The sequence below is a fragment of the Rhinolophus sinicus genome, linkage group LG02, assembly GCF_036562045.2.
Source record: "Rhinolophus sinicus isolate RSC01 linkage group LG02, ASM3656204v1, whole genome shotgun sequence".
NCBI lineage: Eukaryota > Metazoa > Chordata > Mammalia > Chiroptera > Rhinolophidae > Rhinolophus > Rhinolophus sinicus.
Genome location: NC_133752.1, coordinates 104,029,177 through 104,080,981, shown reverse-complemented (window position 1 = coordinate 104,080,981; position 51,805 = coordinate 104,029,177). Strand labels below are relative to the sequence as shown.

Below are 51,805 nucleotides of genomic sequence, written 5' to 3'. Positions count from 1 at the left end.
GGAAATGCACAAATCTCCAGCCGCAAAGGGAGGAGGTAATAAACAGGCTGCAAATTGGAGATGTCCTGTGGATGAGGGCGGCTTGGTAGACAGCAGATTCCACTTGGAGAGTCCCCAAGGCTCTGGGCCTCAGCATCAGGGCTTTTGCCCATCTACCTGTGCTTTGATCAGGGGCCAGGGAGACCTAGTCCAGACACCTTCTGTCTTTGCTTTCCAGGCCCTTTCTCCTCTGAGCTTGATAGAGAGCCAGAAATTATCAGAGGCATTCGGTAAATGCATTTGATCTCTTAAATGTTCAGTGAACATATCTTATTTCAAGAATGACTTTCCCCTTTTCCCTCTCCTTTTCCATTAACCACATTTTAAGTCTGGCTGAAGGCCCAGGACTCCAGCCCCAAGCACAGTGGGTTTCCTTCTTATGGGTGAGGGGAGGGGGGGCTGTGGGGGGACTGATCCCCAAATGCTAGGAATACCTTATTCTAAGACTCAGGATTTCTGTTCTAATGCTATACTAATTTTTAAAAAATATTTTATTGGGGAAGCGGAACAGGACTTTATTGGGGAACTGTGTGTACTTCCAGGACTTTTTCCGAGTCAAGTTGTTGTCCTTTCAATCTTACTTGTGGAGGGTGCAGCTCAGCTCCAGGTCCAGTTGCCGTTGTTAGTTGCAGAGGGCACAGCCCACCATCCTTTGCAGGAGCCTAACCGGTAACCCTGTGGTTGAGAGCCCACTGGCCCATGCGGGAATCAAACCGGCAGCCTACATACAGCATTAGGAGCATGGTGCTCCAACCGCCTGAGCCACTGGGCCGGCCCTATACTAATATTCTATTTAGAATTTTAGGATTGAGATTCATAAGAGAATGGCCTACAGTTTTCTTTGGGCTATATTTGTTGGGTATCACTACTGTGCCATCTCCACAAAAGAAATTTGAAGCTTTCCTTCTTTTCCTAGGCTCTGAAACAGTGTATCAGAATTCATTGGCCCTACAGTCCTGGTAATATCCCCAAAACAGGGATTTGCAGGCAGTAGCTCTTGCAGGGAGTGGCTCTTTGCTCTTCTTCTCTGTTTCTTCTGTGATCGTTTGTCTGTTTAAATTTCGTAACTCATCTAAAGTCCATTTTGAAAAATTATATTGTCCTAAAAATGATTTATTTCACCGAGATTTTTCTAACTGAGCTGATAAAACTAAACAAAGTCATCTCTTAAGATAATTTTAATTTCCTCGCATCTGGAGTTCATTTCCCTTATTCTGTATTTGTATAGTTGTGCTTTCTCCCCTTTTTCTTGTTTAGTTAACAGCTTACCTATTTATTTTCAAAGAATCAGCTCCTGAATTTATTTATTTATTTATTTATTTATTTATTTATTTATTTATTTATTTATTTATTTTAACTTTAAAAAATTAAAACAGGGGAGAGCGCGAACGCAGTCCCCCACTACCACAAATTATGCAGTCGAGTTTCCCACATTTGGGGAAATTGCAGGGGTCAGCACATCTGGAGTGCAATGGATAAGCCTCGCCCTGGGAAAACCACCTTCGTGATCATGGTATCTCCCCTGCCAGGTAAGTATCTGAATTTATTTTTTTACTTCTGTATTTTTCTGTTTTATGCACCATCATTTTAGGCTTTTATTTCTATTAATTATATCCTCTGCTTTTCGAAGGTTTATCCTGTTCTATTTCTAACTTTTTACATGGGTGCTTATTTTATTTAGTTTATTCTAAATTTTTAATTAATACAATCATTAAAACCATGAATTTTCCTCGTGGTACTATTTTAGCAAAATTGCTTGGGTCCAGATATATCATTTTCATACTTTTCTAAGTATTACCTATTTTGCTTTCTGTTTTCCTTTTTGATCCAAATTTTATCTAAGCACTTAAAAACTTCCAAGGAGTAAGAATATTTTATTTTCTGTTTTGTCATAATTTCTAGTTTTATTGAATTGTGATCAGGTAAGATTATTCATATGGTTCTACTTATTGGAATATATTAAGATTTCATCTGTGGCTTAAGATATGGCCAGTTGTTGTGAATGTTCCAAGGACACTTAAAAAGATGTAATCTTGTGTTAGGGTACAGAGTTTGATATATTAGATCTACCAAATTAATTATATTTTTAGGTCTTCTCTGTTCTCATTTACCTCTGTGCCCTTAAGCTGGCAAGGACTATACTAATTATTTCTGTCTATTCATTCTCTTTATATCTCCTATAATATTTGCTATGAATAATGAAATTGTGTTATTCAATGCATATGAGTAGATATATCTATTTTTTTCTTCATTGTGAATTGTAACTTTTATGATTATAAAATGCCTTTCTTACTCTCCTTGAATGCTTTCTACTGTGAAATCAACCATGTAATCGTAAGTTTGTGGTCCTGATTTCTTTATGTTTGCTTATTCCTGGTATAGCTTTTCTGTTCTTATATTTTTAAACTTTCAGAATCCCTCTATTTTATATATTTTCTTGTATACACCACAACCAGTTGTCTTATGCTTTGTGCTCCAATCTGAAGTTGTATTATTTTTAAATAGTTAAGTTTAGCTCATTTACATTTATTCAAATTTGATCTTAGTTCTGTCATATTGTTTTGTTATGCTTTCTGTTTTGTAACTTTTTCAAATATCTCACTATGTGCTTTTGTTTGATGTGTTGTAGTTGTGTGTATGTGTTTTGATTATTTGAAAGATTTTTATTTTTGTTCTGGGTTACCACAATAATTTTAATATTACACGATGTCCTTAATCATCTATTTCTTTAGATTGTCTATTGGCTCCTTACTATATTTCTTTCTTTTCTCCTTTTTCTTAATCACCAAATTTTAGTTGCTTATATTCTTTCTTAGTATGCTCCTTTGTACTAAGATGTATACTTAAATCTCTACTATTTGATTTATCAGCTTGAAATATTTTTACCCCCAATTATAGATATGAAAATCATATTTACATAAAATCGCATTTTCACTTTTTCTCCCAACTTTTGTTATATTGTGGGGTTTTTAAAATTATTATGGGGGAATATTGGGAAACACTGTGTTTTTCCAGGACTCATCAGGGTCAAGTCAAGTATTTGTTTTCAATCTAGTTGTGGAGGGCTCAGCTCACTGGTCCATGTGGGAATCGCACCTGCAACCTGGGTGTTATGAGCACTGTGCTTTAACCAACTGAGCCAACCGGCAGCCCTTGTTATTTCATCTTTAAATTGTGAGGCTTTAACACTTACATAACCCTAAACTCCGTATCTACTGTTTCCTTAATCATACACTTACCTCGGTGTTTTTTCCATTTCTTTTGCAGCAATTTTCCCATTCATCTCACCTATGGTGATTTATTTTCAGCTTTGTGCATATATATGAATGGTTTTGAATGAATGAGAACGAAGACCTAGGTAGGATTCTTTCCCTCTTTCCTATTAGAATGCAGTTGGCTGCCAAAGACATCTTTGCAGCCTTGGACCATTTTTCTTTCTCACCATCTGGGGTCTCTGCCGGGCTCTCCTAAGATTCTGAAATTTCACAAATTGCCCCACTGCGACACCTCTTGGCGAAAGAGAAACACGGGCAGAGGGGAGATGCGTGCAATGCGGTCCTCCAGGCGGCAGGGGGCACCGGGGCGAGGCGACTGCAGCTCAGGCGAGTCTCTCTCCCGGCCGCACGCGCTCCTTGACCCCGCGCCGGCGCGCGCCCTGCGGACTCGGCGTAGGGGTTGGCGCCGGCTGCGGGACCGACCGTCACAGGCTTACGCCGAGTGCGCCCAGCGCGCCCTTCCCGCGGTGCCTTGGCCCTGGAGCGCCGCCGCGGCTCATGGGGAGAGTCGGCCTGGCGGGCCGGGTAAGTGGCGCCCCGAGGGGCGCGGGCCGGGCGGCGTGGTGGGGAGTCAGGGCGGGAGCGCATCCCCGGGGGGCTTTGGACGCGAGGCCGTGGCTTTAGGCCGCGCCGCCATGGGGCCGGGAGGTGTCGGGCCGGCCCCGGAGCCGCCGGCCCGTCGGACGCCATGCGGGCCCCCGGCCCCGGAGACCCGACCTGTTTGCCTTCGCACCCCGCCGCCACTTTCCTTTATTTGCCTCGGGTCATCGGGGCCTCGAACTCTTCCTCTCTACTTCTCAGTCTTCCTTTTTCTCGTCTGTCTGCTCCTGTTTCTTTTGGACCCGAGAACGTGTTTCTCTCCCCTCTTGGTCGTGTTTTGAAAAAGTTGCTCGGTTCCTAAAGCCCGGTAGCCAGGCCTGTCACCTGTGGCCTAGCAGCTTGCGCTCCTCCCAGGCCCAGGGAGTGGAGAGGAAAGAAGCTGTGTCCTTTCCGGACCGCAGAAGTTCAGCTGTTGATTGTCTCACAAAGACGAGGGGTTTACCTGACAGGCGAAGGAGGACCTGACTCCCCAGTTCTTGTCCTTTTAAAGCGGTGTTTTCAGCCATGGCATCCAGTCATCGACCTTTTTTTTTTTTTGGAGCATCTCTTCTCGCCCAGACTGTGAGTTAGGAACAGCATATACAAGATAAATAAGATTCTGTCCCTGCCCTCAAGAGTTTTGCCTCTAGGGAGACAGTCCTAAAAACCCCTGCCTGGGTTGATCCGAGGGACTTAGAGGATGGTCTGGAAAGGCTTCCAAGAGGGAGTGATGCTTATAACCGAGTCTCGGAGGTGTATTGTTAGACGTGCAAGTTGGGGGAAAGGTTCCCTGCAGAGGAAAGAAGTGTAAAGGTAGCCGACGTGAAGAACCATAGTGCATTCTGGAATCTGCAGGTAAGGAAGGGCAAGAGGTTCAGGAGAGGTAGTCAGGTCAGATCAGGAAGGTTTTTTGATTAGTCAGTTAATGAGAGCCCTTGAGGGTACTTATTGCTAGAACCAGGGATATGGATGGAAAATATTCTGAATAAGGGCAAAATTTGGCATGTATGCAGGTGGATGAGGACCGTATCTCCCAGCAGCAGGTAGACTTTTTAAAGGATGCAACTCATCCTTTTGTGGCAGCAAAAAAAAGTTGCCACGTTTTTATGGGAGAAAGGCCACAGACATTTTGACTATAATAAGGAAATTCAGGAACTGTGGGGTAACAAGCGGAGGGTGTTTCATTTTTCGAATTTTATCAACGAATGTGCTGCATGCTGTGTAGTTTAGAGAAAGTAGATTGTGACACAGACAAACATGGTGTAAAAGAAGTGTTAACAGTGAAGAGCTATTCTGATTGTGCAGTTCTGTGGTCACTAAAGATAGCCCTTAGGGAAATTAAGAATTGGGGAGAATTGTTGTGCATCCCCAGATGTAGCTTTATGAAGTGCATTTCTTACCTGGTTTGTTTTAAATTACCTTCAGGGAACAAATGATCCAGAGTTAATAGTCCCTCAAGTCTTTCATAATAGTAAACAATGAAGGATGTTCTTTATACACCTAAATTACAGGTGAGTGTGGACTTTGGAATACACTCCAGCTGATGGTGTTTTGGTAATAATAGAGTCTGTGAGAATGGATGGAAATACTATAAACTATGGCAAGAGTGTCAGAGGTGAGGGAAAAGATTTTTTAATTCTTTAAAAAGTCATAAATCTTATACATGAGGCAGATACCTTTTATTACCTATATTTTTTGTGGACACCAAGTTCCACTGCCCCTCAGTTTCCTTCCTGTTCCTTTCTGTCCATATATACTTCCCCTCGTCCGTAAGCTTCATTTCCATTTTATGGTGCATGAATACTTATTTAGTGATAAGAAGGTCTCTTCTTAACCAAACTTGCTTCTTCAGGTGCTCCGAACTCAGACCGTGACTCATGATTAGTTGTAGGGTTGTAGTATTTTTTTCTCCCATTAATAATAGTATATTGTTTAAAATTAACCATACTTCTAGCGAATCCCACTTATAAGTTATGTTCTTAAAGGGCATCTCTGCAGATCTTATTGTTTCATAATAATGGGGTTTAAGTGGATACGTTAAAATTTTCCATCCATTCACAGATACATTTAGAAAATATAAAGTGCTTACAATGTTCCAAGCATGGTGCTAAGCTAAAGATACAAAGAAGACAAAAACAGCCCTTACCTTTAGGGCTTATGGGAGACAGATGTGTCAACCGATAGGGAGCATAATATGTAAAAGTTGCTCTGATCCAAGTGTGTTCAGGGGAAACAAATTGGAGCTAGTTTTACGTCGGGGCAGTAGGCACCAAAGGCTTCAAAGACGCACTTGAAAGATGAGTAGGTGGGATACTTCTGAGAAGACTTTTTCCATGTTCTATTTCTGCCCGTGTTGAAAAAAAATACTGTGCCATCGTAGGTGGACTCTTGAAACATCATCGTTTTTCTGCCAGAACCATGTTCACTGTGTTTCTTCTTAAGTGGAGCATACAGAGGGTGCCAAAAAAAAGTATACACATTGTAACAAAGGAAAATCTATTAAAATTATAATACAGGTCTGACAGTTAAGTTTGTGAACTCATCCTAGAAAAAGTGCTACACACCTCATTGCTGAATATCATTACGGTCACCTTCGAAGCACTCCCCTTGGGAAGCTATGCACCGACACCAGTGCCTAGTCCACCCTTCAGAGCAATTTTGGAACTCTTTTTCTGGAATGGTCATCAGAGCTATCGTTATATTACCCTTGATGTCCTGAGTGTCATCAAAATGTCTTCCTTTCAATATTTCCTTTGTCTTCAGGTAAAGAAAGAAGTCACTGGGGGCCAGATCAGGTGAGTAGGGAGGGTGTTCCAATGCAGTTATTTGTTTACTGGCTAAAAACTCCCTCACAGACAGTGCCGTGTGAGCTGGTGCATTGTCGTGATGCAAGAGCCATGAATTGTGGGCGAAAGGTTGAAGTCTTCTAACTTTTTCACTCAGCCTTTTCAGCACTTCCAAATAGTCAACTTTTATCCACTTGGTACAAATGCCTAATGAATAATCCCTGTGACACCAAAAAAGGTCAGCAACATCACTGCATCACATTTGCAAACTCAGTTGTCAGGTTGCGTACTCAATATATACCAATAACAAAAAATGAACACAAGTCATGTGTATACATTTTTTTGGCACCCTTAGTACATGAAAGATGTGTTGATCAAAAGGTGGTGTTACAATAAAAAAGTAAATAGGTATTTTAAGTTACAAAAATCAGCTGTTTGTATTTGCATTTGATCTTGGCTTCTTAAGGTATATCCAATGTTAGAAAGTGCTACTTTTTATTACATGACACAAGACTTCATGAAATAAATGAGTTGTATCATCTAAGAAACATCTCAGCGTGAATTCAGTTCAGATCCTGGCCTTGTCAGTGCACTTGTGTCATTTCTGCGGTAGCAGTGGAGAGGGAATGAATCGACGGGTATGTTCATCACTGCTTAAAACAGCCAAAATAAGAATATACACACCTTTTAAGGAATAGATGCAATAAAGCTATGTAAATAAAGTTATATAAAAAGAGGAAAACAAAGGATTAATGAGAATGGCGTTCGGGTTGCTGCTTACCCTGGGCCGGGGAGATCACTTGAAGGGGTGGGGGTGGGTGGGTCGCATGGGTTGAGTGTGGGTTCTCGGCCAAATCCTGTCTCTTGTTCTGGGTCGCGAAGTCACTGGTGCATGTACCGTTGCAGAGGTTAATTAACAGCAGGCCACACGTGCAAGGGTGGATGATGAATGTGTCGTTGCTGTGACTAATGCAGTCCTGTGAAGTTCAAATTCGATGAAAAGGAGAAAAGTGAAGAAAGCTCATCTGCATTTATTCTGATGCAGAAATCTGACTTACAAGCACTTTGCTACAGAAAACTCGCAGGTGATGATAAGATGACGTCAGTTTCTAATATTTAAAGTGTGTTTTTGAAGGTTTTGAGAACAGAAGTCATGATTTCTGAAGCTTTCAGATGGAAGCAAAAGAAATGGAACTGTCAACAAACCATTTTCAATTTAGAAATGGAATCAGAGGAAGTATGGTCTCATGAAACCACATTCATTCAGCCCTGGAATCCTTGTTAAATGTTGGATTCTTCGATGAAAGAACTCTGGTGGAGGCAGAGATCCTCTACACAGCTTGATTTTTTTTTTTTCACCCCTAAATTTGGGAAAATATCCCAGTGAGTTTCCTCTTCTGGGTAGGGAGGTGTACGAGAGTTAAACAGCAGCCTGTCACCTCACACCCATCTCCCAGTGCTGCTTCTCCCTTCCCTTTTACCTGTTCTTTTTTACAATTATTATTGTGGTAAAATATGTATCACATAGAATTTGCCATTTTCACCGTGTGTAAGTGCACGGCACGGTGGCATTGAGTACACACAGTGCGACCACTACCACCATCCATCTCAGAACCCATTGCCTGCTCTTCAAGTATCTCGTGGAACTCGTGGGCATTGTCTGTGTCGTTGCACTGCTGATTTACGTGGCCAAATAGACTTTATTTGGTGATGAATGTTTCAGCAAATGTATATTGAATGCCTACTCTCTGCCCGAAACTGGAGATGCAAAAATGAATAAGCTAATCTTTTCAGAGTTTAGTGGGCATTTGGTTAACCCACTTCCATGGGCTCTAACATTTGTAAATACCTTCTTTGATGAAGTTCTCAAGTTCCTTATGAAGAGATACTGGGAGAAATAAAGTAGAGTTTGGGTTACAACCAAATTTTGATAATTTATGTTTGTAATTTCGTAGAATGTGTTCGTCTTCCCTTGGCTTTATAAGAATAAAGAACAAATGAACCCATAGTTTTTACTAGATTTTAATTTGGTGACCAATTGGATGAAGAGGGCTCAACAAATTAGGTTAGATGAGAGATGCGTGGTCACTTCTGAAGTAGTTTTTTTTGAGAAGCACAATATTAAGCTGGATATTCAGCATTGTTTTTCTTGCTGTTGCTCTGAGTTTTTCAGGTTAAATTTAAAGTTTAAAGTATCTAAATTTTAATTTAGATCAGAACGATTAGTTTTGAATACCAGGTAGGCTGGGAGAAAAGTACATGAAAGCTGCTGAAGCTCTTTGGTGCAGAGGTCTTCCTTCTGGCCAAAGTCGTAGTTGGCCAGAAAACTCTGAAAAGATAGATTGGGAGGGGTTTGCAAATAGCGAATTAACTGTGCAGTTGGCCTAACTTCCTATTTCAGCTCTGGGACGGATATTGATCTCAGTCTGGGGATAGAACAGTGAACTCCACCAACTAGACCTAGGTTTTCAAGGAGTTTACAACAGCGTGGATTAAAGTAGGTTCTGAAGTAGACCCTAGGGGCATGCCCCGTGTATAAAAGTCTGGAGATATGGTTGTATTTCGGCCATACGTAGTTAAGAAATGGAGTTCATTACTTTTTCTTCATTTGGTTTCAGTGACTCAAGCTTACCGTGACGAGGTATTGCCAAGTTCTTGAATAAAATGTTCACTTTGTCTGGCACAGACGGCAGTGGGTATTTCCCTGTTGGATACACTCTCTAGGAAATTCTGTCTGTGCTGTCAGCTAAGTGGGTGATTTATCAAAGAAGCCTTAATGAGGAGGAGAACCTGTAGGCATGCCTCGATTTTTAAGTCATTCATTGGAGCAATCAGCCACCAGTACCCTGGGCCCTGCTTCTGTGCTACTTTGGGGCTTTTCATGTAGAAATCAAAATGGAGGGCTTTTAGGTAATTTGAGGGTTCAAATACTAAGAAGCAGCAACAGCTTAGTGGGGCACTGACTCCCAGGTAGAGAGCTATGTTGCTCAAAATGAGAGCAGTTATTCTGAGGGAGTAAGGTTGGTATTCCCCCCATCCCCCTCACGCCACACAACATGGAACCAAGGCCTGCCAAGGTGTTGAGGCCGCAGGGTCTTAGAACACCAGTCATAGAAGAGGGGAGAAGCAAGCATACACCAGAGAGAAGTTTTTGCCGAGTCAGAGGTAACCTTGGGGGGAAATTAAATATTTTCCTTCTTGCCTGTCTCACCTTCCCTTCCTCAAACACAGACCCAGGCGGAACAGGGTTTGTATAACACGGTGTCTGTGGCAAAATGCTGTCTGGGCCTAGGACCTCACAGACTTTGGGAATGTGCCCATAAATCAGAAGCTACCTGTGCTAAGCATTTATTTGCAATTTAGGGATTTCAATCTTTTTTTTTTTTTCTTGACACCTATGAGAAAGATTGATTTCTTATTTTGAGAAGTGGACCGTGTTGTGGGTTTCAGAATGTTGAGGTTTTTTAAAGGTGGCCATAGGCTTGTCTAGTATGGGCTGTGAAGTTCACCTGACTGGCTTTGAGATGGGTCTTCCCACCATGACCTTGGGCACATCTGTCTCCTGAAGACCGTTCCCCGTCTGTAGCCAAGTGCTCGGGGTCTACAGCGGATCCTGCATTTGCCAGGGCTCTGGCCAGATAAGGCTTCGTAAGTGGTAACTACTGTTGTCTTGTACGCCTCTATTCTGCGGGGACATTATGTGTCAGTCGTTCATATGGAGATGGTTGATTGTCTCTTGTAACCAACGTCATTAAAAATTACCAGTTTCTACTTGGTAGGATAGGAAGTCAGGATATTTAAGATCTAACCTTGCACTCTTCCCTCTACAAGCGATCATAAAATAACAGCATCTATGAGGTCATTTCTGTTTTGTTTTTTAATTTCTAGGCATATGTTTAAATTTTTTTTTTATAAAAGAGTAGCTAATCATGCTAAATGAACCTAGTAATTGGTGTTTTTTGTAAGGTTTCTGTTTTTTGCTGTTGAGACAAAATAGAATTTTTAAAAATTGGATATATATAATTAATAATATTCTGAATCTAGAACTTCCATCTGTAGCTTGTTATATGCTATAGAGCAGAGCAGTTTCACTCACGAATTACTTGACCACGTGATCTTATAGATAGGAAAGTTCATCCTAGGGGTTTATTTAAAAAATAGTACATGGATGCCCCATGTATTAGCAAGGGTGCTGATTGGTGGTGGCACACAGTTTCTGTCGCTGAAGATTCCAGCTCGGGGGTCTCTTCAAATACGTTTTACCTTTAAAATTCCATAACACTGAGTTATTTTAACACGAAAAGATTTGAAATCTTTACTATATTTTGCATTCTTTCACCTCCCCCATTGCCTTTCAGCATTAAACTGAAAAGATGTCCCTGTATGACGACCTGGGAGTGGAGACCAGTGACTCAAAAACGGAAGGCTGGTCCAAAAACTTCAAACTTCTGCAGTCTCAGCTTCAGGTGAAGAAGGCAGCTCTCACTCAAGCAAAGGTAAGATAAGCCCGCGGGGTGAAGCAGAAGCAGGTTCCGCCTTCGGTTATAAGTGATGTGATTTTAGCGAACTCCTCTGCCTTTTTATTGACCATGTAGGGTTAAACATTTACGGAGAGAGAGGTTTTGAGTAAAGAGGAGTAAGGAGCTTAAGGTCATTTTCTTCTCCTGACTCCTGTGCGTAGAACTATTTCAGGGATTCCAGTGAAGACCGGCAGTGCTCAGTTTCCAGCAGTGATACCAGTTTTCAAACTTCAGTATGTCTAAGATTGACTGAAGATCTGGTTAAAATGGTGCTTCCGTAGCCATATTCCTGATGTGCTGGTGAATTCTGGCTCTGGGCTGGGGCCCCGGGAGTCTGCACTTTGGGGAGCATTCCTGCTGTTAGTTGTAGGTGGGAAGCTGTGCAGTAATTACTAAGCTCTAATAACATGCATGCTTGGTTGTGACTGTCAGACGTACGTAGTCCCTGGTCATCGTTTTTGTCCCTGTTGTAGACAGGTCGGGCATTGGCATCATCATGGAAATCCTACAACATGTAAAACATTAAAAATATAGCTGTCCACTGGATATCCGATAGTAAAATGTTACTGCTGAATGCTCGCAGGAATGAGAATGGTAGTGTGGTGCACTTCCTGTTTTAAGGGCCCTTATGTTTTAGAGCATGTATCCCCAGTGGAGGCTATATCCTCCCAAAGGGGTGAATATTGGGGCTAAGGGGTGAAAAAAATCTTGCTCTTTTTATGTATAAAGCACAAATATACATAAAAACACAAACAGATATACAGAGGGTGCCAAAAAAATGTATACACATTTTAAGCAAGGAAAACACTAGGAAAATTGTAATACTCAATATACTCGTACACCAGTAACAATAGATGAATACAAGTCACGTGCACACATTTGTTTGGCACCCCCGGTGTAGTGTATCTTGTGGTATTAAAATTTTATGGATGGAGAAAAATGTATTAAAAGGTTAGTGGAGGAGGGAGGCTATAATGAAAAAGAAGTTGAAAACACTGCTTTGGAGATACATAGGGAAGTATTGACTGATAAAATGATGTGATTTCTGGGGTTTCCTTTCAAATAATCCAGTCTGGGGCAGGGGAGATAGGGATGTGCATGAAACAGGACTGGCCACGAGGTGGTAGACAAGCTGGGTGATAGAGACTTAAGAATTCTTTCATCTGTTCTCTGTAATTTTATGTTTGACATTTTCCATAATAAATGGTTTTTTAAGTTGGAATTATTTTCCTTTCTCTTTACTACATCATCAGTAGACACTTACATTGACGTCCTTACCTTCGAATGAGTCAATATCGTGAGTTTTAGGTTTAGGATACCAATACTGTCCTGAAATTTAAATTAGTTTTGTCAGTTCTGTTGATTAGAGGTTTTATCTTTTTCATATTCATCATTACTAAGTTGAAAATTTTTTATGCCAGGTTTTCTTTTTAAAGAGAATTTTGTCCTTTTTAAAAACAAGCTTTCATCCCCCCCATGAAAGGAAGATTATTAGCAAAACTTCTTGTTTTTCCTTTTAACATTTAAAAATTTGTTTAATTTTTTTAAATCCTTGTGAGTTTCATGTAACTTTATTTGCACATAAGGTTTATAAATACGGTTTTATATTCCAATGTCAATAGTATTTCATGTATTTTATTCCTTTTTTATTATTTTTTTTTTTTTGATTATTTTATTGTTAGAGGCCTAATCTTCACTTTTATAAAATGACTGGCTCCAAGGAGCAATTCTTATGTTTAATAACATAAACTCAATTAGACATTAGGTGCACATAATTAGTGGGCAATCTTAGTTCAGTGGAAGATAACAAAACAAAATAGAAAAGCAGAAGTCGGGGCGACCGAATGGCTCAGTTGGTTAGAGCGCGAGCTCTCAACAAGGTTGCCGGTTCAATTCCCACATGGGATGGTGGGCTGCACCCCAAACGAAAGATTGAAAATGGCGACTGGACTTGGCGCTGAGCTGCGCCCTCCACAACTAGACTGAAGGACAACGACTTGGAGCTGATGGGCCCTGGAGAAACACACTGTTCCCCAATATTCCCCAATAAAATTAAAACAGAAGAAAATGGGTAGAAGTCTACAAATGTATAGTATAGAAATAATTTTTTTTTAAAAAGGCAGAAGTCAAAGTATTCTAGAGATATACAGATTAAAAGCTGTTTGGGATAATTCTTTATTACCAGTTTTTAAATTGTCAGCTTCATGGATTACTTGCCAATTTTTTAAAATCATAAATAATTTGTTTATTTCTGTCCGGTGTACTTCAGGATCACTTTCTCTATCCAGCTGTTGCCTAATTATAAACTATAGGTTAAAACCCAGCGTATATAAAATACAATTGAGAAAATAGATCCTTCCAAAAAATAAATATACTAAAAAGTCAAATAAAATTTATGAATCATGTACTGGTTTTCTGTACCATTATTTTACTCACATGAAAAGTAATGAGTTGGGTGCTGATAAGCAAGGAATTAGGTTTTTCTATGAAATCGTGGCTCTTAGACATCCTCCAGTACCTGCTTCAATCTCTTTATGCTTATTTATTATCTTTTCTCTTATCCAAATATATTAATTTCAGCTACTAGGAAATTGGTTGAGATTTCAAATAGCTTTTTTTCAACTGGTCAAAGTAAAAAGTTACTTGTGAAATAATTTCTGCCAACTTTCTAACATCTTTTGAGATTGCTATTATATGTGAACTTAATGTGTTTTTCTTGAAAGAAAATGAAGATACATTTCATTGAGCCTCTAAGGCTGTTTAATTTACTAATTAATTACTCATTACCAGGTTGGCCTAAACAAATCTGTAAAGGTATTTGGTAGAGAAACCATTACCTACAATTAAAAGATGGAGCTGTGGTTTCATCTGTATCTCATTTAAAATACATATATTGAATAGAAAAATACACGATTTTGATAATTCCCTCCATTATCTTTTTTTTCCTTTGTTTTTTTTTTTTTTTTTTTTTTTACAGAGGATGGGTTTACCCAATCCACTGTCTCCCAGGACCATGCTTTATTTTTTATTTTTTCATTTTTTTAAAATATATATTGGGGAAGAGGAACAGGACTTTATTGCTTTATTGGGGAACAGTGTGTACTTCCAGGCCTTTTTTCCAAGTCAAGTTGTTGTCCTTTCAATCTTAGTTGTGGAGGGTGCCGTTCAGCTTCAAGTTGTTGTCCTTCAGTCTTAGTTGTGGAGGGCGCAGCTCAGCTCCAGGTCCAGTTGCCATTGCTAGTTGCAGGGGGTACAGCCCACTATCCCTTGTGGGAGTCGAACCAGCAACTTTGTGGTTGAGAGGATGTGCTCCAACTAACTGAGCCATCCGGGAGCTCAGTGGCAGCTCAACTCAAGGTGCCGTGTTCAATTTTAGTTGCAGGGAGCACGGCCCACCATCCCTTGCGGGACTCGAGGAGTTGAACTGGCAGCCTTGTGGTTGAGAGCCCGCTGGCCCATGTGGGAATCGAACCGGCAGCCTTAGGAGTTAGGAGCATGGAGCTGTAACCGCCTGAGCCACCAGGCTGGCTCCCCTCCATTATCTTAAACTTTGGTATACACCTTGTGAATTGTATATTTAATGATTGGATTAAATTTGTTTAAAATAGTAATATTATTTAATATTAGTAAGTTTAATAATAATAAATACTGTTAAATTCAAGAGGGATGGTGACTTATTTTGAGCCTTTTCCAGTGATAATGAAAATGTTAACACTTTAAGTTGCAAAGTGGGAGAAACTAACTGTATAGAAGATCAAGTGGTCACCACTGTACCCACCTGGTCACGCTTGGCATTACTGACAGACACCTGTGTGCCTGCTGGAGTGATGCAGGGTGAAGCACACCACCTCCCCTGCGCTGTATTCTAGCCGTGGACCCCCACCCCTTCCAAGGCACTAATATAATCAGGATTTAACTCACTTTTCAAGAATTGCAGGGCATAGAGGAATAAGTAAAACGAAACCACCAGGAAGTAATGAGGCAGATCTAGAATGTACAGCATTTTATAAGACAGTGTCAGAGAAAAAAAGGGAAGGAGACAAAGGTGATGATACTGCTGATGATGATGATGACGACGACGATGACAGCAGGGAAAGGGACCTAAATCAAGAGACTTAAAGAAACCAAATGTATTGCAGAACTTTGGTAGAATCCTGGTTCAAAATAAAATCGGCTATTTAAAAGATATTTTGGAGACAGCTTGAAAAATCTGAACATGAATTGTATAGGCAATGATACAGGGATTTATTTGATTTTATTAGGTGTGGTAATAGTATTTTGTGGTTGTAAGATAATGTCCATAATTTTAGGAGATGAAGGATAAAGTGTTCTGGTGTCTTCAACTTTATTTCAAATGTTGAGCATTAAATACAGGTGTAGGGTAAAGCAAATATGATAAAATATTCAGTGGTTGATGGTATATGATCATTGTTATCTTAAAAAAAATTTTTTCTGTAGGTTCATAGTAAAAGAGGTTGGGCAGGATTTTATATTCTACTGAGGAGGTGTGGGGGACCCTAATCCACAAGTATCTTTTGCCCAGGATATAAAAACACCCATTCCTTGTGAAAGATCCACAGTAGTCCACATGCAGTATGCTGTTACAGACTTACCCTCCTGGTCAAAGGGAAGAGCCAGGGCAGAGCTAATTTCACATGGAAATTTAAATAAAGTGACCGAGTTTACCATAAATCTTTCACAAAATGGAGGAAATTTGTATTGTAAAAAAAAAAGGCTAATGAAACTAGTATGTGGTTGTAGTAATAATTGAATTAAAAGTTTGTTTTAAGATTAGGGTTTTCACATATCTGAAAGGTTTGTTATAAGAGACCAAAAAAAAAACAAAAAACTTTCTTTGTTACAAATAGTATGAATTTTAATTTCAAGCTTTAGTACAGCTTTCTTGTGTGTCAATGATTTTAGAGCCAGAGGACAAAACAGAGTACAGTTCTTGCCCCAGTAATCGACCTCAAGCGAGGTGGCTCTTCAGACGACCGGCAGATTGTGGACACCCCGCCACACGCAGCAGCCGGCCTCAAGGTAAGCCCCCCTCTGACCCCGAAGGCTTTCCTGCCCTCTGTGTGTCTTATGTTATGCGTGTCATTCTGATCACGGCCTCTTCGGTAGGCCTTTGAGGTCTTTCCACTGTCATGCGTTGGAATCTGCGTGCTCCCCCACTGCGTCCATCCTGAGGCAGACAGAGCACAGCTGAAGCTCGTGATAGAATTTCTTGGTTGGAGGAGCTGACACTCCTCCTGTGTGATGCTCTGTCAGAAGGGACAGGCACCCTCAGTGGAGGGGTTTTTGGGGGGGTTCGTAGCCATTTCACATTTTTTCCCCGTAAATTGTCTACTTTTTCTCACTACATTGACTCAAAAACTGGTTCGTCTTCCTTTATTGTGTATTAACTCCAGAACCTGTAATATTGCTGCCCCAAGATTTAATAAGCGTGGTCCTTTTTGTTCTATAGCTTTCATAATCAATTTTTTAATAGTTAGACCTTTATCATTTATATCCCTCACACACTGATAACACCCCTACCCCATCCACTACCCCTCTGACATCGCACACAGCCATTACATTTCCACCGTCTCTATTCCTAATGCTGCACTCCGCTTCTTGTAACTATATGTATATATCAAATTGTAGTTGACATTGATTATTGTTCAGCTTCAGGTGTACAGTGCAGTGATCAGGCATCTACATCATCCCTGAGGTGGTCTCCCTAATGGGACAAGTGTCCATCGGATACCCTACAAAATCTTTGCAACATTATTGTCATTATCAATTTTTAATTGTAAAATGTTCCCATCAAGTGAATGCATCATAATTTACACAAGCACCCCCTAAGCATGGAACCATCTAGATCTGCTTTTGTGTCGGCATTATAAATAGCACTCGAACATACATTTCTACAGAGAACTCTGTATGCATGTAGTTATTTTCTTAGATTTCCTGAGGTGCCAGTTTTTTTTAGTGCCAGCTTGTTTCTAGCAGTTGTGTGAGTATACAATCGCACCTACATATAAATATATGACTATTTTAATTTTACCCACCTTCCCCAGTATTGGGGTATTTTTTTTAAATAATTTTTAATCGAACAAACTTTTATTTTTATAGCATTTAGAGAAGATGGCTCATTGTTAAACTTAGCAGGGCTTATGCAGTAAAAGTTTACTTTCAAATTTTGAAATGACAAAGAATTAACTCTCATATTGACAATTTGTTGTCTCAGAAACTTTGTGATAATAGCATTATATAAGTTGAGTGGCTGGTTATTAGTCCCTCTCCTGTCTTAATAATAACTAAAAGGAAATCTTGTTCATGTGCCTTTGCATTTTTAAAATGTCTTTTATATGAGTACAAGTTCATAACTACCCTTTGGGTGTGTTAAATAGATTTGTATAAATTTGCCAGTGACAGGGCCAGGGAGGTGATTACAGTTATTTTTCTAATTTATTTTATTCATCGAATCCTAGTGTTTCCTGGTTTTTAGTTATAAGGAAACGATGAAGTGTTTGTTTCACAATGCAAAAAATATCAGATGGAACAGTGTAATATAGAAGTTGTTGGATTTAGAGCTGTGGATGTTGAACATGCACTCTCCTTATCACATCAGTTTGAGGTTCAGATACAAAGCACATTTTCCAAACAGCCTTCCTGCCTTTGCTAGTGTGGGCAGTGTACCTCCTGAAGGAGCTGCAGAGTGGGCACCCAAGGACACCAGTCCTAACCTCTGCATGTCTAAAGACGCCTGTGGAGACCAGCCAGCAGCCAAGGCCTCTTACCTGTACAGACAATAAGGAAGAGTTACGCTGAGAAAATGTGGAGGAAGAAAGTATGGACTTTTGGGAAAGCTAGACCATGCAGTAGATCAGGGCTTCCCAGATCCACGTAGAGGTCATGACCATCAACCTAGGGGAACACCCCATTTCTAACCCGTGTCTCCTAGTTGCTTGTAGTCTGTCTGCCTTTTGTTTTTCTGGTTTCTTTGTTATGACTACCTGTTTCCTCTCGAGGAGTAGCCCCAGTTTCTAAATGTATAGAAGAGAGATGCAAAATGGTATCATCTGAACCTGATCTTAGTGGACCTTAAAAAAATGAGTGACAGTGTGAAGGGAATTATATCCACATGTGCCAGACTCAGCACGTGAAATGCAGCCTACCTGGGAAGGGGGGTGTATTCCAGAGGATTTCAAAAACCCCACGAGGATGGTGTTTGCGTTTTTAAGTCTTAATATTACATGTCTCTGCATGTAGTCAGAATCTAAAGTTTTTCTATTAAATGACCACAGGAATGATTGTGTTATTTGTGGGTTGTTTGGTTTTGAAGTTTTCACCGATACAAAAAAAACCAGAGGTATTCGTTTTTTACTATAAATGTCAAATGTATCACTTAAAATTTTAGGTGGCTAACAGCTTGTTTAGGAATTTCAGGAAAATGCCATAGGGTATTTTGGAATTAATACTAAACTGAGTTCTTTGTCATGGTTCTGCTGTCACCTCACGAGGGGTGTGGCCATTTCTAGTCACTAAACGTCTTTAGATATTGTTCCCTCATCTATAAAACAAAGGAGATGGTCATCAAGGCTCCTTCCAACCCTCAGATTCTTTGACCTTAATTCTGTGAAAAAAATTTGAAGACATGAGGATGGCACTTAACTTTGGCATTTTCACCTTCCTCAGGATCCTGTACCCAGTGGGTTTTCTGCGGGAGAAGTCTTGATTCCCTTAGCTGATGAATATGATCCTATGTTTCCTAATGATTATGAGAAAGTAGTGAAGCGCCAAAGAGAAGAACGACAGAGACAGCGGGAGCTGGAAAGACAGAAGGAAATAGAAGAGAGAGAAAAGTAAGGCTTCATTTGGATTTGGGGGTGTTTATGTTTGAAATACTCATTAGAATGCTAATGAATGAACTTCAGTGCCATCTGTAAGGCTCAAGTTAGTTCTCACGGTTGATCTGAACAGTCATCAGAAGGAATCCAATTGTTTTTAAGAATTTGTAGCTGTTGTATCTCTAGAAAACAAACTCTAGCACAAATTTCATGTATAGACACAGAAAATTTAAAGTATACATTTTGGGTGAGTTGTTAGAAAAGTAACTTAGAATCCTGATGTAGAATAGTAGATTTTTCCCCTGTGCTCTGACTCTACTAGAATCATAAATTCTTTTTTAAATTTTTTTAAAAATTATTATTCTTTAATGATTTTTGAACCAGACAGAATTTTTTAAACTTATAATGCATCTTTTATTTGTTTTTTAGTATATGTGCTGCCAAAGCGAGCACTATTTGTTTTTTAAAAATGTGGGTAACAAGGATTTGTTTGTATTTTTTCTTTTAAAAATATCAAGTATTGTTAGTTTATAAAATATTAATGTATTCTTATTATTTATTGAATCATTTCATGAAGTGAAGACATGTTCTAGAGAATCAAAATTATTAAATTATTACCTGTGTTGGTATGCTTTAAAATTGAAAGAGATAAATACCAAGGAAACTTTTGTTACTACTTACACTCATATACCTATTAAATTGTGTTTTGTTTATCTTCTGGATTTTTCTCACTTCTCACACTTTTCCTGCTTTAGTCTTCAACCAGTTGTTTACACACATACCCCTCCTATTAATAGTTTAGTGTGAAAGGGAAGATCTGGATATTTTCTAGCCAAGAGAAAGTCACAGTGACGTCCTTGGGTTCACATCTCTAACTTGTTTCATCTGTGATCAACATTTGCTGCCTTTATTATCACAGGAGGCGTAAGGACAGACATGAAGCTAGTGGGTTTTCAAGGCGACCAGATCCAGACTCCGATGAAGATGAAGATTATGAGCGAGAGAGGAGGAAAAGAAGTAAGGCATGGACATTATACTGTGTTTCAAACACGGTGCAGTTCCACTATTGTTTTTCATACTCAATTTGATAAATAGTGCACTTGACATTGATAGAGGTAATTTTCTTTCTGGAATCCCAGCAATCCACATTTGCATACACCTTTCATTTACATTGTGTTTTCTCATATATTCTCCTTGGAGCTTCCCACCCACTTACATCAAGTGGATACTTTTGAGCGCACTTTGAAAGGCACGCACACACTTTTCTTACTTGCAGCTCAGCCACACTCACCTGTTGTTTGTGTCCAGCTGCATCTCTGTTATGCCCTGAGCGGAGAGTCAAGGTACTCGTTTCCAGAACATTTGCCACTAACATGCATGAATTTGAGGAAATCACTTAGCTTCCTGGGACATTGTGGGTTTTTTTTGGTGTTTTTTTTTCAGTGTCATCTGAGAGCAGGAAGACCAGGATTTGACCCAGTTTCTTCGTAAGGCCCCTTCCAGCTCTACAGTTGTCGTTGTGTTAGAGTGAAGTCTTTAGTGATCACTGGTAGTTAAGTGGTGTTCATTCTTGAGAGGATAGAAGGCTCCTTATTTTAGCTTCGTCATTGTTTTGACTGCTGGGATTTCCTTGATTTAGTTGACCAGTTGGGTTGACAAACAGATTTAAGTGAAAGTTTTAAATCCTCTCCTTGTCTGCTAGACACAAGGTGCTGTTCTAAGCACCTCCGTAGATTGTCTCCTTTATGCCACACAGCAGCTCAGTGGGCTCTGTGGTTATCCCATTTTTAAGAGTGACACATCTGAGGCACAGAGGGAAGACATGCTTTATAAAATACAGGTCCACTGTTCATCTTCTCCAAGACCTTCATTTGCCTGAGAAGCCTCATTATTCTGTGGCCATCCTTAGCGTAAGACCTAAGAAGAAGGCTAGGAAGCTGGACTACATTTCCACACACGAACTCCTATGACGAGCAGTTTGTCAAGCCTGGTCTTTCCAAGTGAATAGCCAAGGCTGATTTAGGGTTTAATTTAAATTTAAAAATACTAGTTGAGGGGAAAGAAGTGAGTCTATAATACTTTAGAATTCTTAATCTTCTAGTGCAGATATAAATGAAATGTATTTATGGAATACTTATTATGCAAGAACAACAACAAAAAACCGAGCTCATGGATACAGAGAACAGATTGGTGGTGGCTAGAGGCGGGGGGTCAGGGGTAAGAGAAATGGATGAAGGTCAAAAGGTACAGACTTCCAGTTATAAAATAAGTAATCCTGGGGCTCTAATGTACAGCGTGGTGACTATAGTTAATGACCTAAGAGAGTAGATCCAAAAAGTCCTCGTCACTTTAAGAAAAAATATTTTATAAATATATGTGGTGACAGATGTTAACTCGACTTACTGTGGTGATCATTTCACAGCATATGCGAATACTGAATCATTATTTTATACCCCTGAAACTAGTGTTATATGTCAGTTATATCTCAGTAGAAAAAGAATACTTAGTACGTGCTGAATTTCAGATACTACATTGTTTACCTGCTGGAGAGTAGAATTAACATTTGCATGTGCTCTGTGTGTCAGGCATTATCTTACACATTTCATGTCCACTATCTCATTAATCAACAAATGCTTGGTTTTTATTGTTTTAGAATCCAATATATAGGTTGAATATTTGTTGGTCTGATCATTTCAGCTTACAAATGGACTGCCTTTTTTGTAAGGAAGTGTGCCTTCTATGTGAAGGCCATTTATTTTCTTGAACATTAGCAGGAGCTATACAATCGAATATTAGGGAAATAATGGCATTATATCCACTGTGTGTACTGCTGTTAACAAACAGCTGTTTATATTTTAACCTGACTAGTAGCAGATTTTCAGTAATCACCCTGAGTTTTTTATACTGAACTCATTAGAGCTAATCTTTTCAGAATCAATCAATAATCACTTTGGTCTTAGTGACAAGATTAAAAAATGATAACGGGAGCTATTTCAAAAGAAATGTAAGAAAGTTTTATTCCTGTTTCTCAAGTGTTTTGTCTAGTCCAGGCCTGTTAATCATGACACATGTGTAGCGCCTTTCAAGGGATACCTTTTGTGAAACATTTCATGCTGGTGCAGCAATGATTTTGAATCAGTTTTTTGTTGTTGTTGTTTACATTTTATTATTTTTTTGGACTGTCTCGTTGGTGATTAAGTTATAATACCCACGTGAGGGTTTATTCCTAATGAAAAATTCCTTAGGCTCTCCATTCATGTTCTCCCTCTGGTTGTCAGATAACAAATGGAGTCATTTTGGTTTGTTTGTGTCTACATGAGCGGGAGTGGTGACAACCCAGAATCAATTCTGTAGGAACCAGAAGACCCACAGTTCCAAACAGGTGTTTAGTTCCAGGGGTTTGCATCCTGGAAATGAGTGTGCTATAGTGTGGGCATCACAGGGAGCCCCGTTTTATTCTCTCTGCCCATTAACTCTCCTGGGATCATTCTCTCCTCTGAAAAATGGAAACAGTAGTACCGACTGCAGAGTTTTGTTAAGCCTAACTGAGATAACGTGTATGAAAGAGCCTGGTGGGTAATGTGTCAGTAAATACTTATGTTACTGTTTTTTAAGTAACTGCTGGTTCTCTCGGTTGTGTTCTTTCGCCTTAAAATGCCTTTATTAACTACATTCCGGGGCTCTTGAATGCCTGCTATGAAAAACATAATTTTGTTTTCTGGGTTTTGTCGGGTTTCTGTATTTTCAATCCTAAATTCAGATACTGAATTCTTTAGATGTTAGCAGGAGAGATGAAGTAGCAGGTCTTTTATTTCTTTCCTTCTCTGACAGGGGAAAGTGGGGGAGGGTGCGACGAATGGCGAGTGTCACAGTCCTTGGGAGTCTGATGTCTGCAGTGTCTCTAACCAGTGGAATTTGTTTTTGCAGGTATGGGCGGAGCTGCCATCGCACCACCTACTTCTCTTGTAGAGAAAGACAAAGAGTGTATGTATCTGCTTCTTCCCCTTTTTTATTCTGATACAGATCTTTAACCCAGTCGTGGGCAATCTTAGCTTCCATCAGCCAGGTTTCCTGAGTGTAAAGGAAAGTGGCCCCAAAGCCCGTGCTCTGGCTCCAATCCAAGGGCCCAGTGTGAGTCCAGAGGCCGCTGCTCCCTTCCACCTTGTACTCGGGGATTTTTTGTACCAGGCTCCGAGGCCTGCATTTTTATACAGTGAGATGCTTTTTGAAAAATTTTTTGGCCTTCGCCAGCATTTCATATTTGGAGTTAGGTTAAAACAAATAGTAGCTCCTCGGTTTAACAATTTGTCTTCAGGGCTTAGAGGCTGTTAAATCCATGGCCTTCCACAAGGTGGCAGTGCCTTCTTTGATTAGATTTTTCTGCCGTTAGTTTCTATTTCAGTGCACAGGTTGTGTTCATTTACGCATATTGCTGAAACATGCCCACCCACTGTTTCTTCTCCCAGTGAGCTATTCTAGAAATTTGGGGTTGGAATTGAACTTTTATATCTCATCTAGGTCATTTTCCTGTCCTGGATTGGACCATGCCTAAAGTATCCCAAGAAAATGTAATCATCCCAGGTGCTTTTTAATAACCTGTTGTTACATAAACAGCTCAACAGGTATTAAAAAGCACCTGATAAACCATATACCCTCTGGGAGTGAGGCTTACACATCTGGATATTTTTAAAGCTTTCTTGTTGATTCTACTGGGTAGCTCGGGTTGAAAATCACTGCTCTGGTATATAATATGGTCCATAACCTCAAAGACCTTTCTTTATTCCGTGCCAGGCTAGTGAACTAGTAGGATTAGTCTTAAGACAGGTCCACAAGATGCTATGGGAATCAAAAGAGAGTTCAATTAGATCTACCTGGAACATAAAAAGAATCTTAAGGATTCAGGCAAAAATTGTCATTTAAGAACACTTGTAGTAGGTAACATTTCAGTACGATGTAAAAAGGACATTGGAGGAGATAGAAACAGCTGGAACAAGCTAGAGTCAGAAAAAGTGTTCTACCTCTGTGATTTAAAAAAAGTCACGTAGAGGCTATCAAATTGGCTTTCTCACTCGTTGTGATAAACCAAAAATGTCAGTTAAATTAGTTCAAGACAACTGATGTATATGAGTGCAGTTCAGAATTTTTTTATCTTTTGGTAAACCTGTTTTGTTTTCATCCAACAGTACCCCGAGAATTTCCTTATGAAGAGGATTCAAGACCTCGCTCCCAGTCTTCCAAAGCTGCTATTCCTCCCCCAGTGTATGAGGAACAGGACAGACCCAGATCTCCGACGGGACCTGGCAACTCCTTCCTTGCCAACATGGGGTAATGGGCCTAGTGCTGTCCTCTCAGCAGGTGTCAGAAGGGCAAGACTAAGGGTGATCTGGTGGCTGCCCTTCCCGTAGATGCAGCTGGTTGGAACATGAGGGTGTTCTTGGGCTTGTGGGGAGGGGCTTGGTGTGTTCAGTCATAGCGTCCTTCCTGAGAGTCCGTGCTGGGGGGTGGGGGGGGCCCCACATGCAAGGTGTTCCAGCACAGTGCTGTGTGTTTTGTGCAAAACGTAAAGCCTTCTAATATAAGTTGGGAATGATTGAGACGATGAACATACTCTACAGGTAGCGGTAGTTTCTGATAATTACTTGCACTTATTTTCATAATATTTGTAAGTAAAATGGCTCAGATGGACCAGACTTACACTAGGTCCAAAGGGTGAACAACATCTTTTTTTCTGGATAAAATTAGCCATTTGCTTCAAGGTCATGGTTCTCTACCTTTGGTCTAAAAACTCTTAGTCATTCAAACTATAATTAGAAATTTGTTTGCCTACACATCAAAATCACTTTTAAGGTTGATTTTCAGATGGGGCTTATGGAATTGTTTTTTAATCCTCACTGGAGTTGGCGTGCATGTTGTTTAACAGGGTTTCGTGTCATTTACTGTTGATTTCATGCTATGAGCGACTATCAGATAACGCTGTGGCCTTTGTTCTGTGGCCTTTAAGAGCATACTGGCTGTGACAGATGCTGGGCCCTCGTCATCACACAGTCTGCCCTCGCCTGTATCCCTGTGCTTTGATTCTTGGAGCCCTCGAAAGGTCACTGACTGGTTAAGAGTTGGAGTAGGTGGCTGTGGTTCATGCACCCGGAGAGGATTTTGAGTTTCTGACTGTGGTATCCATCTGCCAGACCTGGGCTGTTCTCTGTAGTAGCTACCAGCCACAGGTGGCTATTAAGTTAATTTAAAATGACTGTAACTTCAAATGCACTTCCGCCATGCTGGTCTCCTCTATGTGCTCGTGGCCGCACAAGGCTGGCAGCTGCGGCATTGGGCAGGGCGGGGAGAACGTTCCCATCAATGCAGAAAGGGTTGCTGAGCTGCCCTAGCGTGTGTGCTCGAGGGGGTACACAGACGTGAAGCTGTTATTTTTTTTCTGCTCATGATAAAAATTGACTTTTTGCTGACTCCTCTGTTAAATAGGGATTCAGTCTTTTAAGTCATGCCTAAGAAAGATGCAGTGTGATGCAGTTGACCAGTTTTCAGGCTTTGTAGCCCTAGAATAGCTTGTTCAAGTGAACTTTTTAAGGGCCTTGCATACATGAAGTAATGTAGGTGCAATGCTAGTTGAATCAGCAGGGTTTTGTGGTGCAAGCCCTCAGTGGTTGCTGGCGGGCACCCTTAAGACCTGTGAGGCCCCTCCTGGTGCAGTTTGAAGGCTTATGGTGTTAGAGAAAGAACAGGGGACTGAGAATCAAGAGTTGTGGGTTCCACTTTCAGTTCTGCCATTAAGTGCTATGTCTTGCTTTTTTTCTGGTCGTCCTTAAGCCAGTCGGCTAATCTGGGCCTCAGTTTCTTTCTTTTCCTACCTATTAAATAGAGGACTTCTCAGAGCTCTCTATTTATAAAGTCTGTCATTGGATACTCTACTATTTAGAAAATGCAATCACCTTCGTTATGAAACTCCATACTTTTGTTTTGACAGACACACTTTTAAATAAACTGGTCATGAGCTATATAACGATGCAGATGTTGAAACACACAAGTCTAATGTTTTCTAACGGGTACTGGGGAAATTTCATTAGGGAAACTAATATTTCCCTTGCCTTAAAGATAATCTCAGTGTGTCCAGGGTTTCAGCATTAGCTTTTTGTGTTTCTTCATCCTGAACATTCCCACAGCGCCCACCTAATGACCCATTGTTAATTAACTGTGACCTCATCAAAGGCTTGTGGGATTTCTACTCTGCTTCCCAGAAGGAGATTGTGCTGGTAAAGTCCTGTTATGCCATAGCTGATGACTTCAGATGTAAGAGATCTTCCTTTTTTCCTCCCCCCAGTGGCACAGTAGCACATAAAATCATGCAGAAGTACGGCTTCCGGGAAGGCCAGGGTCTTGGGAAGCACGAGCAGGGGCTGAGCACGGCGTTGTCAGTGGAGAAGACGAGCAAGCGAGGAGGCAAGATCATTGTGGGCGAGGCCATTGAGAAAGGTGGGTCTTCCCAGGAGCCCTCTCTTGAACAGAATCAGAGACTTCCTGTTGGTGATGTGCTCCAGTTCTGGGCTGTGGCTCCTCTTTATTTGTTCAGAACAGATGTAGGGACAGGAAGGCCATAGGAGAAAAAGACAATGAGAGGCTTTGGCAGAAGATGAACAGTATTCAAGAAAATAATTTCACACCTACTTCTACTAGGCAAAGAACTGTATTAAATTGACATGATCGTAGTTATGTTTTTATAACAAGAAAGACACAGCCACATACAGTATGTCCATGGTTATGTCTGCTGTATTTCCATCCTGGAAGGGTTCTTAGAGGTAGATGATGTGAACTTGGTGTTTTATTTTCATTTGATTATCACAGTCTGTTCTGTACAGAGGACATATCGGAATGAGGCAAACATGTCTTAGCATTTTAAGCAGGAGGGTTGAGTTCACTTTGAGTCAGCTTAGCTGAACTCCCTTTCCTGACAGAAGAAGAAAACATTTCTGGCAGCCCTGTCAACACACAGCTTTAGGAAGCAACTAGTCCACCTAGAGTCCCCCCGATTTGTGGGAGGATCTGAAATTAGTCAGCCAGTGGCTGGCCAGTGAGCTGCGTGTTGCATTGGGCTAGTGACCTTCAGCCACTGCCCCAGCCAAGACTTGCACCTGTAAAGTTTGTGATTGGTGTGCTCTGTCAACCTTTTAGGAAGTGAACTAAGCAAAACTTTCAGGTGATAACCAGGAAAGCAAAAACGTTCCAGAAATTATGGGTGAAAACCTGTACCAAAGGAAAGCAATGCTTCCATCACAGAAAAGGCTATATTTTTTGCTCAGAGACTGATTTGCATAGATGCTTATAGATGACTCTGGGGCATAAGGGGGTTGCTAATGAAATTAAATTATTCATTGTAGCTCGGACTCAGCACTCTACAGCATCCACATCTAATGATTTGTTTTCTTGCAGATGCATCCAAGAAGTCAGATTCAAATCCATTAACTGAAATACTTAAGTGTCCTACTAAAGTGGTCCTACTAAGGGTAAGAAGCAGAAGGAAGAAACCCTGTTTGCCTACCTTCATTTTTGTGTGTCACTCCACCTTAACCTATGCCTGCATGCTTTCAACCCCACTGATACCATGACGGGTAAAGAAACGTGAAAATAATACTTTTGCAAATAATACTTTTGGATAGATTCCACATAAGACTGATTTTAGAGTCCTTTTTCACGAATGTTTCTCTGCTAACTATAACATTTAAGACTACCGTGATTCATTACTTTAAAATATTTGAAATTGTTAGAAGTTAAGCTTAGTTTACAAGTATGCATTTTGATACTTGCATAATTGCTCTTATAACTCTTTATGAAACTTAATGCATGTTTTTATTTATTTTAAGAAATACCAACTTTTGGGTATTACAGGGATGAAAATTTTCATTGTGTCATTTGGGATGGAGAACATTTACAGCCATGAAATTCACACATCGGTGTCATGTATTTGTAAATTACATTTGATACTTGAATTTATTTTTGTTTATAGAACATGGTTGGTGCAGGAGAGGTAGATGAAGACTTGGAAGTTGAAACCAAGGAAGAGTGTGAAAAATACGGCAAAGTTGGAAAATGTGTGATATTTGAAGTAAGAGGGTTTTCTTTTGATGTTTGTAACCTATTATAATTGAGAGATTACAAAACATTTTCTATAAATAGAGACAGGGTATGCTGTGCTCTAAGAAACATTGTCACACTATGTAAGGTGCTGTTGGTTAGTTACACTTCTCTTACTCAGTTATAACAATTTTAAACAAAGACAAGAAGGACTTCAAATTTTATTTGGAGAAGAAATAAAAATTTCACTTTAGGATTGAGGTTTCATTTGGTGATTAAAGACTTCGATTATAGTTTAGTTACTGGAACATGCCTTTGGAAAGGTTTATTCATTTGACAAGTGTGCACTTAGTACCTGCCACACATCCAGTACTGTATCGAGAGCATTTGGGATGTTGTGTTCAATTGAAACAACAAAACAAACCACGTGTAAAAGAGAATATTGCTACACTCAGTAGTATTGACTAAGTACAGGAGTTGAGAAAAGGGTTAGAGCAGCAAAACAAATAGAGGCTTTGTGAACAATATCAGATGGGCGCTGAGCTTTGAAATCAATGTGTAGGACTTGGTAGGACAAAAAGGATATTCCGATTAGGGTCGCAGCTTCTGGGAGACTGAGGAGGGCTGCAGAACGAAGTGGTTGGCATGGTGGGGATTAGCAGGAGACGTACTTACACCGATGGAATGGGGCTGTGTTGTGCAGGGCTTAGAAAGCACAAGAAAGGGATTTAACCTATTATGAGAGACAGAAAACAGATCTTTTTATCTTAAATTTCTGCTCTCACTTCTGCTTCTCTTCTGTATCATGTCGCTGTTGTTGAGCACATAATTACTTGTTTGGGTGCCAGCTGGCCCAGGGCCTCCAAGGCCGGACTGCTCTGCTTAGCTGTGTGTTCCCAGCACCGAACACCCTGCCCATCATAAACAGATGTTCAACAAATTCTGATGACAAATTATACTTATTTCCTTGGTATTTGACCACTACTGTTCGTATATGATGATAATTGGAATACTTACTCTGACAGAAATCATTTAGAGAAGAAAACTCACATTTAGTGATATCTCAGGCGATAACTAGCTATTGTACTTTCTTGCCCAGATTCCCGGTGCCCCTGATGATGAAGCAGTACGAATATTTTTAGAATTTGAGAGGGTTGAATCTGCAATTAAAGGTAAGTTATACAGCTAAACGTAAAGAATAAAAAAGTTGAATTTGTGATCTTGTCCTCATTAAAACATGTTTTTGTAACGTTTCTTAGGATTCCTGTATTAACTGACTGTCTTGTTTGCCTTTTAGCTGTCGTTGATCTGAATGGGAGGTATTTTGGTGGACGGGTAGTAAAAGCATGTTTCTACAATTTGGATAAATTCAGGGTCTTGGATTTGGCGGAACAAGTTTGATTTTAAGAATTAGAGCACGAGCTGCAAGCTGAAGCTGAGCAGAGAAGAAAAAGGCGGCAGCCAGCCTGCGTGGCTGTTGGGTACAGAGACTCGCAGAAGGACTGCTAAGATATATGTTGATTGATCCCTTTTTTATTTTGTGGTTTTTTAATATAGTATAAAAATCCTTTAAAAAAAAAACAAAAACAATCTGTGTGCCTCTCTGGTTGTTTCTCTTTTTTATTACCACTTCTGAGGTGATTACCTTTTTTTTGCTAGGATTTCATGATGATTCTCAAGTGCTTCAGTGATAACAGCATTTCTTGCACTAAAAAAACCTAGAAAGTTTTGGGTATGGGGTTGTATTAAGTTATCCTTTTCTTTCTTTCATTCCTTTTTGATTCATTTTAATAAAATCTGCAAGTTACTAAATTGTAGCTTCATAAATTCTATAATAAAGTATCATCTTGGCATTCTGCCAAAGGTGAAAATGTCTGCTTTCTCTAACAGAGAAATTCTTATTATTGACTCCAATCATAGAACACTCTTTACGACCTGAGCTAAGGTTGAAGAATTGTGAACCTACCATGACCTGTATGGATGAATAATTTTTGATTAAGCTAAGTCAGATTGTAGGGTTTGTGATGGATTTAGGGGATAGAAATCATGAATCTAGCATTTGTTTTCAGAGATTCAAGCATAGTTTTTAGTGTAGATCAGAAATGACAAGTTAATTCAGAACCTCACGGGTACATTGTAAATGTGTGCTCATAATGTTTTGGAAATGGTAGTTACTTGGGGTCACATTTCTACTGGCAAAATTTGCAGTAGTGTTAGTTCTTATATGTAATTTTAAAATTTATAAAATTCAGCCACATCAGCTACTTAAACTGTACTGCCAATTAATATAATTCCAGAATTATGAAAAATTGTACCACTGAAGTGCAGTGGTGTGTATGGCTTTTAGCAGGATCGTGCAAAAGAAAAGGTGAAGATATTTGATACTGAGGTTCATTGCCAGAGGGGAAGTGTTTCCAGAATATACTTTTGCCTGTTCTGTTCCCTGCTTGCCCAAATATTGCATGTGACTCTCCTGAGGTGGCAGCTGAAGGCCATGCACCAATGTTGTGTCTCTAGGTTATTATGACATGAAAGTGTGTTGTGACCCTTTGGGGGAAGAAAGCACTCAACATTTCTTTGCATCCATGGACTCGGTTTGGAGACATAAGGAATATTCTGACCCTTTTTAAAAAAGGATTTTCTCATGTTTTTATTTAACATAAATAAAAGAATAACATTTTCTCTTTTGTGGTATTATTTTACTGAGTAAAATTGAGTGGAGACTTGGTTTTTGGGATAAAAGTGCACATATTCTGTAAAATGAGCTTGGGTTAAAGAATGACGTAACTGAGCGTTTTGCAGGACATTAGAACCAAGAGCAGCCCTGAAACTTGAATAGGTCTGAGGACCTAGCGACTCAGCACTGACGGAGCCATGCTTGGGCTTGCAAGTACCTAACTGAGCGTGTGCTGAGTATTTATGAGGATGGCTTAGTGGAATTTTTGTAAACTCTATAATGTTCTCAAAGTATACGCTCCCAACTGCCTAGCATACCTGCATTATTATTATTTTGCTTTATAGTAACAGCATTGTTTATTTGCATTTAGGTGGCTTTTTCCAACATGCTCATGGTCAGCAACCAGAGAAATGCAAGTGACTTCCACTGTGATTTTCAGTAGCACGGGCACAGCTTAGTGAATATCTTTCTCTCCACTCTAATTACTACTTTTCAAATTATCCACGACTGCATTCATCATGTAGTGCATTATTTGCAGTGAATTTTCTGATAGTGGAATAATTTCTAAATCTCCTGCAAGATAGTGCATGAGAAATTAGAAATTTAAATATTAACTCAAATTAACGTCAATGTAAAAATTCTAATATAGCACAGCCAGCTTTATTTGTGAAACAAGGAAATAGAGGCTTCTCTTTAAAAAAAAAAAAAAAATTCCAATAAAAATTAAAAATTAATGAAGCTACAATATAACTAGAAAGATTCAGACTAATGGACGTTTGTCTTTGGCCCACCTGTGATCTTCAGAAAGCCCTTCCTGTGTTTGGGGGATTTCCTGCATTTAAATTAACCCCCCACCCAAGGTAGGGACTAGAACTTGCTGTGTCACAGCTAAGGTGGGGCCCCACCCTGGGCTGTTCCCATCAGATGTGCCAACCCAAGGCTTCAGCTTGGAGCAGAGCTTGCACAGGCCATGCTCATGCTTGCAAGGGGTGGGCACACTGGGGCAGTGGTGGGAGACCTTGTCATCTGGACTGGCATGTGTTCAGGGGCCACTTGTGTGGCAGGGCAGTCTTTGGAGCAGTTCCTAGGTGTGATTTCGGAGTTTTCTTGCTTTATATTAAACCTCCAAGTGAGACTGGGACGTGTCTGGGGATTCGGTTTACTATCTAGTTTGTTTTTTTGGTGGATTTTTTTTTTTTTTTTTTTTTTTGTAGAAGTTCCCTTTCTGTTTAGACAGGCCGGAGTGAGTTCTTTCATTTGCAACTAAGAACAACGGACCGATAAACAAGTTGATAGTCTGGAATTGCAAATGATAAATCCTAGAAGATGGAGGAGGTAAGACAGGAGGCTCCCCTGTTCTGGGTTAGTTAGGGAAACTAGTTGTTTGGTAGCAAGACATCTTGCCAAACTGTTGCTGTACTTCAGCATACAGAGCAGACAGGTGTGGAGGGAAATAACGGGAGCTGCCGGGTGTTAGCATGTGTTTGGTCACTTCTTAGGCAGGCTGTGTGGGTGCCAGACAGCATGGAGTCAAACCCTGGTTCTGCTCCCTTGCTGTGTGACTAGGTGCCTTGGCTGAAAATAGAAAAGCTGATCGCACCTACTTAGAATAATTGGGAAGATTAACCAAATCATACATGGAAAGCAGTATCACAGAAGTGTTGAATAAATGCAGGCTGCAAAGTCCTACAAAAGAGCAATAAAGTCAGGCTAAAGGAAGCTGCCTTGAAAGCAGAGGGAAGAAGCACAGCCTTGCTTAAAAGCTTTCAGGGCTTGCAGGCTGTAGTCAGAGGTGATTGAGAGCAGGACTTAGAGTCCTGCTAATTTGGGAAAACCTGCCGTAGTTGAAAGTGTACCAAGGGGCCCAGCAGCAGCCTTAGCTGGAGTTCAGATTGGAGATTGTGGTCTTGCAGAAATGGAATTAAAGATGCTGCTTCGAATTGCCTCGAGATGGTAGCCGTTAAGGTGGGGAGAAGGGACCAAACAGAGCCCCAGAGACCAGCAGCTCAAGGCAAAAGACTCCGTTTAAAGACCATCTAGGTAAGACCTTTGTGCTGACCCAAGCGCAGAACGTGCAGGCACCTGGTTCTTTTCTGCCTTTGTACATTAGGTCCTGTGTTCAGGGCAGATAAACCTGTCTTTAGCTGTAGGTCTGCACCACGTCGGGCCACATGTAGACCTGATCACAACAGCTGCATTTCACCCAGAGATTTTGGACTGGAAGAGACTTTTTTGTCATTTCTTGGGGGCCAGTGCTCTTAAAATGTATGTATAGGAAGAACAAAAAATATTTGGGGGGAGCCAAAGAGGTCAACTGGCAGACACCCACCGCATATCCCAGCACCTATTCCCAAACTCTTCCTTTCTTTCCTATGCCTCTATTTTAAAGGCTGGAAAAATTAAATTTTTACATGGAGCTAGAGGTGGCTGTGTGATATTTCTAGCCAATGAGCTGTCAAGTGGCAATGTAGTCTGTATTTTTTAGGTAATTTTAGAAATGCTTTTTACTTTCCCAGTTAAGCCACGGTAGCCATTTAGTGAAATTCAGGTGATTAGTCAACACTTTATTCCCCACCCCAACCTGCAGTAAGGTTAACATTTAGATTTGTTCGTCACATTTTGCATTTCATCCTGGGATTCCCCAACCTAAATGAGTTTTTTAAAATTTATATATGTTAAGGTTTACTCTTTCAGCTGTGAAGTTTTATGGGTTTCAACCAATGTGTTAATATCTAGTATTCACCATTCGTGTCATACAGATGGTTTCACTGCCCTAAAAAACGCCCCCTGTGCTGTATCTCTCTTCATATCTCTCCCTTCCCCCATGACCAGCAACCGCTGCTCTGTTGACTGTCTCCATAGTTGTGCTTTTTCCAGAAAGTCATACAATTGGAATCATACAGCATGCGGCCTGTGCAGACAGGCTACCTTCACTTAGCATCGTGTTGTTTAGAATCATCCATACCTGCTTGTGGCTTAATAGCTCGTTTTTAATCAATGACTAATACTTGGTCCCGTCCAGTTTTGGGCCATCATGGATAAAGCCGCTGTAAACATTCGTGTGCTGGTTTTTGTGGACATCAGTTTGTACATTAGTTGGGTAAATATCTAGGAGTGTGATTGCTGGATTGTATCATAAGACTATTTAGTTTGGCCTCTCCCATATTTTCAAACTTTCCCTGTACTGACTTCTAAAGCATATGAACATTCTCAAATCGCTCCCTTCTCTAGGAGAAAAAAGTCAAACCCTTGAATTTTTAGCTCAGTCTCTTTCTCTCCAGGGCCTCTACTCTTTCTTCTTTTCAAAGCCAGGCGTCTTAGGAATGGGGATTGTAATTGACTACAAGTTAGACCTATAGGTTACTTCCATCAGGCTTCCTCAGTGGCTGCTAAAGAGCAGTGACCCACATCTACCAGGGAATCCATTCACTTCTCTTTCTTGACCTTTTATGGCATTTGACACTTAACCACGCCTCTCCTGAGGCCCTGACCACTTTTCCTGTTAAAGGTTCCTCTTTATTGCTTACCCTTCACCCTCACAGGTGAGTTTACCTTCTCTCCTGGCCTTTGGTTTCTGCTGTGACTAACACCCATCAAATCTTTATCTCAGCCAGCCCTGGTTACAAAACTTCAGGTCTGTACACACCTGTCTGTTAGAGGTTCCCCTCCTGCCACAAAGGCATGTCCCAAACTGCTCTCTTCCTCTTACAAACCTGCTACGCTCTCTAATTTGGAAACCATCACCTAAGTCAAACAGCTAGGAATCAGCCTAGATTTTCCCCCTTCCCTTGTATTCCAGCCCAATCTGAATTGAGACCTGTTCAATCTATTTCTTTTCTCTCACATTAACCCAGAACTCCCTGATATCAGACCCTTATCGTCTCTTGTCTAGAATAGACTGGTCTCCCACTAGTCTCCCTGCTCTGATCTTGCACTCCTCTAACCTGCCAGCGTAAGACCTCAGCTGTTCAAGTTACTCCCATCGAAAAGAAGCTTCTGGTTGTTCTCCGTAGCCACGTCTAGACTGGAAGCTAATAGGCCAGGGAGTTGTCCCCTCCCCTTGTGCTTGTTCTTATCCCAGCATGCCTTCACCTTACGTTCCAGCAGGTAGAAACATTGGCAGGTTTTTCTGCTCAGGTTCTTGCCTGTGCCTGGAGAATCCGCCCTTTCCCCCTATTTTTTCAACAATAACCTTGCACCTAGTGAATTGCTGCTCATGCAAGGTTTATTGGCACCCCAAGCCTTACAATGGAAAACAGCAGCCCTCTGCTGCCCTCGCAGTAACTATGGTAACTGTTTAGCTGGGTTGCCTATAGTCTCTGCCTCCATATTCCTAAATACATCCTCATAAGGCTACTTCCGTCCTCCCACTGCCACGATGCTTTAGCTTTCTTTTCCTAAGCAGGTATCTAAGAAGAATACTCTGAACTCAGTCCCCACATCCTTCATTTTCATTCACTCTTCAAACCACTGCCACTCAAGGAATAAATCCAGTAAAAGATGAGATCGATTCAGGGACACAGGGCGCCCAACACAGGAGAGGGAAAAGTAATCCCAAGATGATGGTGAAAGGACATTTTGGTCCAGCAGCTGTGCAAGAGGCCTAGAGAACTCAGTCGTAGGGGAGCAGGAAGACGGAGGCTCTTAGAAGGCACCATGAGGGAAAAGGAATCAGTTTATTGAGTACTGACTTGGTTCCAGGAGAAACTTGACTTAATTCCAGGAAAAGTTGTGTAATGAAGACCAAGGTATACAACTGCTTCGCTGAGAATAACACAAAGTGTTATAATAGTGTAAACAATTTGTTTTTTAATGTTGCTTTATGAACAAATTGAAAGAATAGAGGAGGGTAGGAAGGGTTGTTCGAAGGCTAACGGTCCCATTTTCTAGGAAGTCGGTGGATTATTCAAATTCTCCTTGTCTCTCCCATGTTGGATCCTCTGTGCTGGATCCTACATCTTCATTTCCTTGATTTCCTATTTTTGGTGGTGTTTATCCTCTAGAAGTTTCCTGAGAAAAGAGACATGGGAGACAACATTTATCCTAATTCTGTCATTGTACTTAATTGGTAATTTTGGTACATAATGGAATTCCTGATTAAAACCCATTTTCCCCTCAGAATTTTGAAGGCATTGCTACACTGTCCTCTGCCTATATTGCTTTTGAGAAAATCAGTATCATCCTTTAGGATCTGCTTTTTTTCTCTCTGGAAGATTTCGGAGCCACTGTTGTCAGGTTTCGTGATTATGTGTCTTGGTGAGTATCTCCATTCGTGATTCAGGGCATGGGGGATGGACTCTTTCAGTCTGGAAAAGTCATGTCCTTTGAATTCATATCCTGGAAATTTTTCATGTAATAGTTCTTCATTCATTTCCTTCCTTCGTTGTATCTCTTTCTTAATCAGTTTGTTTTCTGGATTGGTCTTTCTTTTTTACTCACTGACCTCTGATCTAACGCAGTAACTAGGGTTTCCAGGTGGGAATTCCCACCTGATCTCAGGAATTTTTTTCGTTTTCCCTTTCCTGAATCCCAAGATATAAATTGTTTTCTGTTCTCCACAATGAATCATTTCCACAAAGTGACGGCCAATACTACCAACCACCTGGGTTCAAGGAGCCCATTTTCCCTGTACCCCGACGAACTTTTCTCAGGATTCAAGAATGGGAAAAGCGCAAAAAATTCCTGAGAATGGGCGGGAATTCCTACCTGGAAACCTTAGCAGTAACATATACAAATGTTTGAGTTCTGGACCAGAAACTTAAGAGTCTAGCTGTATCTAAATTATGGAGCTGTGTGTGTTGTTTTATTTTTTTAAAGCAGGATACTCTAAAGATGTTTAGATCTTTTGAAGACCAATGAATTTAATAATGACATTTGATATTAAATATGGAAAAATTGGAAATATGGAAAAATTAGTAATTTCCTAAGTAGCACTTTCCTTCTAGAAGTGTATTCCTCTTACTCAGTACTCAGTTAAGATATATTCGCTAACTGAAGAGTAACACATAGATCCTGTTCTGTGAGATGCTGTTTAGTAAGTTGCCTTTGTTTCTGTTATCAGCAGGACATTCACAAAATAGAATTGTTTTAAAAGTAACCTAAAACTTTTTTTAAAGAGTGAGAAAGGGGAAGTTTAGGGAAATATTTTGCATGTAGAATGCCTTGGTTCATACAACTGTGATAACAGAAAGAGTGTTGTTACAAGTTTGTTATATGGTCTGCAGATATTTTTAATTGTTTCAGGATACTGGCTACTTCCGGATTTGGTAGCAGCTGGGGCTTTTTGTTTAGCGGCCACCTTTTTCCCTCTGCACTCTCACACGATATTAAAAATACCTCTTTATCTCTTCTGTTATCCTTTTCCTGTTAGACTTTTCTCCCACCACTTAAGTATCCTGACTCAGCAGTGAACACATGAAGTTTCCAAAGTTTCTGATAAGTTAAGGCCCTGTCCCACGTGGATGGGTTTGTAACAGCCTGTGGGGCAGGTATGTGGCTTGCTGAAACCAGATGTTACCTAAGGGGAGGAAATGGGTCCTCAATTATGGAGTTGTCAAGGGAATTTTATTACTGATTTATCTTGGGAAAACAGAAGGAACAAATGGAATCAAAGTGATAGTTTGGCAAAAATCCTTAAGCTAGTGGAGACACACTTTGCAGTTACTTACAATACTGTTTTTAGGGTCATGATCAATAACAAAATCATGGCTGGTGCTGTATCACTTCGGAAATAAACTGATGGCAAGTCAATAAACTACCCTAGACAAGTATAGATAGGAGTATTTTATGAGGGGCCAACTGTGTTGATTCTACTTCATTCTAAACTGAATTTTACATAATTATTACCAAAATTTGGGTTGAAAAGTAACTTCAGGGCTGTAATTCGTATTTTCAGTTGTTTAATTTTTGTCAAAGTAATACAGGCACATAATTATAAAGTCAACTAAGTGCTCCAAAGCTCATAGCAAATTAGAGCAGCCCTCCCCCCCCACCAGTCCTGTTCCCCAAAGGAAAACACACTGAGCTCTTGTAACTGTCTTTTTATGGCCTTTATTTCCCTATTTTTAATTCAGTTACTTATAATGCTCTTTCTTGATTCATTATTTTTTAACATTTTTCTAATAATTTTCTGTTACGGAAGATGAAGATTGAGCCCTCTTAACCCAGCTCGCATGTCCCATTTCCCCTCCCTGATTCTTCTAATACATTTACATCAAAATGTTGTGTTAAAGCAATAGTCACTGCTAGCTTACTAGTATATAAATAAGTCCCTTATGATCGAGGTAGTATATTATGATTATTTCCTTATATAACTTTTGGGTTTTCCTAGAGTGAATAATAATTGTCCAGTTTTTAAAAATTGTTTAGTGTTATGTATTTAAAATTTTTCAGTTTTCCTCATTCTTCCATTGGTTTTGATCTGCTAGTATTTTCTCCCCAGGTCAGGTATATCAATGAACCTATTTAGCTTTGGGATTTTCCTGCAGACCTAACTTGCCCCTCAGAAGGCTCTGGCCTTCTGCCCCAATCCAGATGGTCACTTTCTAGGTCCACTGCACATCGCCTCTTGAGACTTCCCTGTGTTTCTGTGTCGGGTACCTTATTTTTAGAGTCTCCTGTCTTCTGTGTTCTTACATTCACAAAATACCATGTTTCCCCCCAAAAAAGACCTAATCAGAAAATAAGCCCTAGCATGATTTTTCAGGATGACATCCCCTGAGCATAAGCCCCAATACATCTTTTGGAGCAAAAATTAATATAAGACCCGGTCTTATTTTGGGGGAAACACAGTACATTCCCCCCAAGAACTTCATGAGAATTTTGTTAGTTTTTGTACATCCGAAAATGTTTTTATTCTACCCCCATCCTCAATTTCTATGCCTACATATGTGGCTGGATTTTAACTGTATTCCATCAGACTTCTGAGATATTACTCCATTTTATTTTGATTATTATGGTTGATGTTGGGAAATGTAGTGCTATTCTGATTTTTCTTTAAATGTGACATGTCTTTTTCTCTCTAGAGACGTTTAGGTATGTTTATTTCCAATATTCAGAAATGTTATGATGTGGTGGGTCCTTTCAATCTAGAGACTTGTGTCTTTAAGGTCTGGGAAATTAATCTTGTATTGTGTATTGTATTATTATTGCTTCTTCGTTTAATTTTCTGTTTTCCTTTTCTGAAACTCCAATTAATCAAATATTGGATCTTAAACTCTTGTTGAAATGTTATTTTGATATACTCTCTTTCTCTTTGATATACTCATCTTGGTCTTCCCTTTTTTTCTCTGTGCTTTCATTGTATCTAATATTAACGAGGTTTCTTGTTTTATTATTTCAACAAATATTATTGAGCAGCTACTACGAGTATGTACAGGCATTGTCTCAGCACTTGAAATATACATGTGGCCAAGATAAACAAACAACAGCAAGAAAATAATAAGACAAGCCACCCTGAGTGTGGAAGACTTCTGGTTGCCTACTTATATTCACTCACAACTCCTTTCCTTAGAGACCTCCAAGTTTTAGCTGGATACAACTAAAAGGCTACCTTCCCCAGCTGGTGTTCTGGGCGGTGTGCTGGGGTTACCCCCATTTAATTCAGCATGCATTGTTTAACTCCCTGATTTCAGCCTGAGGCCTAGGCTTTACTCCTAGGTGAGTCGGTCCCCCAGCCCGAGCTGCCCTGAGAATACTTCACATGCCGGACAAAGCCCCTGGTCTCATGGCCTGTGGCCTTCTCCATCCTCACCTCTCACCACCCCCCAGGCCTGCTCCAGGCCAGCCACACTGACCTTCTCGTAGTTCTGCCTCGTGTGGCTTCCAGGCACTCGCTCCACCTCACCCTACGTAATTTCTGCTTGTTCTTCAGGTTTTAGTGCTTAGGTTATTAATGCCTTCTAACACCTGTGCCTACCTGTATGTTCATCCACATATGTACACACATACACGTGAGTATAATCCACCATAGGTGTGGGCGCTGCTCCCGTTACACCCTCTGTCAGCCTGTATCATAGCACTTGACACCCTGAGATTGTGTGGCTGCAAGTCTGTTCCCACTAGGCCGTAAAAATGACAAGCACAGCAAGTGTCTCCTTCCAATATGCCCAGGACCTGCTGGCACGTGGTAGACTCTCTAATATCTGTTTAATGAATGGATGACAATTTCTTGGAGATCTGAACATTTTGGGTGTGACTCTTGGACAAACAATTATTCTTGACTTTTTATCAGTAAGTTAAGGCTTGTGATGTTTAAAGGAATTCATAATACGTATCAATGCACTTAAAGGAAACTTGATTTTATTTTTGAAAAATTTTGCAGACTCTTCTAACCTCTGCCATCACTGAAAAAGGGTTTCCATACCTAAGGGGACATTTGAAGTGTTTCCTTGATTCATCTGAGGCATTAATGCGATTGAACATCGAGAGATAAATGTTGGAAAAGGACAGACTTGCCCGCGTGTTCCTGGCAGTCCGCTGCTGCTGCGACAGAGGCATTGAAGGATTAGGCTGTCAGCAAAGGTTGTGTTTGCTCTTCATGTTTGCACTTGGCCTTCACATTAGGAGGAGAAGCAAAGAGCCAGGCTCTTGTTGCTTTGAAAGCACCTCTTACCTAGTTCACTTGACATGGCAATTATCCAACTAAAACGCTGGTTGTCATTGTTAGGTTTTTTCTTTTCTTTTTTTTCTTTTTTAGAGTTAATGCAATTATATATCTGAAATTTGGAAGTATAGAAGACCCCGTTACCTTAGCGACTCTAGCCAGGTCTGAAATATTCTCCCCAGTAAGCGCTTTGAGATTCGTTTCTGGGATGACCCAAAGGTTACTTGCCCAGAATGGATGGGTCAGGAGGTAGATAGAGAAAGAAGAAGGGTAAAGAGAGAAGACGGAACAAGAATGAAAGAGAAATGAAGCTCTGAGTAATCTGTCAATTCTTACCTCATACCGCATTTTTATCAAATTATGAAGAAAGGTGGTCACTGCTGAATCTCGGTAGGAGCTGCAGAGAGGAAGGTTCTGGGCAGAGTCAGAGTGGAGCTGGTAATAAAACTCCTTATCACCTATGAGTCAGTGGGAATACCAGCCATTTGCCAGTGAAATTTCCCGTTCCCGAGAGAGCTGCCATTAGAGTCCACGAGGAAAGCAGTGTGTTTTGCATGATTCGAATATAAGGGTTACGTTCGGCCTCATAGCAAAGACAGCAAAATATAAGCACAGCTGTGACTGTTTTCTGGACTTGCCATAGCAAATTCCCACAAACCAGGTGGCTTAACGCAACAAAAATTTATGCTCTTACAGCTCTGGAAGCTGCAAGTCTGAAATCCAGGTGTCGGCAGGGCCGTGCTCTCTGGAGGCTCTGGAGACAATACTTCTTGCCTCTTCCCAGCTTCTGGTGGTTACTGGCCATCTTTGGTACTTTGTGGCTTAGAGATGTATCGCTCCCATTGTCATCACAGACTGTCCTGTCTCTGTCTCATAGGGACACCAGACGTATTGGATTAGGGCCCACACTAACCCAGTGAGAGCTCATCCTGACTAAATACATTTGCAAAGACACTGTTTCCAAATAAGGTTGCATTCTGAGGTCCTGGAAAAGACAGAAATTTGGGGGTACACTATTCAACCCAGTACAGTAGCTTACATTACAGTATTTTTTGCCCCTCACAGAAAAGTTCCAGGATAAGCAGTTCAGAGGTGGCTAGGTGAAGGTATTGGGAACCCAGATGCTGTCTGTCTAAACTCTGCCATCCTTGGCATGTGCCTTCCACTTCTGATCTGTGATGGCTGCTTAAGTTTCATCCGTCATATCTGACTTCCACCTACAAGAAGGAAAAATGGGTAGAAGAGTTTCTGAGGCACATGCCAGCTGTTCTTTAATCCTGCAATGCACTGTTTCTACGTACATCACATTGGACAGAACTTTGTCAAATGCATGGCTAGCCACACCTGAGGTCGGGGGCAGCCTTATTTCAGACAGCTTTGTGTCCTGCTAAAGCTTGCAAGTTCTCTTCCTCAGGAAAAGAGGGTGAGTGGGTATTAGGCACACAGAAATCGTCCACAGTCGGGGCAGCTTGTCTTATTTTTCCTCACAACATGTAAAGAAAGCCGCTTAAATGAATCTCCAAAGGTTATGGTGCTTATTAAATGATTTTCTAAATGTCATGATCATTTTTTTTCTCTTAAAAAGTGATCTATGTTTGCAGGAATCAGAGTTGACTGAAGAACTCCTGAACTAACTTTTATTTAATGAAATTCAGAGCTACTGCGTGACGTTAGAAGCTCAAGGGCGGTTATGATGCTTAACATCTGCTGTTTGGCCAGCATCACTCTATGTGCTTACGTTATAGTTACGCATAAGCCCCAGCCTCCTGTACCCTGCCCCAAGATTCCCTCAGGTCACAGAAATCAGTGCCCCTCTCTTCCCGTCTCCTCTGTGCTGCTCTTCCAAGTACATTCTCTTTCATGCTCCTTCCTAAGAGCATTTATTAAGCATCCAAAGGTATGAAAAGAGTTAGGGTTTCTGCAACAATCTGATAAGTCTGGACGTTTTCAGAGAAAACCAAAGGGAAGACCTTTTTTGGTCAAGACATTATATTCACTAAAAATGAAACCCGTAGCCCTGTAGGAAGTCTTCGGGAGACCGGGACGAGGATGGAGGAGGAGGATTTTTCTCACTTCCTGTCACCTCACAGCTCCCCTGGCCCAGTGAGTCATCATCTTCACTTTGACTCACAGTCTGACTCACTTTGCCTTTTTCTCAGTCCACCTATTTTTAATGTTCCTGCTGAGATGAGCTTCCTCCCCACAAAAATTGTGTTCCTCTCAAGTTCTTCATATTTCTGTCTTCTTTTGAGACTTCATAGCCCGAACCGTTGTCGCTGCCCTGCCAATGAACGTATTTCAGTGTGCCTTGTCAAGACGTCCTGGTAGGAAGGGCTCAGGCGTTTCTCAGCTCAAGTCCAGGACTTGGAAGGTGGGTCGGGGAGGGAATCGGAACTGGGACAGGAGAATGGCAATGGGGCCCATGGCACGTAGGGCACACCTGTGATGGGTCTCTGTCTTCTCATACGTTCCTTGTCTTGGGGTATAATACACTCTGAGTGGCAGCGCATGGTGTAGGATGGCCTCTGCTTGAGAGCGCCAAAGAATTCATCCTTTTCCTTGAAGAAATAAAAAGAGATAATTCTCACTTTAATAGAGTCTCAGGTTCTCTGTAGACTTCTTAGTGGACAGTTGCTTATAAAACTCATGAATCATTCATCTCAGCAACAAGGGTACTTTATAACTTCCACATTTTGCTACATCTCATCAATATTATTTTTTATAACAATGACTGCAAGAATAAAGGCATTGCTTTTTCCTCCAAGCGATTAGACAGATGCCTGTTTTCTGACAAAAATAAACCTTCCTCCTCACATGTCCTTTCAGGTTTCCCACTGATCACCCACACAGCCCTCACTGAAGAGCTAGTCCCCTCCATAATGACAAACCTTTCAGGCAGACCCAGAAGTTGTTTCCAGAGACTGAAACATTTCCATCTGGGTGGTACCTTCCATGCTCTGTGCTATTTGATAGCCCTTAGTGAGCTTATTTGTGTTGAAATAGTTCATCTTCCCAGGGCTTGAAGGGGAAAAAAAGACCAGATTAAGATATTGAACTTCCTTTGGAAACAAGTCAATTTGGAAATATTGGGCAAGGGGGGAATAGCGATATATCTTGTTTTTTCTAGTGTTACGATGCCATGTCTCTGCTTATCTACAGAGAGTAATCATTTAAGTCAGATCAAGTAATTTATTTGTTGACGGGGACAAGCTGAAAAGTATTCACAGAAATTACATATTTTCAAAAAAAAAAAAAGAAATTACATATTTTCATACCAGTTAGCCACTAAAAAAGTATTTATTAAATGCTTACCATTCTGTTCGGCACTGTGTTAAAGTAAAAATACATGTCTACAGGCTGTGCCCAAATCATGTTGAAAATATAGGCACAAATAGGTTTTAAACTGCAAACGATAATGCTGGTAAACAAGTGAAGGCATAATTGGCCTGGTAAACACCCAGGGCTTAGAGAAAAGAGGTTCTTTTTTCTTTTTCTAGCTCTTAGAGCCATATTAAAATAAATCATTTTGGAGCATGAACCCTTTACTGAAGTCACTGAACACCTATCCACACCCAAACTTCAGGTGTTTCTCCGGCTCACACAGCTTTCCTTGAAAGGCAAGTAGACTCCTCCTGCCCAGCCAGAGGCGGAGGAAACTTTCAGTTCTAAGTCCTCATCAGCCAACCAGAGACGGGCCACAGAGTCTCCTCAGTCAGATGGCAAAGCCATGATGTTGGACTTACCTGCAAGACAGCAAGTCAACTGTGAACTTCAGACTTATCTTGGGAATCTGAAACAATACTGGTGCTTGTGTAAAACATTTGCTTTGAGTAAGTTTTGAGGCCTGGGATATGAAGCACCTCAAATATACCAGAGAGAATGTTTCTCCCAACTAAGGTCCAGTCATTGTGAACAGGGCTAAATGGCCCTCAGACCCTCTCCTCGCTACAGGAGCGCTGTGGTGACAAGCCATCCCCTGCCCCGACCGTAGGAAACACATGTTCTGCTGCCCAGCACCCACCTTAGGCCTCTGTCCAATGAGATGAAAGTAGACATTGCTGGGGTCTTTCCTGGTGAAAGAAGGATGAGCTGGTGCTACTCCTTTGTCCCAGTTCAACCTTGAAAGATGGGGACGTGTTGCCTGGTGATGACAGCAGGGGTCAGACTGAGCAAGAAGCCTCCTTGCTACGGTGCAGTTGGTGGGACAGAACACCGGACGCACGGCCCCAGCCCTGGACTGCTGACACCAGGAAAGAAGCCCTTGCTTGTTTAAGTCACAGACGATGGGGGTTTGTCTTGCTTGTGGACAGAAGCATCCCTAACTGATAACACAATTTGGTAATTGAAAATGAGTGGCTCCCAGGGTCATTTTTGTAATTGAATACAGAGCATATTGCTTATTTGATTGCATTTCCACGAATGTCTACTGAGCATTTCCTGTGCCCCCGCAAAACCAGTGACACGGAAAAGGGACAAGACACAATTGGAGTCCAAGCCACATGGAAAAATGGATCCATATTCCACAGCAAAGGTAGCTGCTGACTCATTTAACAAACAATTAGTGGCATCTCCATGAACCAGTCTCAGAGCTGAAGATGACAAAGAGGAGTGCCATAGCTCTAAGCTTTTTGGAGCACAGTCTTCCAAACAGCCATTCGTCATCCATCCAATAAATGTTCGTTGACCTGCTATGACCAGGCAGACGCTGAGCTCAGTCTTGAGGGAAACGTCAGTGAACAGGCTGATGTAAAACATCACTCCACTTTCGAATAGTATTAGCTTGGTGCACAAGTAGTTGTGGATTTTGCCATTTTTACCCTTTTAAACCACAATTACTTTTGCACCAACCTAGTATCATAGGTGCCAGAAGTTTGATTCGGGGAGGAATAAAATGAGGGGTGGGGGACCTGGCCTGCGGCACTGCAGTGGGTCTGCCAGCATGAATGGTGGGGCTCTCTCCCTGTGGGGTGGGGGGACCAGGCACTCAAGTGCAACTTGGGCTACCAGCCTCTCTCTTCCTTTTTTTTTTGTGTCTGGCCACGCAATTTCCATGGCCAGTGACCTTCTGTCTAAAGTCCTGTTTCCTTCAGGGTGTTTGCTGGGTACGAAATGCCCGTCCATCTGCTCTGTGCTCTTATTCCCTCTCCTTTGCTCCCTGATCAGCCTTTCCCTAATTCAGGCTTGGCACAGCCCTTTCAAGGCCTTTTGGTCACTTCAGAATCACCAGGTCAGTGAGAAGGGAAGGGGCTTGCCCAACGTCGGCAAGTTAGTCGGCGCTCAGGTCTCCTGATTCCTGGCCCGTGTGATGAAACGCACTAGTTCTGCATTGAGAAACCCCAGGGGACGAACTGCTCCTCTGAACCAGGTTTGACCTGAACAGCCCACCCCTTCCTTCCTTTGGAAACTACTCTCCCCAGCTCGGAACTGGTGCTTCCAGTGGGAACTGCCTGGTACCTTAGGACCTCAGTGATGGTGCTATTCCCGCAGCAGCTAGTTGTCTAACCCTGCGGTTTGCATGCTCTGCCTTTCCTCCTGAGTAAGCTCAGTATTCTTCAGAAAACTGCCCCTTTGCCATAGTTCCATTGAGTTAGCTATCTGTCCTTCAGAACCAAGGGTTCTGATTACCTCCAAGGTGCCAGTGAAGCACGCTTGCCCCAGGGAACTGATTTTGACTTGCTTTCTCTTTAACCGTCCACAGGCCTATCCTTCTCGCCAGTCATTAGCTGTCCTTCCATCTGTGCAGCCCTGTGCCCGAGGAAACTGCACAATGGCCTGGCAAAGCCCCAGACTCAGCCACTGGGTGCCTCCAGAACATGACACCACTTAGAGATGAATCGCCTGGCTAATTCGTGAAGCCACCTTCAAGTAAGCAGCAGACACTTTGTAATCGCTTAAAAGCTCCTGTCAGACCCTATCGAGAAATTCCCCAGTGGCAGATCTATAATTTAGCTTTCTTTTTAGCTTTCAACATTTTATTGCAAAAATAATACAACCCACAATTCAGAAGGTCTGGAAAACCATTATTTTGTGTTTTTTGCCATCCTAATTGCTTTCTGGTCTATAAGTAACTTCCCCCCAACTTGCTGACAATGACATAATTGTTTCTTTATTGAGTAAGTTTCTTTTAACCCTGAGAAAGTTTCTATGTAAGCAGCAGAATGTGAAGCAAATTCAACTCAGACTGTTGAGATATTGGGGTTAAGTTTAGGTGATCTGTATCTATTTGGTGTTTTAAGAACTTGCAATTTTAGGAGAATGTGGCAAATTTGAGTATCTAATAGACCTTGTGATTCCAGTTTTAAAAATGTCATTGAGTAATTGATATAGACTTGTGATTTAAGCTAACAGGTGCAATACAATTTTATTAAGATTGTAAGTGGTATGGGAACATTTTGGAGAACTTAAGATTCACCATTTTTAGTTGGTTAAGAACTTGGGAAGGCTTGTGAGCAAACTAAAGTAGTAAAAAATGTTAATTTAATAAATGCAGTTTAAAATTGTTAAGGGTACTTTAAAAACTAAATTTCTGAATGGGACCAGTTGTCAAGGTTTTCCTTAACAGTGACTGTTTAATTTTACTACATTTTATAAAATAAAGTTATGTCAATTAATGCTGTTTAAGTTCAACTTAAAAGTTTAAGGAAAACCTAAAATTTTGAATTTTAGTAAAATGAATATTAATGGAAAGTAGAAATAATTCCAAGCAGTCTTCTGTATCTATAAAAGCCACCCTCAGTTACAGTAAAAATTACATGTTTGTCTGTTAGGAATTCGATATTTCATTTTTGTAAGAGTCAGTTCCACCTTCCACTCTGCCAACACTAATATTCCCTGCATTTTACAGGTAGGGAAACAGAGGCAGAGGAAGGAAGCAGTGGCCAGAGTGGACGCACCAGCAGACAACTAGTCAGCACTGGACTTGGTCACATGGCCTCACCTCGCCCCCACCAGCCTGGGTCCACCTAACGTGTCCCTATTACGGGTGGAGTGAAACCCCACAATGGAGAATGACCCTTCCTCTTCAGGAGTGATTATGTGACTCAGCTGAAATCTCTGAGACGCCTTGTTTTCCTCTCCAGCATCATATTCTAGGACCATAATGGACGTGGAAAGCTACCAGTTGGCCTGAGACGTTTAGTCTGATTTCTGGGAAAGAGGCAGCCTTGCTCCTTAGCCGTAAATAGGTTATTAAGACTAAAGACACTGGGATTGAAAGGACCTCGGCCCCAGCTCAGCTAACCCTCTGAGGACTGTGACGTCCCACTCGTACAACAATGACAGGAGGAGAGAACACAGCTCCCTGGAGAAGGACAGCGTGACACAGAACGGTGGCATTGATCAAGAAGCCTAGATCTGGGTCTCGGCTCTGCCTTTGGCCGAGCAACCAGGGCAAGCCACTTCCCCTAGCTGAGGCCAGCTTTGTTGTCAGTGAAAGGAGGTGAGTGCTCGCCTCTGCTTCAGTCAGAAACGTGCCAGGGTGCTATGAAAAAATAGATGAAAGCTCTCGGTAACACAAAAAAATTGGCCTGGTTATACATTGATGGGAGTTGGCTTCAGAAGAGCAAGCTGGCTGTGTTCCGAGTCACTTAGGGCTCTGATATTCCCCATGGCTCCATCCTCAAGGCAACACCAGCTGTGGACTCAGTGGGCTTCAGAGGCCGGAGTTAAACCCTGCGAACAGCTCTCAAAGGCCTCCCGCTGACTTTGGAGTCTCACTTCAGCTACTCTTTCCTTCTGAAGAAAGGGGTAACTGTCCCTGACTGGCAGGGAGCTGGTCCAGCTCAGGGCACACATTCCCAAGTGCCCTGGCTGGAATTGCACGGCATGTGCAAAGTCGCAAGGACAGTGGAACATTAGATACAATGGTACTCTCCTTCCATCAGGGATATTAATTCATCAAAGATTTGAAAAGAGACTAAATCCTGATTTCTGAAACTTCAACAGGATGGAAGAGAGGATAATTAATTACATTCCAACACAATCGAGGCTGTACACAGAAATAGAGTTTAAATAGGATTATTAGGGAAAGTTGGCCCTCTCTGAGGATAATCCCTTAGCTGAGCCAGGTCAGACTGACTTGGAGGGGCATTTGACAGCTCACATCCTCATTACAGGTAGCCCATTTCCTGCCCCCCATCCATAAGCCTCTTGCCAGTTCATAGCCATGTGTTTAAGAAATTACTCTCTGTGGTAAGCAGGATTCTTATATGGCCCCACGATTCCCAGGCCTGATGTACACACATTCATTCAAACACTAATCTAGGTACTGCCGTGAAGGGGATTTGCAGATATAATTAAGGTGCCACATCAGATGCCTGGGTGACTTAAGGCAGACAGTTTTCTCCAGCTGGTTCCAAAAGAAGTCAGAGTTCAAAGCATGAGAAGGACTCAGCCTGCCCTGGCTGACTTGAAGATGGAAGGGCTGTGTGGCCAAGAGTGCAGGCGGCGTCTGGAGGCTGAGAGTAGTGCCAGCTGACAGCCAGCAAGGAAATGGGTACCTTATTCCTCCAACCACAGAAACTGAATTCTGCCAATGAGAATGACCTTGGAAGTGGGCTTTTCTCCAGAGTCTCCTCATGGGAACTCAGCCCCAGCAACACCTCAGTTTCAGCCTTGTGAGAAAAGAACCCAGTTGCACTGTGTGACTTCTGACCCCCGGAACTGCGAACTAATAAATGGGAAGTATTTTAAGCCACTAAATTTGTAATGCTCATCATTACGCTGCCTGGAAATTAGTAACAGTAATTAGTAGTAGCTGATTACACAGCCAGATCAATTTGGGAGTTTTCTCACTTAGTGACTTTTCCAGCATCTAAATTACTTTTTAATTTTTTTAAATCTTTTCATTTTGAATTCCTTTCAGACTTACAAAAATGTTCTAATGAGCACAAAGGATTCTCATAGGCCCTTCACGCCAACTTCCCAAATGTTACATAACCACAACACAATGATCAAAATCTAGAAATGAATATCGGTACAATACTATTCAAATTTTACCAGCTGTCCTACGAATGAGTGTCCCTTTTGTGGTTCAGGATGCAGGCCAGTATCGCACGTTCCATTTAGTCATTATGTCTCGTTAGTCTCCTTCAGTCTGGAGCGTGTCCTCAGTCTTTGTTTGTCTTGCCTGATTTTGACATGTTTGAAGAAGTACTTGCTAGTTATTTTGCAGAATGTCCCTTATTTTCGATGTCTCCTGTTTCCTCATGATAAAATTCAAGTGAGGCGTTTTGGGCAAGAACACTACAGATGTGACATGTCCTTCTCAGTGCATTGTATCAAGAAGCACGTGATGCTGATGGGCCCGTTACTGGTGACATTGACTTTGATCACTTGGGTAAGGTGGCTTCCAGGATTTTCCACTGTAAGTTACCATTTTCCCCTTTGTAATTGATAATTATCTTGTGGGAGATGGTTTGAAGCTGTTAATATCCTGTTTCTCATAGTTTTGCTTACTAATTTTAGCATCCACTGGGGTTGTGCAAAACAGTTATTAATTGCTGTGGCATCTGACTTTTCTAGTTCTGTGATTCCTTCTACACTTATTAGCTAGAATGCTAATGTTTTCTATAAATTCAAGAATTTGTGAGGAAAAACTTTCCTTCCTCCCGTTTATGCGTTTATCTGTTTATTTATGTCAGTATGGCTCATGGGGTCTTACTTTATTCTGTGGGTCACAATTTGTTACTTCCATGATTGTCCCAGAGGAGCCCTTTCCAGTTGAGCCCTGTGTCTTTTGGACACGCTCCCATCATTTGTTGGCACCTCAGCAAAATAGTTACTTATTTTCTGGCTTCACAAGGTGTCCTGAGCTTATCTTGTACTTTACTGCTCCCACCCGGCAAGGTTTCCTGGTTCCTTTAATCTAAGAATGGTATCTAGAAAACAAGATTTGTTAGACGTGTCCACAGAACTACTCTGAGTGTGTGTAACTTTCTTTGATACTGTGGATCATTAAGCCTCTCACAGCCACACACTGTACACACACACACACACACGCACAATTTTGGTAAAAGACACAATCAAGGAGCTGGATTTCTGTCGCCCCACTCGGCCACATTGAACCTCAGCCCCAGGGTCTCCTTGGTCCAGCCCCCACCCTGTGCCATTCCCCCAGGTGCTCCCACTGCTTCTCCTCTTCTGGGACCCTTCCCAGTCACTACCAGGGGACCCTGAAAGTAGCCTCTCCCTGCTTCCAGCTCTAATATTAATACTATTCAGGGCAACTGCCTTTGATTGAGCACTTGTGCTCCAGGCAAACGTGATTTCATCAGCTCCTGCAGAAATCCATGATGAATGCATTATCCCCATTTTGTAGACAAAATACTGAGGCTGGAGAGGGTATGTCCCTCAGCACAGGAAGTGACAAAGCAGCGGTTCTCATCCAGTCCCTTCTCACAACCCCTGCTCCCTGCCAGTCCTCCCTGCCAAGGCTGTCTGTTGGTCTGCCCTTGGGCAAAGCCCAGGGGGCTGGGAAGCTTAAACCACCCGGATCATACCACTGTGAGTGGCATAGAGGGGGGGGGATGCCAGGCAGGGGGGCCAGGGCAGCGGGACAGCCCTGGACTCTCCACACCAGGGAGTCTGGCAGAGGTCGGGTGGGCTGTCAAGTAATGGGCCCCCTGGGCCCTGCCCCCAGGTATTCCTTCCTTCTTCCTTCATACACGCTCTTTCCTACCTGTTCCCTGACCCCCATCAAAAGGTTCTCAGCCCCCGTCTTTGGCCAGGAGTCCCTTCAATGGAGACAAAGCCTTACATTCTATCATCAGAGAGGAAAGGCTGGAAAATGCAAATATCTAAATATTAATAGCTGGCTAAGGAAAGGCTGTGGTAAGAACCTGTTTCTGAGGAGCAAATATCTAAATATTAATAGCTGGCTAAGGAAAGGCTGTGGTAAGAACCTGTTTCTGAGGATAAAGAATGTCCGATCTCGTCTTTTTGAGTGTTACCCTCCCTTTGGAGAAAGCATGAAAGCCTTCAGCCTACGAACCAGAAAAGAAATCTGGGAATGGGGCTGTTTTCTGCCTGCAGTAGGAAAACCTGGGCACTCCTGCCCGAAGAGCCTGGGCAGGGAGGCACTCAGCCAGGCTGGATGCAGGGCAGAAGGATGGCTTCTGACCTGGATAAAAGCTCCCAAGTCTGATCTAGTTCCTCCCTTGCCATCCTCACAGCTGAGGTCCACTTACCTCTGGTTCTCCAAGACTGCAGCTGGGTGAACCGGCAACATCTGTATCTCCTGGGAACCTAGCTAGAAATGCCAATTCTCAGGCCTCACCCTGGCTGGACTCACTGAATCAGAAACGGACGGAGGCCCAGCGGTCTGCTTAAGCAGCCCTCCAGCTTGCGCTCCTGCCCACAAGTTTGAGCACCTCTGTCCTCAGGACCTCAGGTGACCAGATCAGGCTA

The 51,805-nt window shown here is 41.5% G+C and overlaps 1 protein-coding gene and 1 non-coding gene across 3 annotated transcripts; one reads left to right on the top strand and one right to left on the bottom strand.

Moving 5' to 3' along the window:
• Window positions 1-1,412: 1,412 nt before the first annotated feature.
• LOC141570254 (U1 spliceosomal RNA) lies at window positions 1,413-1,576 on the bottom strand. Its single transcript, XR_012494261.1, has one exon. It is a non-coding gene; the product is annotated as a U1 spliceosomal RNA (small nuclear RNA).
• Window positions 1,577-3,696: 2,120 nt separating this feature from the next.
• On the top strand, window positions 3,697-49,094 carry RBM17 (RNA binding motif protein 17). Of its 2 annotated transcripts, XM_019738237.2 has the most exons (13): window positions 3,697-3,839; window positions 11,038-11,175; window positions 16,123-16,239; window positions 18,886-19,052; window positions 19,957-20,054; window positions 22,965-23,021; window positions 24,221-24,362; window positions 26,371-26,522; window positions 27,477-27,550; window positions 28,051-28,149; window positions 29,218-29,290; window positions 46,098-46,264; window positions 47,244-49,094. In XM_019738237.2, exons 2-12 carry the CDS (start codon window positions 11,053-11,055, stop codon window positions 46,214-46,216), a joined length of 1,221 nt encoding a protein of 406 aa, XP_019593796.1. In that variant the 5' UTR covers window positions 3,697-3,839; window positions 11,038-11,052; the 3' UTR covers window positions 46,217-46,264; window positions 47,244-49,094. The 2 variants fall into 2 exon arrangements, with proteins under 2 accessions (XP_019593796.1, XP_019593798.2); XM_019738239.2 differs by lacking the exons at window positions 46,098-46,264; window positions 47,244-49,094 and adding an exon at window positions 29,416-30,800.
• The last annotated feature ends 2,711 nt before the right edge of the window (window positions 49,095-51,805 follow it).

Bases quoted from the DNA above. Each gene is read 5' to 3' on its own strand.
- RBM17 (XM_019738237.2), top strand. From the start codon at position 11,053: ATGTCCCTGTATGACGACCTGGGAGTGGAGACCAGTGACTCAAAAACG. The intron at 20,055-22,964 runs GTAAGGCATGGA...TTGTTTTTGCAG, and splicing joins GCGAGAGAGGAGGAAAAGAA to GTATGGGCGGAGCTGCCATC. The intron at 26,523-27,476 runs GTGGGTCTTCCC...GTTTTCTTGCAG, and splicing joins GGGCGAGGCCATTGAGAAAG to ATGCATCCAAGAAGTCAGAT.